Below are 70195 nucleotides of genomic sequence, written 5' to 3' on the forward strand. Positions count from 1 at the left end.
TCATGTTCAATGCTCTTATATTGTGTACTGAAATGACCATTGATATTGATGTGGGAATTTATAATGATAGAGTTAGGAAAATATGATATTACACACAACAAAATCTAAGTCAAATGTCCAAATTAACACAGCAATCATGTTGAGGGGCGGGTGTTGCGGCCACTCTTGAAACTTTTCTTTTCTTTTCTTTTCTATTATATATATATATGGGGTTTTGTTTAATTTTTTGTATGCTCATAATTTCATGGTGGATGGGATGGGACAAGAAAAGGAGAGTAAAGAAACCAAAACAAGAGAGCAAATAGGTATATGAATGATTTAACACTTTCGGCCTTTTGTGTTTCAGCACCACCATAATATTTTAGGATTGGATCGATGGGATAGAAATGGAACTAGATTTGACAGAATATAGAACTTTTTTTTTTTATATGACCTAACTTTTGATATTAGAACGGTGGAATGGAGTTGTTTGGCCCACGATCAATATTATGGCGGGCGAAACACGCCCCCTAATGGGGGTCCTGCTCTATGAATAATTTCATTGTAAAACTCTAGTAAGTAGAACGACTTCTTGTATTCAAAAAGACTTCTTGAGAGAGTTTGTAACTTCGTCAATAAGATTTATAATTACCGTCCGTATGCAAGATTGACCGAACTACGTAAAATTATTTACTCTTGTGTGATTGATTTTGATTTTCGATTTCTCTATTTTTCACATCAGTCATTTGTTCACCACACATAATGAACAAAAGACGCCCTTGACAATCCAAAATAAGAAAGAATATATAAGACTTTGTACAACTACTGTTTAACCACAAATGGAAAAAAATTAAGCCTTATAGTTCTCAATTTGCTTTCACTTTTTTTTGTGGGTTAACTATCGTCAAGGGGCTTGAAGCTGATAGCACATTAACCACATGGTTCTGAAAGTCACTCAATTGTAGTGGCGATAACTGTGCCTTGTTGACCATATTTTTGCAAACCCACAAAGCCTATATACAGAGGATGCTGGGTCACACCCAATTTCGTTGTCAAAAGCTTTAACTTTTCATCCCTAGACCCTAGTAGTAGAAGATCAGAAACCCCATCTTCCTCTCATTATTTTCCCAATAAGTTTCTTCTTCTCCCACACAAGAAAAAGACGTCATGATTGCCTCCTATGTAGGGGATTATGGGCAAGAATTTTCTCCAGAGCATAGTGTGGGGGAATTTTCCACAATCAATGATTTATATATGAGAGTCATCAATAATTCTACAAAATTCACAAGAGATGTTAGAGGTTTATTGGCTGGAGTGGTTCCGGCCAAGAAAGTTCCGACGATCAAGTCAGTCATATGTTTCATCTCAAATAAAAGTGTAGTATTTAGTGAATAGGCTTTTTTTTTTCTCTTCTTTACCTACATCGAATGTCTCTTTTTATAGTGGGGATGAATCTTATTGTCCAAGTAAGGATCTCAGGAACTGGCTGAGTTTAGAGAATTTTGTGCGTGTGTCAGAGTTACTTCCTTGGGTTTCATCTTTTCCGAGAAAAGTTCAATGCTCTGGATCTATTACCATAAATGGTGAGTGTCTCGAGAATATTATGAAGTGATTGAAGAGACGCAAGCTACAAGGAAAATTGAGCAAGTATACTTATGACGTCAGATTGCATCAAATATAGACAGATTCGAGGGTGGGTTAGGACTTAGAATAGAGGTGATTGAACGACTATATCCGAGGAAATGAGGGATTAATGTTGTTGATATGATGGTTAATATCGTCAACAATGGTTAGTCATTTGCTTACAGCTAGTTAATCTAGTACTGGGACGGCTTGAGATTGTATATCAACATTGGGGGAGATAACTAAAATTGGTATTAATTACGATAGAAGGTGTGATAAATTAATAGTAATTAGGTTATACATGTCATTAATTCATGATCAATGTTGACTAAGTTTAATTATTACACATAGCTAGGAAAGTTAGATACTCGTAGTCCCCTCTCTCTCTCTCTCTCGAAAAGAAGAAAAAATTAGCAAAACTTTGGGATAGGAGTAGGAGGCAACTCCTCCTCAACCCCCCCCCCCCCCCCCACCCCCCTTCTCCTTCCCCTTTCCTTTCTCTTTTTTCTCCCTGCCTCTATCTCTTCTTCTATGCTTCTCTCCCCTCTCCCCCCTCTTCTTTCCTCTTCTTTTCGTCCTATGGGTTAGATCTACCCTTTCTTCATTTTTCTTCACCCATATATGTTTTATTTTGTTATGTTTTTATGTTTGAATAAGGATTTTACAGGTTTTTCTTCTCCAGATTTCGATCTCCTCCATCTGTCGTGGATCTTCGATCATCGGCGTTTCTGGTGCTTCGGCGACATAAATTTGGATTTTTAGTGATGAGGTTTTCATAGTTGAAGAAGTTTGACCTCTCTTATAAATCCAAGTTGTAATCTGTGGTTTTTTTTTTGTTTAGTATTTGTTACCCGGTTTAGCCCGGTAGAGTCGACTCGTTGGATAGTGGTTCGACGGTGTGTGGTGTAATCTGGTGTCGCACAGCAATGTCTGACGATATATGGTTTAGCGTTTGTGTTTTATTACTTGTTCTTTTTTTAGTTCTTATGTTGTAGTCCACCTTTATGGTGGCCCCGAGTGCCTACGGGCCTCAGTTACTCAATTTATTGAGTAACCTAATACAATGAGGTCTATAACCTTCTTTTCAAAAAAAAAAGTTAGATACTCAAGATCACATTTTTCTAGTATAATTTTAAATATAGAGCATAAAATTCGAGCTAAAAATAACCCATTTCATACAAAATTTGCCAGAGTTGATTTCACTGTTTGCCCCACAATTTATGAAACTCGTTAGTACTTCGATGCAATTGCAAATTCAAAGAATTGAATACAGTCTCTCCAGTATACAGGAGCAGTAGGTTTTCTAAGCCGTCGTTATTGATTCTTAGCCACAGAAAACGAGCTCTTGTGTCAATGCGATACGGAATATTAGTCTTATGAAACTGGTCGTAAATGTCTTTGTTAATGTAGTTGCATTACAATGCAAGCAATTGCATACACCACAACAACAATAAAACAGTGTTACACTGAAGACAGAGGACATGAAGTAGGGTAAAAGAGCACTATTGATTAACATAACGTATCGATAGATACGATACGCAAAGGTAGTGGCATTTTCTTGTGTGTCGGAATTGTGGGTGGGAATCGTGGTTGTCAAAACATAACATTGTATGTACGTCTTGGTCCCTATTGGATCGAACTATATATGTTCAATTTGGTTATTGACCAAACGAGGACCGAAACGTTTTGAGTTTGTGTATAATTACTGACTTTTGCGCACAAATCAATTTGTGCACTATAAGTCTTGATCCCCATCAATTCCTCTGTTTCTCAACTGATAGAAAGATACCATTTTATTTTTTTTTTTGGGAAATGATAGAGATGATTCTCACGGACCTACAATAATTACTAGAAGATGCTACTGAGGTCCCCCTGTTCATGGTTCATGGTATAATTCACACATGCATGGTGCCCCATCTGTGTTTGATATCTATTAATCATGGAGGATTTGAGCTAGTCAATATTGCACTCTGTTTATCAAACATGTTTTCATGCAAACAGAACACTCTCTAGCTCAAATATCAAGGTCAAACAAGTGAATAATTATCATGTATAACTTCTTCAAATATAATTCAAAGTGTATATATATATGTATGTATATGTATATATAATGTGTGTGGTCTTCACATGGGGCTCTCAGCTCTGTTTAGTGTGAAAAGAGTAAGTGGTAGGGTCTACTTTTACTCTCTTGTCAGATGCAAGTTGAAGTTGGGTATGATCTTTGATATGATATGAATCGGTAGCAGCAATACATTTGCAATAGTAAAATATTGTATATAGATCCTACTCTCTGCCAAATAAACAACTTACAATTGAGCCATTAAACAAGCCTTTTCTCAGAGCAACCTAAGTTAGTTATATTTATGAGCTTTGGTTGTTAATTTCGGAAGTTTGAACCGAGTATTTTTTGGAATTTTTTTGTTCTCGTGAACTTTAGGCTTATTTTTGAGAAGGGGTTAGGAGCTTCATTTTCATTCGCATGGCTTTGACTCAGTATTACATGTCATCAATATAATGTGAGCTATTCTAATTGTTCGAGATTTATGCTCACTCAATGGAAGGACATGCTAGGTTGAGAGTTGTCTGTCTTGTCTCTTCCAATTAACTCCAAGATGTGTTGGTTGCATGATTCCGGTGGGAATGGAACCATATATTCCGTTCTTGGTGGTAATTCCGGTGTTTGGTTGCTAGCTTTCATGGGAATGGAATTACAAAGTTCCTTTGCACACAGGAACTTCACATTCCCAGCTCTCCCCTAGGAACTTCAAGTTTCGTTCTTGTCCAGAATCATATTAACAAATGAATTTATAAAATGACCCTTAGATAAGAGATCTTGATCGTTCATATGAATGAATCTTAGCCATTAATTTTCCTTTGTTGAATATATTTAAGTTTATGTTTTAACAGCTCTTGTATTTGTGGATTTTATATTTTGGCATTGATGCCTTTTAGTCTTGTATTTGTAGATTTTATATTATGACCTTGATGCCTTTTAATTATGTCAAATATATTTCAATTTATGTTATGCAAATTTGTCAAAATATTTCTTTTTGTTAAAGGAGTAATACAATCATTTGTCAATTATTCTCATTTCATTCCTCCATGAATTCCTACATACCAAACATTGAAACACAGAGTTTTTGTTACAATTCCTTGAGCAACCAAACGTAGGAATTGATTGAATTCTTATTCCCATTCATGTTCTCGTTCCTGTTCCCTTTTCTGTTTCATTCCCACCACTAACCAAACTAGGTGTTTAAGAAAGAAAAAAACGAAGGCAGGGTCAACGCTTTTAAATTACGTCATTGTCCACGTCATCTCCTCCTTCCTTCCCGGTTATAAGTAGTACTCACTCTACTCAAACGCTCTTCACCCAAAACATTATTCACTTCAAATCCCCTAAAACCCTCTTTAAACCCTTTTGATTAGACGCGCCATGTATGGTAACAATTTTCCACGCGCCGACCTTGTCGACTTAACGGCGCCGTCACAATATCCCTTGTCACAACCACTTCCCACTCCCTTACTCGTACCTGATTACTCCGAGTTCGACCCACTGAGTGAGCCAGGGTCTGGTGCTAGCTGCTACAACTCGCCGAGTTCGCTCGCTAGTTTCGGAACTCAGAGTCCGAGTTACATGCAGAGGAGTATCAGCAGCCATTCTCTCCAAAAGAATGGGTTTCGTTGTCATTTGGAATACCTGGAAACAGAGACCGGTCCAGTTAGGAGGGTTTTCAGTGCTGGTGATTTGGAGGTGAAATCACTTAAATGCCCACATAAACTGTTAATTTGGAGACAATTATGTTATTTTTTTACTAAATTATGAGAATGTATGTGGTTTATACAGCATGGTCGGAGGTCGGAGAGTCCACTGTCGAGCGAGAGTTATGAGATTATAGAATCAATGAGTAAGGCATGTCCTTACAGTCCGGAGGAGAAGAAGGAGAGGATTGAGCGGTATAAAACCAAGAGGACCCAGAGAAACTTCAACAAGAAAATTAAGGTGTAAATCCAATCGTACTTACGCTCTTAAATACTACTTTTAGCATGTATTAATAACTCTAATTACTTAGCACACTTAAGTAGAAGCGATTTCTCATGATTCTGGTACTATTAATTGGCTTAATTATATGTGGATGTTGTTTCAGCATCCAAGGGATTTTCCGCCCTGAAGTACCTCTATGGGATTTCCTACCTTTCCCTCATGATTTTATTTTAGGGAATTATATTGCCTCTCCCATTCAAACTCATAACCTTGTTAGTGTTAAATAATGACTCATATTAGAATAATTACTTAATACCTGAAAGCTCTAAAGAAAGGGTAAGTTGTGTGAAAGGTCCTCCGATATGGTACGATATTACTGATGTGAGTTGGTTATTTTTAGTATGTGGTATAAATATATTTTCGAGTATCTAGGTTTTTGGTATAAAAGGGTATAAACCCTAACCGTATGTATTATTGAAATTTCTATATTTGAAACAGTTGTAGGCTCTGTGGACGTAGACACCTTGTTGAATCACGTAAATCATGTTTTCTTCTTCTCATTTTTTTCTCTCTGTTTTCAATTGTTCTTTATATTTCTCTATTATCTTGTTGTTTGCGGGGGACATGTTTTACAACATTTAGTTTGGCAAAGTGGGTACTCAAATTATCATGTAAAAATAACATCCAACTTCCCAAATAGAACGAGTAGTTGCAATAAATCCTCATCAATTGGCTGGTGATGAGAAACCATGGAACCACAAGTAGAAGACAAGCAAAGAAGTGTCAAGTCCGAATGTCATTTAGTCAAGCATTAGTATATATTGTGACTTTTGTCAATGTTGTGTGATATGATGGGCATATATATATCCGTTTATAGCATTTGCTCTTCCCTTTTTTTTCAACAAAGGCGTGATTGGCAATACCAATACCTTATATCTCTACTTTATGTCAGTTTAGTAACTTTAGTGTTGTAATTGCATAATTAGCTTCTCATCTTCATCGTGGCTTTTGACTCATTATTAGTGAGTTACTGTGTCGGCGGCTCTTTGCATTAAATAATGTTTTTTCCCCTTTGAAATACAGTACGAATGCAGGAAGACATTGGCAGATAGCAGGCCGCGCATCAGGGGACGATTTGCAAGGAACGAAGAAATTGAAAAGAACCCACAACTTCTTCAATGGAGCCACAACAACAGTACTAGTACTGGAGAGGAAGAGGACGAGGATTATGATAATTGGGTCAATTTTCTTGATTCAAACTCGACCAACCCGTCAGATTACCCTATGTGAAAGAAAAAAAAAACATTAAATTAAATTGTTCAATTTGTTGTGTTTTAATAGTCATCATCATGTGTAATTCCGGTGTGTTTTATAATCTTATCATAGCTAGTGTGTGTTGTAAATATGGTTCGTTGATTGATTGATTTCTAAGCCTTGATCAAGATAGTCAACCTTTCGAACTATTTTACAGACCAGGTTGCTCTGTTTCTGGCTTTCTTACAATTCCTGATTCTTTATTATCCGATTGGGTCCGAACCCTGCTTGTCCATGCATGCTGCTTCCTTAGGAAACTATAAAATTAATTCCCATGTGATGTGAGGACTGGAGAAGAGAGCTACATTGTTAATTAATCATTAATGGGAATATAAATTGATTTTATGTGAGTGCTTGCACGAATGGGGAACAGAGCACTCCTTTTGAACGATAAAAATACAATAAATCAATGACTAACTAGTTAACTAATAGAGCCAGATCCAGCATTCAAATGGGGTTATTGGTAGTAAAAATGATCGACAGTATTCAGAGACAGAGATCAGATAGCAGTGTACTGTTGGAAGACATAGCACCAAGTGCACAGAGAGCATTAGCATTACAGAGGTTATTTCTGCTTAGGTTACAGTAATGAACTAATTAACTTCATCACGATTTAAATAATATAATTCTTTTAAAAAACTCTTTAAATAAGTCTTTAATTATTCTTTAAATAAAAATTCTTTATTTATTCGGTTTAAGCGAAATATATAGTACTCATTCACGTAATTTGTCACATAATTTTAAATAACATATATATTATCAACAGAAGTTGAACCAAACACTATCTAAGTATAAGAACACTCTTGGACCATAAAATTTGTCTTGATGGAAGAGGTATTCTTGTCACATATTTTATAGTTCCTTATCGACTTGAGAATGTTACAGAATCTCATAAGCTGTAACATCCAACCCTTCCGCATTAGTAACAATTTGTTCGTTTTGAGTCAACCCATTACTGGTCCACACGCTTTGTTTTCTAGCACCAACCCATATTAGTAGCTTACCCAGCACCACCAAATTTGACACTGTAGAAGGTTGTGGCCACGCCCACTCGAACTAAATGCTACAGACTCCCCCTTAAGGGCCCATGTCCTCGTACGACCCACACGCCCACAACACCCACCCATGCAGCTCACATGCCCACAGACACCCATATAACAAACTAACAATTTGTCTGCTTTGGGCCAACCCATATAGCTTTGTCTTCCCAAACCCAGTACCAACCCATACTATTTTGAGCTCAGAAAAAGTGCTTAGTACTAGTTAAGAAGTTTGGTCTTTTATATACCATAGTTCACATCTTCTCTTGAGACGGTATGGGACAAGAGACTTAGCCCCTTTGCCACTTACGTGGTATCTCGTCCAACACCATCAAACTTGACAAGTTGGACTACATAAATAATACATGCATAGAGGTCCTTGAAGAGACGAGTCAGGAACATCCAAAATGAGATTCATCATTCTATATGAAGGAAAGAATATTCAAGATTGTGTTTCGTAGAATAGGAAAGAATATTCAATCTAGGTATATCCAATGTTGATATTTGGGTCGCAATTACTCATTCGATTCCGCTGCAAACTAATTAAACAAACCCTAACTAATTAAGACTAAATACTAGTTCAAAATTATTTTTTTTTTTCTTTCAAATTCATATTCTCAAGCTCTAAATTGGCGCTTGGAAGATGAGTAGGAAGTTTCTTATCATCATTCTGTCTATCAAAGGCACTGCCCATGACTTTGTGGGACTCTTTGAAAGTGATTTCTTTTTCGCTAATCATTGCATAACTCATGCATGTTACTCGATCATTGCATGTTACCCAATCACAAAGCAAAATCTTTATATATAATGCATAAAACAGCAAGTAGAATCTGAATCTAAACATTTCTTTCTTTCCTTTTTTTTTTAAAATGATTTTAAGGGAAAACCCATAGAGGTGGGAAGGACGGCTCCCTTTGATTTCTTGTCGGTCGGCGGTGTGTTACCCACCAAATTATAAAAATAAAAATAAAAAAGAAGCCCTAGCTTATTTTATATTTTTAATGCTCAAATTGACTTCATTATGATTAATTTTCACTTTTACGTCTTTGGACATGTTCATCTCTCTAATTGTAAGCGCTTGTAAGTTGTAAGATAGATAGTAATATCAGCAAGTTGGCTGTGTACGTGTACTGTAATGATGGAGAAACCTAACACAAATATGTAGTTATAATAGCAACTTTGATTTCTTTTCTTTTTAAATGAATTCATGTATTAGAATCATTGAAATTCTCAGTCAAACACACCAATAATATTGTTCGTTTTTAGATTATCAGTTCACTTTGAATACATCAGACCCACGTGATTATGGTTCTTTGAGCCGTCTTGCTCAACAACACTCTAGCTCATAAAAGGCCTTGTTGATGTTTGAGGAGTCGGATTTTGCTTATTCTAATTGTAGTTACAGTACGTAATTATATCAAATCCCCTTGCAATATTTCTGAACCAAACGCCAAACTCTCAAGCTGTTAGTCCAGCCAAGATGCCAAGTTTCTTGTAGTTTTTTTTATGCCAATAATGCTGCTCCAAAAGACCTAAAAATGATTCCTTGTCGGGAAGTTTGTTTCTTTCGGTTTCATATTGTTGAAAGTGCCAAAAAGATTCATACTAAGATCAGATGATTATTTTTTTCTTATTATTATTATTAGAAAAAGAAGCAGCTAGCATGGTTGAGACGCTTTTTAGTTCTTTAACTTGAATTAACAATACTACGTACCCAAAACCACAAAGCAATTAATGTTGAGAGCCCGCATATATATATATATACACACTGAATAAATTCTTTAATATAATGAAAGAGTAGCCAGTTAGGAGTAGCGCCCAGACAAGATGGCATGACAGACAAATCTCCTAGCTATGCAACCCCTACTGGTTTGGAAAAGCCATTTTCAGTGATGATGGCGGTATATAGTTGAATAAGCAGATAAACAGCTGCTGCAACTTTTTGACCATTTTAATACAAATCCCACTTCCACATGAAAAAGAAAATGAAGTATAATATTCAGCAGCACATGAGCAGCAATAACATGCAAGAAAGCTAGTGTGTTTGGATGGAGGTATTTGAGGAAGGGAAATGGAGTTTTATTCCAATTCTCTTATTTGGATAGTTTATATGGGAAGATTTCATTAAATTTTTGTCAAAATATTTCCTCCCAAAATGGGATCATGTGGAAAGAATTGATGACTAATTAAGTTATTTATAAGTTAAAACCTATTTTACCATTCTATATAATACTTTAATATAAAAATGATGATAAATTAGTAAATTAGAGAATGGAATGGAATGTAGAATGTTTTTCCCTCTTTCATGTTTCGATAGATAAAATTTTTTTGAAGGAAATGATTTGTTATTTCTCTTGTTTGGATAGTCATCATAAAAGAAAAGAAAATTTATTTAATTTACTAATTTATCCTTATTTTTATGTTAAATACTATGTACAAGGATAAAATAGGTTTTTTACTTATAGATAGCTTAACTCTCCTTTCCCTTCCCTCCAAATGACTACATTTTGGGAGGAAGTATTTTGGTAAAAATTTGAAGAAATTTTCCCTCAATTCTCCTCAAATCCCTTTCTTTATTTTTTTTAAACTATCCAAATAAGAGAATTAGAAAGAAACTTCATTACTATAATCTTCCCTCCAAATCCTTCAATCCAAACACACTCTAAGAGTGACTACTGAAAAACTTAATAATATGCGATAGTTTATTAATAGTGTTTTCTCCAATATAGTGAAATATCAATATTAATGTAGGAAAGCTTTACTTACCAGAAGAAGCATGAGATGAATTAAGTACCGACTCTGAGAGTGTCAAGACTTAAAGTATCCCACATCGTTCTGACATAACTTAGTCGAGTGGTTTATAAGCAAAGCTCATATCCTCATATATTAATCTGACATTTTCTAAGCTCAAATACCGTTAAGTGAGGTGGTTCAAAAAAATAAAATCGTACGGGCATGTGGCCCAAGACGGACAACATAATTAGTGTATCTGGGTTGAAAATTTCAACAAAGAGCACCCCTCACTGTCTAATTAACTGAGAAACCATATGTTCATATCTTAAGCTTTTTCATGAAATAGAAACTAATAACTGTCGAATTATTTTTGATCTGATAATATAATGCACGATTGCCAATACGATCGTTGTTGTCGGTGTATTTTAAATAATAAAGAATGAATTATATTTGTTAATATAATTAAGTATATTATTCATGATATTTAAATCGTTAATTACAACCTCCCAAATTCAATGGAAAACTTAAAGTTCCACATAGAAAAAGTAAGAGAGTAAATGTCACTCAATAAGAAAGAACACAACATAAACTATTAGGATGAGCTGGATATGGATTCAACCTACGAGCGTAAGTGAATAAGAAAAGAGACTTCTCTCTAAAAAAAAGGCTATCTCTAATATTCTCTATGCGGAGATAGTAGGTATTTTTTGTGTAGCTTCGACTTAATCATCCGAGTACAAGTTAAAGTTAATTACACGATTGAGCCGGGTTGTTGTATCCTATAAATTAGAGCCAAGAGATTACTATTTGCTGGTATGTTTTGAATGCGAACTAATAAAATTGCGTTGAAGTCCCTAGATGCTAGTTGCTAAGTGTTGGTCAGTAGGGTCCATTACTTGACAGACTATAAGAAGTCGGCCCTTGTCAGTTAAATGTAGGGCTTTAGTCGGTCACTCTAAATGAATGTAACTTCTGTTGGTCAAAACTTGGCCCAACTCATTACTCGAAAGTCCAATCTGTAATAATTGGGCTAAGCCCAGGTCAAGTAGACTCACTGAGAAAAGTTTCAACATCCAGCTATTCTGCGATTCACAAAACGTCATGCAATCAAATTTGTGATTACTTGCTAACAAAGATGCCAACATGAACAACAATTCAAGATTCAGCACACATCACCCTCTATGTCTTTCTTGGTGAGCAAGGATATTTCACTCTACAAACAAACAAAAATGTTTCTTTTAAAAAATATATAAATAAAATAGGAAAAATTAGAGATAGAACCCACGATTAAAAGTTTTATTTCAATAAGTACACTCAAATAAGTTTTGTTACATAAAGTCCATAAAGATTAAAAGAATATTTTATAAAGGACAAAAAGTTATGAACATTTATTTTATTGACAAAAATACTCTCATATTCTCGATTGGATACCCAAATCGGATATTCCTCCTCTGGTGGTTATTCCAATTAGCCAATGAGTGGGGATGGTGCGCCTAAGTCTGGGTTACACTTCAGCAGTCGGATCGAGCAATTTACTTCAATGGTGACAGTGACTTCAAGGTTAAATTCTGGTGGAACCAGTAGCTGACTGTGATGAATGATAACTAGGGATTGATCATAGTGCTTCAGCGCTTCTCTTTGGTGGGTCGGCAACCTTTATTGGTGGTCGGACGGTAGTAATCCACCATGCCCATGAATTCAACTAATATGTTATCTGTTTTACAATACATGTTTGTTATTTATTATATGTTTCTAATATATATTACATGTTTCTTTCTTGCAGGTATATGATTTTTACAGTGGAGAATGAAAGTTAGGTTTGGTAGATGTGGGAAGTTAAGAACCCACAATAGGAAGACATGTAATGATGCCATCTTATTTTTTATAATATTTTTGTTGGATTTTATGATTGTATTCATGAACAAATAATTTTTCATTATGACAGATAATTCTTTTTAATAATTCTGGATTGTTGATGATATATGTTATTTGTAAATTTTTAGACAGTTGATTTGGTTTAATTGTGTTATGTGTTTGGGACATATTTTATTTGGAAATTTATGACATATGAGTAATGAGAAATTGAGAATCTTGATTCACACATGTCACACATGGTACCTGAACGGCTGAACAATCACTTTTTTTTATTTATAAAGAGGCATCAATATGTATAAGGCAGCTAATTAATCATAGTAATGATAGGAATCCCAACAATTGGTATTCCAACTAGTGGAGTTCTACGCACAGAATTTCATGTGCATCATGTGGTATATGTGTAGCTCACGAATTCATTTGGATTTTGTACGTTCAACTTAAGAGTTAAGATAATTGAGATACCAACTGTTGAGATATTTATCGTTTTCGAATCAATCCATATTTTTCATTCCGGACACTAATGTATGCCTTCTGGTTCTTTGATCTAGTTGACTGTTGACCACGATAATCATATCTAGAGGGTTCTAGTCACACGTTCATGGAACAAGCAATTCTATCATATATTTTTGATGTAATAGTATTGCAAGAAGATAATATTTCTTAGTGCCAAAGTAAATTTGAATGATTGTAGCCAGCTAGATATGTGTCTTCAAAAGCAGAAACATTCAATTTTTTTTAAAAAAAAACATGTATAGTTCTAGAAGGTCATCCATACCTTGTAATGGCTTGCCTGACGGCACATGAGTCATTTGTGAGTTTGTGACTAATCATCTGATATGAGATTCTATACTATTGTAAATCCAACATTTCCATACAACTAATTATATTATCCGTTTTAAGTTGTTCGATTTTCGTGAATACATTGAGTCCTCACTGATTTGTCCGGATCTCATGAATACATAGAGCTCTCACGGCTTTATTTCTTCCTGACTAGCAAGTGGGTCAAGACCCAACTCACTTAACTAGAGAAAAAAAACATAGTTGTTGATAAGGGGACTGTTCACACATCATTTAACGATGTGGGACTTATTACACGAACAATTGTCAAATTATATTTCTTCACACCTTTGTTCATGGAATTTTATATATAGTTCAAGAGTAATGTTAACACACAAATTTATGTGGCATGTGAATTTTTTTTTGAACTCTGATCATCATGGTGATACACACCATCCTGATCACTCCGACTAGTAGCTTGGATGTAGGCATGTGAAATAATTCGACCTAGTCTGGTGTAGTCTAGCGATAAGACCGGTTTTAGGGTTTATGTTTTTCTATTATTTTTTTCATCCCTCTTAATTGTACTCCATTTTTATGATGGCACGAGTGCCTATGGGCCTCAACTAACTAATTTTTTGAATAAATAAATACAATAAGGTATATTGACGTTTTAAAGAAAAATTCTTGTTGAATAGACACGTTGTAAATTAAAAAAAAAATTAAATGGGTAAAATAGAAAATCTATTAATTCAACAGGTATGGTCTTGATTTGAGGTGGGCCTCACAAGTCACACCTTTGTGTCCAGCAGTTCAGGGAGTTTACCGACTCACAATCCGGTTCTTGGGTTAGCACGAAGCTCGACCACCTATTGATTTAAATGCATTCGTGAAAAACTCCCTTTCACGAATTGATGATATATGGGCGGTGTCAATTCCACGTCAAAAAGTGCTCCCAGTCAAGTTTTGGGTCGGCAGAAAAAGGGTTTTTAGGGCATACTTAACCCCAGATAACAATTTTGCCCTTTTTTAGGTTTCACTATGCAGTATGAAAGGCTAGACTAATCTATATATAAACTAATAAAGAATGGAAAATGACTTTAATACGGTTTATCCCTCACAAGTCCTTTTTTATTTTTTATAATTATTTAAATCATTTAAATTTTATCTAATTCTTTTTTTGTCATTTTTTCAAAGAGGTTTAGATTTAATATGGTTTCTCTCTATGTTACATCACTCATCTCACCATGTCGTCTCTACTACATCTCTCTCTCATCTCACTACATCTCTCTCTCCTATTGCATCTCTCTTTCATCACGCCATGTTTCTCTCTCATGCTACATCTCTCTTATTACTATATCTTTCTAGCTCTCATCTCTTTTTCTGGAGGTCGTTTTGGTCCAAATATGGTTGGACATTGTATATCTCTATGAGGGAAGTCCAACGGTGGTCTTAAGGCAAACCGTCGTCGGAATTAGCCGGATCTGAAGTTTTTTCAAAACAGTAACATTAGGCAACCAATGTTATTGTTTTAAAACAGATATATTCGGTGGCCGTTTTAGACCTTATATGGTTGGACATTGTGTGCTTCAATGAGGAAAGTTCAACAGTGGTGGTGGTATGGCGAATCGCCATCAAAATCGGCCGAATCTGAATTTTTTTTCCAAACAATAGCATTGGCCGACCAATGTTACTGTTTTAAAATGGCCTATCCGGTGACCCTTTTTTGACTGTATCTAGATGGGTATTGTGCGTCTCAATGAGGGGAGTCCAATGATAGTTTTGGTGTAGTGAACTGTCGTCGAAATCTAACGGATCTGAGGCTTTTGTCTTGCAGTGGTCGCGGCTTTCCGATTATTTTCCGGCCAAATGGACGGTCATTTGTGGTGGTGAAATGTCGGAGTATGTTCGTGGTGATGTCAGCCTCAGTTTAGGTTCGATACCAATGGGCAACAGTAAGGAGAAGATAAGTGTAGTTGTTGTGAAAGAAAGAAGACAAGGGTAAGAAAGTAATTAGCATATTAATAGTACCTTAGAGACAGAGTTTTTTAAACTAAACTTAAGTGTCCAAAAGTTTTACAAATGATACCGGCTTGGAATTTTTTCTATAATAAAATTGTGGGCTTCACATGATTTTATATAAAATCTTGTGCGGCAATCTAAGGATTTGGTATAACTAGTAGAAAAAACATTAAGATACATAAAGATTGCTCCATTAATCTGTATGACTTATCTCCTCCATGGCCTCCACCATGAGCAAAAACAGGGATCTCAACTCTGAATATAATTTTAAAGAAGAATTTAAAGATCAAACAACAAGCTCTAAAGCCATTTTATTCAATATGACACTAACAATTACACATCACACAAAGGAAAAATTACAAAGCCAAAGACACCCCTGATATATAAACCAGGCCAAATAAAACCTCCTCCAATACAATCATTTCCTCTCTAAAACTTCGAGAAAATAGTAACATTGAAGGATTACAACTTGACATCAGAATACAAGTAAACGACACTGATTTGCACAGCAACCTTAGATGGGGGTTACAGCAGCCTTGCTAAAACCGGCTCCATGACCATGAGTCCTTCAAAAACCACCCACGTCATCCCCATCTTCAGTCCTGTAACAATAAATAGACCAAACAACACGCTGACCCTATATATATGTATGTATGTAAGTAAAACACAATGAAAAGCTGTGATTTGTATTAAACAACAAATCACCAGCTCTTGGTATCGGAGAGCAATTCAGAGAGAATTGAGGCATCTGATGACGTCTAGGAGATATCAGTATTCCCGTCAGAGCTATAGGCGCTCGGCGGCGGGGAAACAGAGGCGGAGCCTCCTCCCTTGCCAGTTTCTTCCTTGTTTTCTCTCGGTGCCACTCCTGCATCGGAGAAGACAGAGACCACCTTCTTGACCATGCTCTCAAAAATCTGAGCTTTGATCTTTCCTCTCTTTGGAGCAAATCTCGCGTTCCTTGAAGAATCGGTTGCCATCAATGGATAAAAATTGATCTGCAACTATAAACAGAGAGAATTAAACATAGTTAAAGCGTACTTGAATGTGAATAAATTGATCTCAGGTTTGTGAAGAAAGAAAATACAATAAAATCATAGCGAAAATATGAAAGATTGATACTTGTAGAATGTTAAATGAGACAATTGCAGTGATTCGAGTACCTAGAGAAACGGAGCAAGAAGGTTATTGAGGAAGGCAAAGCAAGCCAATTGTTAGTGTATATATATAGCCATATGGGAGAGTAGTGATTTGGTGCTCCCGGGTTATGTTTTCATACTGTCACCTGAGATGTGGAGGGTACACGTGTCCGTTTACGTGTTCACCTAAACAGCGGACGACAGACGTAAGAGGGGAGCCCACATTTTTCTCATAAGCCGCCACCCGTTTCGATGCTCCCTTTAAATCCTAGCCATCCGATTTTAGAGAAAGGGCCCACATTAATTCTTATTGCCGTTTGATTATCAGAAGAGTAGGGAGGGAGGGCATCTGGGCGGCACTCAAGTGGGATATAGGAGTTTCCTTGTTCCTTCCTCTTCAAGTTTCATGGTCATGCACGTCGCAATTTCCCTTTTAGAATAATAAGGGAACCAAAAGTGAATCTTCGTGACTGGCCATGGAGTCGAGCCGCACATTTTAGCATTGTCTTGTCATGACATATATATAATCTCGCAATCAATCGAGTTAACGGTCATGCAATAGAAGTCACTGTAATTTCTCTATAATTTTAATCACAAATATTCAATCTGTTTATGAACAAGGGGTTCAGAATTTTCTTTGAATTTGGTACACATATTGAATGCTTGTGTTGACTACTACAGTGACTTATATTACAATATCCGTCGTCCGAAATACAATCAGATTTATTAGCTATTTAATTTTCATAGTCAATGTTGCTTGAGGCTTTTACTGCTCTATTTACAGGCATGCAAACACATGTATGGTAGATAAGTAACAGTGTAGCGCCGTCGGAGATAACATACGCCCCTAAAATTGAGATAAGGCAATTAGTTAGGCAGTATGAAATGGTCAGCCAAACTCACCTTCCACAAAATTGCCTAAGAAAGCCATCGTGACCGGCTCCTTTGTCATTTTAGACTTCAAAAAGTCGCCTTCGAGAAACAACATGGACGCTCCAATACAAGGAAACCGTACAGATTTTAGGAAGTCAACGTAATTGTAGAGGAATAAAATCCACAGTAAGAAAGTCAACTGCACAGCCAGCAAGACATGAACAAATGTCAGAGCAAATAAAGTACAAGATCAAATTCACTAGTCCCATGATCAAAACTAGGGTTCACTCAGGCCGATCGACAAGGAGAGCCAACCGACCCAATCACCCAAAATCCCACTAACTACGGGATTGGATCCACAAATAGCGATAATGGGACGTAAAGATCCTTTAATTCAAGGGAGAAAAATGACTATAAAAGGAGAAAGATAATACAAGGTATGAGACTGAATTCTTGATTACCAAAATACCCACACTTAAGATTGAAGGATTCGAGGTTAATTTGAACATCAGAGTGTCCTCAGTTACCACTATAACTAGCGTACCTACTGATCTTTTTTTGCTGGAGGACTCAATTTTGGGAGAGAAGGCTTTTATACTCAACATTGGACTTAGAATCTGAGGGCCCAATCAACATTTAGGCCCAGAGTAAAAATTTTGTTCGACAATGATAATGAATCCGAGATCACGTAAAGATTTTGGATTATCTAGCTATACACGTTAAACTTGGAAATTCAACTTTCCAACCCTACTAATGATAAATAAGGCTAAATCATATTTTATGTTCTTGAAGTTACATGTTTTTTTTCGTTTTTATCCTTAAAGTTTAAAATTTACCCTAAATATCCTTAATTACAAAAACATATCGAAATCTATCCCGATTTCACTATTCCAACGAGAGAGCCGGAAATTATACATGTGATGATCGAAACTACACAGTCGCATTTCAACATAATTAAATAAATATAATCATTTCCACCTCACTTTTTTTTTCAGAAGCCCACTAATTAAGGACACTTCTCAATCTTATTCTTCTAGATGCAACTTCAAAATCAGCAAATTCCTCTTCTCCGACAGCCACATCGGAGCTTCGACTGGGTAAATAACTTGTACCCATTCAAGAACTAGGTAAAGAATTGTCTTCTCACTCCCACGATTTAACCAATAAAGAAAGAAGAGGAAAGAAATAAAAAGACAAATTTGGGTTTCCTCCATTTAATCCCTCTGAGAGAGTAGCATATGAAGGTACACCCTCCTCACAAACACTTGCTTGGTGGAGGGTTCCAGTGAGAGAGAGAGATGAACGAAGGTGTGTTCCAGTTAGAGAGAGACAAATTTGGGTTTCCTCCATTTATGGTTTTTTGATGAGTTGGCTTTGGAAATAGTGATGTGGATTTTATTTTTTTTTCAAATCGTGAATTACAATTATAAACCATGTTGTCATTCTGGTTGCCAGTTGGGCAAATTCCGGCCATAACTCGTCGGAAAAATGGAGACCGGATAGATTTGGATAGTTTTTTGAAACATTAAGGACAGAATAAACAAATTTTAAGCTTAAAGACAGAAACGAGAAAAAGTGCAACTTCAAAAACATAAAAATATGATTTAACCGATAAATAATTGAAAAAAAAATTCAGTACTCACTTCGCTCACAAATTATAACGATTTATACTATTATATATTAGGATTTTATGCAGAATTAAGGTGAGAAACTAAAATACGGATCACATTTTGAGGGTATGAATAAGTGAAATGATATGTGGAACTCACTAATTTGGATCCCATATATTACAAATCAATCATGAAAACATAATGTCACTCCCGTGCTAGTTTCATTAGTTATGTTAAAAATATTTTGAGTCAAAATAATGGAGCAGTGCTACAAACCCCTAATTTTTTACCCCCAATCTTATGTGATATTTGTGATAGTTACTGATTAAAAACATACATGTAGAACCAGCTTAACATCCAACAAAATGGGACCATAAATTTGAGATATCAAAAAATTTTCCATTAATATAATAGCAAATTGCAAAAAGCAGATAGTGTCACACGTCACAAAATCTATGGCCATTCCATTTCCATTGGCTTGTGACAGGGAGATGATATTGTAAAGAAATTAAGTGACACATGTCATCTGTATAATTATTGGGATAACCTAATTTTTTTAAGCAAGTGTTCAAAAAGAATCATTTTTAAATTCTGAAATATTCTTAAAATAATTGCCAATATGTACTTTAACAATACGAAATGACTTTTTATAGGATTGGTATTGCAACATGTTATGTCACGATAGGATAATGCTTGAGATTCTCCAAAAGACGCTCATTTAATGTGGATTGTTGGCATGGGTGGAGATAGAGGGGTAGAGTGGGGTCAAGTGACCCCACTCAATTTTTTTTAAAAAAAATTAATATATGTAATATTGTGTCATACTTGAATTGTTGATTTAGAAATATAGAATAATGTGAATTGTTAATGGGATTTAGATCAACCTAGAGAATAAAACAATGTGAATTGTTAGAGAAATAGAGAATAATGTGAATTGTTATCGTGAAACATTGTTTTTGGCAGCTTTGTAATATGGATAAATATTCAAAAGAAAAGCTCCACTGGTTCCAGTGGATGTAGATTAACCTAGTTTGAAGCAAAAACAAAAAGAAATTGATTTGGAAGATATTATTGCGGATCCTGGACTTCGAAAACCAATTAATGAGTACCTTGTCTGGTTAATATGTTATTTTGGTATGTAATTCCTTATCATTATAGAAAGTGTGATCCCGGTGACAATGCATCCCAACTCCGCCACTGAGTGTTGGATGTAAAGTGAGCCCTACATAGATGTTTTTAATCAATGACTATTTTAATTTCACATAGATTTGAGCACTTTTGAGGATTATATTTTGAAAGTCTTTAGCATTGTCCGTGAGGATAACATGAGCGCTCTTTGGGCAATCTTTCGTTTGGTGTTTTGACTGAGCTGGTTGGTCCAGCTGGAATCGGCAAAACTCAGGTAGAACAGTCCAACTGGGATCGAAGCCTAAGAGAGATGGGCCGTTACATTGTCTGCTCAACTCCAACCACTAGCGAACATTCAGAGATGGGCTGAAGATAGAGATATTTTAACTGGCCCATATATTTTTGCTCAGCTAATTGGGCCTTTCGAAATCCAAGCCCAAGGGTTGTCTACCAGCTTAGAGTTTTATATTCCTTGCATAAGGGGAAACGTCCTATAGTCGCGAACCACTCCCCAGTCCCCGCAACCCAACCAAACAGGACACACAATTAGGGTTTTTATAAGGCGGGAAAAAAGACGAACACAGGAGAGCAGAGCGGAGAATGAGAGGAAGAGAGACAACGAGAGAGAGAAACTTGCAGTAATGGCGAACAAGCTGATCAACGAGATGGGGCTGCCCAAGGCCCAAGCAGATGGAAAACATATTCGCCGCGGCCGGCGCGTAGCACCAGAACGGCCAAGGTAGTTTCTCTAGTCCATTCCTCTGTTCAATTCCAAACCTCACCTTTGCTACGTTTTGTCTTGATAATGAACTGTTTGGATCTTGATAATTTTCATTCTGAAAGTGCATGCTCGTTACACTCTATTGCCGAGCTGTGGTTTGTCGAACCGTGCATGCTCATAAAACGAGATAGTTTCGAATCCGTCATCAATATTTTCGAGTAATGAGCAGTGGTTTGATGTTATTTCTTCTTGGTATTTTGAAATTTCATCTTAATTCGTTAGTCCTTTTGATGGGAACAATTCTTTTATCTAGGCGTGAGTTTGATGTTTGCTTTATTTCTTTTTTCTAGGTTGCACCATCTTTGACTGAATTTGAGTTGGTGGAGTTATTAGATGTGAGGTTTGCATAAGTCACATCTACCATTCCGCACATCAGTGAGATTACCTATCCACCAGATCAAACTGTAACCCCAAGATCTTGCTTACTTTAATTTCTTTGAAAGCATTCCATGTTAGGACAATGATTCCCATTTGTCCAGTGCATATATGTTCCCAGAAGCTGATTTTTAGTTGTGTTATCGAGGCGCTATCAGCCTATCATTAATGGACGAACAAAATCAGGCCGTCTCCCCACTCATCTGAGAGGATTAGATGTGGCCTTCTGTGGAGGAGTTCCGTTAGGTGTTTTGACTGTGCTGGTTGGTCCAGCTGGGGTCGGCAAAATACAGGTGTAAGCTAACTGCTATGTTATTCATATGGAGAATCTATGATTACTTTCAATTTAGGGTTGGTTAAGGAAATTTATCTTGCTCATGGACATACACTCTAAATGATTATTCACATCGTCATTAGTTATTTGTAGCTGTACTGAAGACAAGTTTTTTTAGCATTAGGATCAGTAGTGTTTCGGTCACTTTTATTTGTGTGAACTTATTCTTACTAATGATTGAATGCTTCGTTGATTATGTTTAAGAGTTCAATTCCATTTGACATCACAATGGGGAACTCTAATAACAACAACATCAAAATCTGCCTATGTAAGATGAACGTGGGTAAAAATGTGGGGTTTCGATGTTTGATATATTTATTTTTAAATATTGGTGCATGGAGATGCAGTTGATTCATCTTGCTATCCTACTTCATTTGGTCCTTCCAATTTTCAGATGTTTTAAGCATAGATTCTGTACTATTTTCGCAAATCTACTCAATATTCCTAAATCTTAAATTTCATCCATTTGCCTCATAAATTAGGATACCATTACTCTTTTTTTTTATAGGACATGTTGGTACAAGCTGATTGCTTACATCACACCACTCTATGTTTGGGTTTTGTTCGATACTTGTTGTTACAGAAGTACTTTTGTAGATAAAATTTGGAAAATAAAAGGTAATGCATCCGGGAAAACCTTAGGGAACAATAAAATATATCTTAAGAACCTATGTAAAGAAGCCTTTACAATTATATGCTTTCTTGAGAGGCTGGCATTACTTTTAGTCAAGGTGGAGATGAGGTATCACACTCACGCCAGTGAATATACTGAGAAGGTAAACACATTTGGTACATTTTTCAATTGTTGTTAAGACGAGAGAATGCTGGAAAACTACATGTCAAACTGCATAGAACGATCTTATGGCTGTCGGCATACTAAACATCTGGGTTCTAGCTAGAGTGTGCTCTTTTGCACTCTAATATACCCTTAATCTTTGTCATAACTGTCTGTTTAGTCAGAAAAACGTTTGAGTTGTTCTAAATGCATTTGAATTTCATGTTGCAGCTTTCTCCTTCAGGTCAGAGGTATATTAAGGTGACAAAATGTCCAATATCTCCACCTCTGGATTTTCCTTTCAACATAACTTCCTCTGGGATTTCATTGCCGAGTGACAAGGGTACACAACTCACTGGACAAGAGATATACACGATTAGTGGTCAAGGATTGCTATTGGTACTTCTTTGTTTGGTGAATATGCAAAACCAATACTTCGTAGGCATTCAAGGCACTAGTGGCATAGATCTCACAGCCTCATATGAATTACTTTTATTATTTTGCTATGAGCTTATCTACCTGCGAGTTTGGTTGACATTAGATTTTTGGGTATGGAGTTTGAACTCTTACGTCTCTATCATTTCAATGAAATGGTTCCAAGACATAATGACATTTTAAAGCTGCACAGGGAGAGTTTGCAGTAGTCGATCATGATTGAGGGTGCAGTCCTCAAAATGAAGGCATGTTACTTCACGTTGGTACCTCAGTTGAACTGTCTTACTTTATCTTTTTTACTGTTTGAGAAAGCACAATTTGCAATTGGGTATTCATTAGTCATCACTAAATTATATTTTATTTATATGTTTCTTGTTCAGCAGTGTAATGGGAACAGTCCCATGGTCCACATTCTTTCCATATCCAAATCATGTATATATCTATCAGAGATTGGCATCAAACAAGCAAAACATACTTGAGCACATTAAATGACGAATGATACAATGATATTGCTAAACCATACACTGGTCATGATTCTATGAGACTCCTTGACCTGAAGCTTTTCTGAAACCCTAAACAGGACATTGTCCTTTAGGGTACACAATATGTATGACTGTGTTCTAAATGTAATTATTGGAGACAGTTAAACTGCATAGGGCCCAGCAGTTTGAATTGGAATTTTTTGTACAATGTTAGCAGGAAGATTTTATTTGTCTTTTTAGTTGGGCTGATGGCAGCAAGGGACACAAGGATATGCTTCATTTTCTTAAGAGGATAGAAAAGGTATACAGGCGGTGCAAGAAGTAAACAGAAAAGTAAATGCAGTGGTAGGTTGCAAGTCATTTTTGGATAGTGAAGTTTAGAATGAAATTTCTTCTATATTAACTTGTTCGTTTACGATGAAATCAAATTAAACAATCCATTTTTTGTTGTATAGAAGACAACCAAATCATGGCAATTTTGCTGAAAGTAGAGGTTAGCGCACCTTTATAATTAGAGATGACATTATGTCGAGCAAGAAATGGCCCCTGGGAATAAGTAAAATAAAATGTTAGGATCAGAGAATGATTATCTCAAAGATTAAAACTTAATTAGATACTAACATTTGTTAAATAAATGCAGAATGGAAGTATCATTAAGCTAACTTCATATTTTCCAGGTGTTGAAATTGGTATTTTGTTTGCTGAAAAGCCTGAAATATATGTTGCTTTTGCTCTCTTTAGTTTGTCAATTTTTTTTTTTTTTTGCATTAAACTAAATTAATATATGTGATGTTTTCTGAGCAAACAATTGTGTGTGCATCATGCATGCATATGCTTGCGTGTATTGTTACAAAATCTATAAATCTGTATTGGAGCGGCTTTCTTAGTACATTTTAAAAAGCCTTTTAAGTGGGCAGGGGACAGTTCGTGATGATTAATACAAAACTTCTAGCTGAGATTTGGACAAGGGGTATGAGGTGATGCTATGCTGATAGCATTAGCCTCCTAGATTTGAAGTTGAGAGAGCCATGATTTGACTTGGGCATTATAGATGAATTATGATCAATGTGATTCACATTTCGACATGAGGGCCAGGCCAACTTTGTTAAAGCATAATTATCACCAACTTCAAATCTAGAAGGCTAATGCCACAAGTTATTGGCATGATTTACGAGATTAGATCTGATTGTCTATCATATCAAGGGCTTAGACTGCTTTGGATATTTGGATATTTCTTACCCTGCTCTTATTTTTACATGGTAGTATGAATTGGATCTCCAACAAGAATACCTTAATATGTACTCCATCATGGTTCAAGGCAACTTGTTCTAGTTTAATATCTGTAGCAATCAAGTAAAGAAAGCTTTTAGCAATTGTTAACATAAAGAACTGTGATTTATGTTGCTTGTTCTGTAGCCAGAGAAGACATAAAGTACTCCACAACCTTGTATTGATTTGTTGAAAAAAATAGGAAGTATCGGGCGAAGAAGCCAAGGATTGCACTTGTTTTTGAGGTTCTTTCCTTTCTCGTCTTTTGCATATAATATGATTTCTTTTGGCAAATTGGGTAACTTTGTATCATTCACTGTCTCGTGTACGTTTCATGTAGAATTTATTTTATATGCATAGCTGTTTGTATGTGTTGTTTGAAGTGCGAAACATCCAACAGATCACTATCCTGACTTTAGTATATTTAAACAATGCGAAAAAGTTTCTCAAAACATGTCTCTATCTTTGAACCTGCTTATATTTTAGCTACAAATACATTAAAAATCTTTTAATGTAGATTGGTTCTGAATCAACGGGAAATCAAGACCAATGCGTCGGCAGGCTTATTTTATTTATTATTTTATGTTTGCATCTTAATCTCCTCGAAGTTTTATTCTTTCCTATGAATCATGAATAGCCAGCTGTGCTTGAATATAATTAGTGGCATGAATCCGGTGGCCACTAATATAATTCTTTGTATGTGACTGGTTAATTATAATGCTTTTTCAGTGAAACTTTGTTCTGATAGCAAGTGTATATTAGAATTTTATTAAAGTTGACATGATTGCTTGTTACCTAGCCAAAATTAATGTTATTTGAGATTTAATTTATGTTTTCTAGGCTCTAATGGACTTTGATCTTATTGGCAGGGGCAAAGGAAATGCTACTGTTGTTGGCCATTACCTTCAATAATGTCTTTCACAGGTGGGTGAATTTCTTTAATCAAAGGTCGTCGTCCTTCCTTGAAACTCTTTCATCTTTTTGCTTCTGTTCAGTGACCTTTCTTCCGTGGTTAGGGGCAACCTTTTGTTCTTTTAATCAGCAGTTACAGACAACTAGGTAATGGATTCTCTTACCCACTTATGCTTTTGATGTTAGTGTTTCGTGTAATAAAAGAAAAATTGGTTTAATTTACTAATTTATCTTTATTTTTATGTTAAAGTATTATGTAAAAGGATAAATAACTGAATTAGTCATCCATTCTCTCCAAATGATCTCATTTGATAAGGAAGTATTTTTGTAAAAATTTAATAAAATCTTCCCTTAATTTTGTAGGAGAATAAATTATCCAAACAAGGGAAATGGAAGTGGAAGGAAGTAAACTCTATTTCCATTTAATAAAATCTTCCCTTAGTTGGTATTTAATTTGTTGGATTCATACAAAAGCTCCATTTAGTTTCTATTTTTGAATTAATATATGTATATATATATTCTATTTTAGGGGGTAAAAACAAAATGATAGACAAATGAATGGTGTCAGATTTTCAAATGTGGACAGTGGATATCCTTTTTTTTCCTCTTATTATTATGAGAAAGGGTTGGAAGATTTGATTTAATAAATAAATAACTATACGGTTGGCGTCTCTCTCTCTATTATTGATGCTTTGATAGTTGATAATGACTGCATTCTCAACTCTTCTATAAGTGGCAATGCAGAAACAGTGTTGAGGGGCCAATGGCAATGAGAGGAAACAACATAAGGGCCCAATGACTTGTAGGTAATTACAAGCTAGTCTCATCCTTTCGATTTCGAAGCATAATTTTTGTCATTTTTATACTAGCAGCAATTGCAGGTCGAAGAAAGAGATAACTTTATTAAATGTTACTTAGAAGGGCAAGGCAATATAAAAAAAAATTGATTGTTTGACTAAAGGACGACATTAATTTATATAGAAAAAGGTTTACATGAATGGACATGAAATCGTCCACGTCTCCCTCGGTTTCAACCTCGTACACTCTTGCCGACAAGATTCGACTAGAAAAGGAGTAGCCCCCGATTGTAATTTACTTTTTCTACCAAACATATTTAATTGTAAATTACTACCTTGGTTCCACCTTCACCTAGTGTTGGGGGGGCCTGAGGGGCCATTCAGAAAGCAATCATGCAAAATGTGGCTAAAATGCTTATAATCATTGTGGTAGGTGAATCCATATAAGGTTATTGTACCAAAACAAGATGATAAATATTCTTAACTGTTCAATTGAACGAACACGATTCAAATGAATTCGTGAGAATCATATGTCATATATTATGTACATAAAATCTTGTGCATATAATTGAGTAATTAAGATAATTGGGATATCAATTGAGATAATTGGGATATCAGTTGTTGAAAAATCTTATTATTACAGCTATCAAAAATAATGAGGTCAGAGAGTTTTATTTTTAAAAAGAGAAAGTATATGGAGACAATGGTCATGTAGTTGTTTTCAAAACTTTTATCTCTGTCATGTAAAATAGTAAAAAATGGAAGTGCTAATAAAAAATAGGGCTCTATTACTAGTTAGTGGAGGTCGTAAATACATGAGCAAGTACTCTTGTTTGATAAATAGAAGAGGTTTTTTTTATAATAGTATTTGTGACGGGATGTAATTTAAATGGTTTTTGTTATTTATACTTTATTATTTCTTAGCCTGTTAGGTGTAATTTTTACTTTTCGTACAATGAATTGTTGGGGCTTCATCTCTTTTTTAAAACAAAGTCGACGCGTGAAAGATTTTGTGATATGCGTTGATGCACAAGAAAACCAAAAAACCAAAAAAGTTTCCTTAAATATTTGTATAAGATAACATTATTGAGCATTCCTCCACCAACGAGAGTTCTTGGTTGTTAATTGATTGAATTAAACATATGTGTGTTGAAGGTTCGATTTTAATTGTAAATATAATTCTCTTGTGGTTTTTTGTAGAAAAAAGAAAGAGTAGTCACTTTTCTTTTATTTTCTTTATATTTATGATCGCAATTTCACGATTACACCAATAATGTTGACTAACCTAATCGTTGGATCGAGTCGACTACACCATCAATGTTGACCTTTAGGACTGGAGTGGGTTGGGCAGTGCCCCTTCAAGCCTTGAAAAAAGTAGACAGACGTGGCGGAATAGGAATGGTGGGAGGAGGATAACATTTAGTCGATCGGCTACAGCCAGTCAAATAGTGGCAATCATAGAAGTGGGGTTGGTGGAAGTTACCACAAATGGAAACTAATATAAATCGAAAGATTTTAAGGTAGGAGGATTACCATAAGAGGAAGGTTGCGTGACTAGGAAAAGCATTATTCCTCTCTCCACTATATTTTCACAGCCACGTATAGATCCTCCTTTGGGTTTTCTTTTGGTGGTCATGTGTTCAATACCCCAATCCCAACTTGCTTATAAAAAAAAGTAAAGAAAAATGCTATGCGATCGAGTATTCTTAGGGCATTAGATAAATCACATAAATATATTTTACTCTTATTATAAGATAACATTAGTGAAACATAACACAATTTTAGATGAACATTTTGAAACATTTAATATTGGATAACAAAATGAAATTTGAACGTCTTTCGATGACCTAAAATTATGGGCCTGTTTGGGCAACAATTTTAACTAGCATTTATACTACTTTGGTTGTTTGCCAAACAACAATTTGTAGTCACATAATCCGAGAGTTTTTTCTTGAGCATTTTATACTACTTTGTAAATGTTACTCCTAACAAACATTTGTGTAGTATTTGATTTTCATTCTCTTTTTTTGTCCTCATTAATGGCCGTTATTCCAATTTTACCCATCATATTAAGGAATAGTTTTATTAAAATATTTTTCATTTAATAAATAAATTAATTAATTGTTATTAAAAATTTAATTAATTTATTTATTTAAAATTTATTAGTATCTTTAATTTATGTCAAATATACTCTTATTTGACCTAAGTTACGAACTCGACTCTCACCTCTAATTACCGTCTTGCTCGTACGGAACAAATAAATTAAATTGGTACAGTTACCGTCTTGCTCGTCCTTCTCATTTAATAAATAAATAAATTAATTAAATTGATAATTGATTAATTACATTATTTAATTATTTGTTTGTTTGGATACAGCATATACAATTAAAATGTATAATACCTCTGCACGTAATTTATCACAATATGCTACACTGCACAAATGTTAACAGTAAAAGTTCAACAAAACACCTACCTAGCATTCAAGCAGCATATCTGTTACTAAAATTGTTCAACATTTCTGCTATCTCCATTTCTGTTAGCATATCTGTTACTTTACAAATACTCTACCAAACTAGCCCTATATTAATCCGAAGACCAAAACGATGTGATTGGACATTAGGATAAGAAAGCATTTATGTGTCATTTTTCTTAGTTAAATCATAATGATTTGATGTGTTTGGAATATCGGTAGGCGGCTGAATAGGGGAAAGCAATAATGGCAGCTAAGCTGAACTAAAAGCCAACTAACTTGATTAAACATTGGTGACCAACTTTTCTTTTATATTTTAGTCAGATTTCATTTGATGACAGGTATTAAAATGTTGTCAATCCATTCCTCATAGATTTTATAAAATAAATAAAATAAATCCTTTCTAGTCAAGGTTTCCGACTCGAAAGATTTTGCAAAGTTCATCAAAAATGGTAAGGGTGTGTTTGGTTTGGTTTGGTTATCTTCTGTGCGTCTTTTGTTTTTTGGAATAACACGTTTGATTGCCGTTCTAGAGAATATGAAAAATAGGAAATCATTTGAGAACATAAAACGACAAAAAGACATTTTCTGGAAATAGATGGTTCTCGTGTTTGCCGAGTTAGCAAAATACACTACATTTGTCATTAACTTTTTTTAATTTATGATTCTGTATGGTGTTGGGTGTGGGTAAATTCATATAATTGTGTTTGTACCGAAAATAACCCTCACGCGTCAATTGACATGTGACAGTACGAGGTTCATATTTTGCAAAGAGTATCCAATCTCCTGGTGACATGTGACACGGACATCATCATAAACACTATAAAAGAAGAAGAATAAAGTTTAGGCGTCAACCATAAACCCAACGTCTTCAAATCCGTACTACTTACTTAGACAATGACTCCAGTCACTTATATTTTCAATTAGCATGGCTCATACTAATTAGTTCTAGATGTGTCATTTTCTTTTTCAAAAAGCATATGCGGCTATGTCTTTAATTTAGCTTGTAAAACACGTTTTGTTACATCTTAGGAGTTAGAATGTATCCATTCTCAATGAAATTCATGATGCATTTCAAGAATGTGTTGTTTTTCATTTCCCCCTACTAAAAGTCTTTTCATTCCGGTGATAGTTTTTTGTCTCTTACTTTTTTTTTTTTCAGATTGACACTACACGAATTTTAAATCATTTTACCCGGAAGCCAAACCCTTTAGCCAACGGCTTTGTATTCTCTAACTACACACAATCCGTTTGATGAAGAGTTCAGACTTGGTGCAAACCCCTATCAAATCCTTTGGATTGACAACAAGTCTTGACACACTTGTATTTTCATCATCTACAATCTCAATACTCTTGATTCCCAGTGTTGGAATTGTGACATCACATGTTCAGTGCAGAAGACGACATAACAAATCGGCAACTTCTTTCTAATTTACGATTATATCTAAAACTGCATAAAAACATATCTCAATAATGTTTTAATTCCAATTTGGAATTGTTGTTGCTTCCGCTAGCAATTACAATTCCCTTGGTTACTCTCACAACAATGAGCTTGTTTGGGAATGCTGTGAGGTGTTGTGAGGTGTGGTGTGGTGTTGTGAGTTATAAAACTGTGGTGTTGTGAGATGAATTGCAACGCAAAAAGCTGTTTGGGGCATCACTTTTAAAACTGTGGTGCGGTGCGGTACGGTGCTGTGAGGTGCGTTTGGCGTATCTAAATTACGGTTATATTAGATGACTAATAATCTGGTGACCATCTGCATAAAACGTGGTCGCAAAAAATTAGCAATTTATTTCATAAAATAATTGTAAAATATGGTTGGCATCATCGTCAAAGCTTTTCGGCTAAACGAATATTTTTGGGATCGGTTAGAAGAATATATGAGAACAATGTTTATATGTGATAGAAATAAATTTGTTTATAGGATGTGCATTATTTATTGAAAAATAGACAAAAAAAAAAAAGAATCAAAAAGTGGTACAAGCACTATATTCTTTTATGCTACAAATGGAATACTTGCATTGACTGGTTGAAAAATAAAAAAAGGAAAAAGAAAAGTATGGGTATAAATGGTCGGATACGGCCGATCTTCTGATTTTTTGATATAATTTTAACCGATCAATTCGTTAATTATCTGTGATTTTTCTAGATATTTTGATCCGTTCTAAGTAAATTTTTCTTTTTTTGAAAATCACCATTTTTTTAACATTCCTAAAAAAATTACTTAAACTTGAAAGTTTTTCTTTTCAATATTATTATTATTATTATTCTAAAATTTCAAAATAAAGATTTTGTTGAGTACCGGACAGCTAAAGACGTTTACGATGGAGGTGCAGTATGATTAACCCCCAGCCGTCCGATCTAAGGACCAAATCATTTAATAGTCAATTTAAGATGGACCCACCAAATTAGACCAAAAGATTTGTTTCCATGTAAGCCCACCATTGATTTTATTATCTATGGTTAACATTTGAGAGACAATATGTTCCTCTACAAAAATAGATGTCATAATCAAATGTGAGCATATCTTAGTTTATCTCATATTATTATTATTATTATTAGCCACTACTTCCCTTCCGTTCGGCTACATTAGATTCTTAACAATCACAATTACTCCTCTTAATTGACAACATTTTCCATTGATATTCATGAAGGTCTTTTTGTCATTTATGCAAAAAAAAAAAAATGCACATATATAGTATAACTCACAGAAATTCTCCTATGTGAATTAAAAGTGTGAACTTGAAATCTAATGATTGTAGTAATGTAAAACAAAAGTGAGGGTTACACATTTACTGTGAGACGTACCACATCTATGGTTAAAAAGTAAGTTCACATAGGAGAATTTCTAGTAGAATTCATTTACAAATATTTTTTAAGAAGCTAAAATATACCTAACATGTTCATATATATAGATGATTTATTTATCTCCATGTGGGTGTATGGTACTGGAATATCCAAAGCATTTGTTCGGATTATAACTAAAAAAAATAAATTTTGTAAATTTTGGGCGCTTAATTATACAGGAAGATGACTTCAACAGTAGAAATTTTACTGTTTTAATAACATACATTCAGTCTGTTTATCAAATTTAAAAAATTATTTGAACCCCAACAGTAATTTCTATTGCATGACCCTTAACCTGGCCTAAGGCCCTGACCCTTAATTACACATCCCCATTAAAGAAAAGTCTTGTACTCTTGTTAGGGCAACTCCAACAAAAGATGCATGTGAGTATGTAAAATCCTAACCGTTAATATGCATTCTCATTTTTTAGTTTTTATCATTCCAACAGGGTTCTCATCACAATATGTAAGTTTGCATTTTCTCAAATGAGTTCCCAAATATACAAACCCAAAGAGGAGAGAGAGTGAGTATGCATATTTTTTAGAGAGTAAAAGTGAGTTAGTTAATTTGGGAATCATTGTTGGAGTGCAGAGTTTTTCAAAGTTTGTAAATGAGTATGTAAACCATTTTGAAGTATGCATAGTACACATTTGGAAACTAATTTTACATATCATTGTTGGAGATGCCCTTAGGATTTTGAGTAATCAAAATAAATAAATAAATATATATATATATATATATATATATATACACACACACACAGAGAGTAAAAAAGAGGAAAAAATATCTTGACAATATCAAGAAATCCGGGAAACGGCAGTAGCCTTAAGTCTGATGAGAGAGAAAAATGTCTATATACTCGTTCCCGTACCCTCTTCAAAATGGAGTATGAAGTGAAATGTTCATTCACACATTTTCTCTACCAGTCAATCACATCCTGTTGATTCAGGTAATGCCACTCATTGCTCACTCTCTATAACTTCGGCTTCTTCCTTCTTACTCTCCGCTCACCGGTGATTTCCTCCTCTGTTCCTTGATCTTGAGCGAAGCAACAGAGCTTGAACAGCGAACTACTCAGCTCGGCATCTCTCCTGAAATTCTTCATATTCGCGTCCTCTGAATTGTGTCATATACTTGAACTTACGTACTTCTTTGGTTTCGATTACTACTTCGTGGAAATTAAATTCGTGAATCGCTGATTTCAAGGATCTCTGCCGTCTGATTTAGTGATTTCGCTCCCAAAATACTCGGACAATTGATGCTTAATGATAAATAGAAGATTAATAGTGAATAGTTTGAGAAATTGAAGATGGGATACGCGATGTTCGATCTTAACCTGAATGTGGAGTCAACTGAGTCGACTCAGAACGAGGACTCGGTTGTGTTTCTCGATAAGTATCCTGAAGGTTCGGGGACCTCCAACTCTTCGGTCGTCAATGCAGAGGCGTCAAGCAACGAAGACTCCTGCTCTACGCACGCCGCCGGCGACTTGTGCACCATCAGCTTCGACATCTTGAAAATCGGAGCCGGAAGCGACGAAGCCGTGACGAAGGAGTTTTTTCCTGTGAGTAAGGGAGTTCGCGGAGGTTTTTTGAGTACTGAGATGCAAGGACAGTACTCGTCGAGCTTTTCTAAGAGGAATTGGATCGAGCTTACCTTTGAGAGGGATAGGGAAGGCGAGGTACCGGTGGTTCAGCAAGCATCACAGCCGCCGAAGAAGAGCAGGAGGGGGCCTAAGTCACGGAGCTCGGAATATAGAGGCGTCACGTTCTACAGGAGGACCGGGAGATGGGAATCGCATATCTGGTATTATTTCGGTGTTCCTCTTGTGTTCCCCTGATTGCGTTCTTCACGAAATCTCGAATGAATTTGGATGTTGTTTGTTTTAATTTTACTTGCTTAATTGAAATCTAAATCGTCATTGGATCTCAATTGAACTTTCTTTATATTGCCTTGTATAACTTAATGGTTTTATTATTTGATGGAATGGCGTTTGTGCTTGGTTATATTACCGCAAATGATATTTGGGCTGATTCATTTTTGTTTTTCTCCTTTCTGATCAGGGATTGCGGGAAACAAGTGTATTTGGGTATGGAATGATGTTAATTTGATTGAATTTAGAAATACACTAAAAAGGAAATGCTTCGTATACTTTTTTTTTCATCTTCAGCATATTTCTAGCTAGCTAACATTGATGCTGGATTTGTTTAGGAGGATTTGACACTGCTCACGCTGCCGCAAGGTAAATGTTCATGGTATCATAATATGCAGACAGTCTTACCGTCTGACATCGCTAAATTTTTCTAAAATTAATTAACCTATACTCAGAGCCTATGATCGAGCTGCTATCAAGTTCAGAGGTGTTGATGCTGACATCAATTTCACTCTCACAGATTACGACGAGGATCTGAAACAGGTTGGATATTGCAAAAGATGCTCTTAAAGCTTAAGTGATTGATTATGTTTCATGTAATGATTGGAATTAGGTTGTCTAAATTTGATTAATGAGCAGATGAAAAATCTGAGCAAGCAAGAGTTTGTGCATACACTTCGACGCCAGAATACTGGATTTTTAAGAGGGAGCTCAAAATATCGAGTTTCAAACCCGCACAAGTGTGGCCAATGGGAAGCCGGGATGGGCCAGTTCCTTGGCAGAAAGTGAGGACCATTTTTTTCTCAAATGCGAATTACGTATTGCTTTAGAATAATATTTGTGTAAATTCTTGTGAAATTATCATTGCAGTGTTCCATGTAGTGGGATCCCAATAATATTAAACACAAATTTGTATAGGCTTCCCAAAGGATCAAGTCTCAGACTCTGGTTCACAATAGTTAGAAAATTAACTATCAGTTGGTGTGAACTGAGAATTAGTTTCAAATTGATTCTCGAATAGGACGTTCTTTTGGTTTATGTCATTACATGGGGAAAAGGCAATTCTAAGGTGCCTGTTTCAAAAGAAAAAATGATTGGGGATGGTATTTTCATCATGGAGATTACAATGCTTGCGTGCATGTATGTACATATCTTGGTCTCTTCAACAGCGAGGTAGAAGCCTCAAGGTCCTAATGATCATGAATTACACTCTACCTGATACCGAATTTATTTCTGGATTTTAACTTCAATAGGGTAGCATCCAACATGTGTCTTCCTTTTGATTTTCTGGAAATCAGGGCTTATGAGAACGCAGCCATCAAATTTAATGGAAGGGAGGTAGTTACCAACTTTGAGCCCAGTACATATGAAGGGGAGATGACATCTGAGGCCATTAATGGAGGTATTACCTTATTCTGCTTGCAACTAATACAATCATTTTGTACTATGCCAATTGTCTTAGCCTTTCAGAATTTTGTCTTCATCAATTTTGGTGATTTTTTGTTGCAGCCACTGACCACCATCTTGATCTAAATTTGGGAATATCCCCCCCTATGGACTGTGGACCCAAGGAGGAGGGGCATCTCCGGTTCCTTTCTGGCCCTTATGGCATACATGGTGGAACTAGTTCATGGGTAACATATGCCAGCTTTTCAATTTGGATGCAGCTTCTTTCTTTTTAATCTCCGACTGCTGATGGTTTGTGTTCCTTCTAATAATTTTTTGCAGATGGGAAAACCAGCGACTGCCACTGCTGGCGATCCACCTATTAAAGGGGTTGCAAGGACATTATATCACCCCATGCTCCGTAATGGTGTCTATCCTAGCTTATTCCCCAACGAGGTATACTCTCTTCCCATGCTAAAAATTTTAATTGGATTGATTGCCCTTCCTAATTGAACATATATATTTATATGTGCAATTGTGAATGGGCCTGAAAAGATAAATAGGTTGAACTGCCTCATGCATTCCATGTTTTGACTGATTTTTTATGGTTGAGAAAGAGTGTGGACATACGAATTGTGGCTTAGAAATATTCAGATGATACTGCCTCTGCTCTTTTAGATTCTTTGGTTCTCTCTAGATGTTGATGAAGTAAATCGTTTGTGCAAAAGATGTAATGCCAATATACATAGAAAGAGAACAGTGGCCCATATCTGCCTTTTTCGTAGAACTGAATGCCCATATAAGGTGAGATGATTGGGTTCCACCATGAAGCTGATTAACTTTCAGGCACTATTTTTGTATGTCTATGATAATATACCACTGTTCTTTGATGGTTACCATTAATGTGGTTGAATATCTATTCCAATATACAAGATATTATGATTTGTTTCTACCCTGAAACTGCATAATGTTTTTGTACCGGCTACTTAATCAGGGAATGATCTGGTTTCTTTTTAGTCATACAATGAACTGCTGCGGTTTTCATTGTTGCTTTATCGTCAAAACTATCTTCTGAATTAAAAAGTATCAATATGTATCTTATGATGTGTCTGATTCCCTGATTAAACATCACTATTTACTGTTCACAACTGAAGTTCCAACTTATTTGGCAGGAAAGAGCAACAGAGAAAGAACTCGAATCAAATTCACAAGGACATCTCAATTGGGCATGGCAAATGCCTGGTCAAGCCGGTGCTAACCCAATGCCATTGTTCTCTACTGCAGCATCATCAGGATTCTCATTCGCGGCTACCCCTCCCTCTGCTGCCATTCTCCTTTAAAGCCTTCAAATCTAACCGCAAATAATCCCTGTTACACCACACCGACTTCTGCTGCCATGAACACCTCAATTACATTCTACCAGATCAAGCCACCACATTGGCCATCCTAGTCTCTTTCCCCCATACTGGAGCAGAGTTGGGCAACAGCAGTTCCCTTAAAAATTCAATTGTCCGATTTAAATGTTGATTTGATACACACAAAGATTTGATATCTTACTGCTACTGACATTGATTGTCTGAATACAACCAAATGTCACCAGCTCTTGCAAGTATTTTGTCTAAGCAAATTGTAAAGCTACATTGTCTTTGTTGATGAATGATTTGTGTTTTTCTGGGAAACAAGGGATATTCCTTCATGGAGTATTCATTCTCCACCTTTATCATGTAATTGAATTCAATTGAAGTCATGGTTAAGCATTAGAGACGGTGAACCATAAATGAATCAGGGGTGTCCATCGGGCCGGGTTCCGGGTTATCGGTCCGGGTTGGACCCGACCCGATGATTTTTGACAGATAAATGACCCGCCCGATAACCCTGTTAAGAAGTAACCGGGTTATCGGGTTACCGGGTTACCGGTCCGGGTTTCGGGTGACCCGGTAACCCTAAACAGGCCCTAAGCCCACCTGAAGCCCTGAATACCTGTTTCAAAATTCTTGAATACAGAATTACATATTGATAAATTGATTCACAATTTAACAAAAAACCTTAAAAAGAGGTTAAAAAAATGGCATCAAATGAAACATAACAATATAACAAAAACATACAGTCTTCCAAAACCTGTAAACATAATTCATGGCACTAAGTCCATATAACATACACTCTCTTGAAATGATCCCAAGCTTCTGATCTCTCTTTTCTTTTCTTAGGTTTAGCGACTGAAGATGTGACAGTATCAGGCTGTGTTGAAGCCCCAATTTCCTCTTCAGTTTGAGTAGGTGTAGGAGCTGGAGGTACTGGTGGTGGAGGTGGACCCATAAGTGTAGGTACTTGATGTAATATTTCTCGCAAGTGCACAAGAGTCTACGAATAGTACAATGTATGCAAGTACGAGGTCGATCCCACGGAGACTAGTTAATCTAATTTATGTACCTAACGTGATGAATGATTGAGATTTGGGGAAAAAGGAAGAATGATTGATGTAATAAAATAAAATAAAAACAAAGAAATAAAATTCAGATTTTGTGATACCAATATGAGAAGAACACTAGGGCAATGATTTCACCTAATAATCCTATCACAAGCATTCAATTAACAAACACACAATTATGGTTCCGATTCAAGGGTTGATTCTTTCTTAAATATGTTGGTTCGTTCGTTCGCGGTGCCAACAAATATTATTAACAATGGATTAATCCTGTTCGGTTCGCAATTTTTAACCCAAGGCTAACAACTCATTACGATCTAAAGAACTATAACAACCAATCAATCCCCTAAACCTTGTTCATGGCAGTCGACAATTGATTTCCTTAATTTCAGTTCCACTAAAACACGTGAATTCGGTTCGTTCCTTAGTCCTAGCTAGATGAATCTAATTGAGCATTCAATTGGTGATCAAGCAATCAAACAAACAATAGACTATAAGCATGGTAATTAAAAACATGAATCCTTGAACCAAAATTATGCATCCATTAAATTGAAATACTTGCAATATTCATACTAGGCTACATCAAGCCCTAGCAAAGAAGTTTAGTTACAACTCATCTTCAAAGTATCAAAAAGAAATCTAAGAAGAGAAATCATGGAAAAGAAATCTAAGAAGAGAAATCATGGAAAAGAGTTGAAGAAAATCCCCTTGATTTGTTGGAGTTGTTGTTGGGTAGGAAACCTTCAGATCCTTGAATCCCTCTGAAAGCTTGGTGAGAAGGAGCTTTGTAGCCTCAAAACCCAGGAAAAGAGTTCAGAGTTTCCTCAACTCGGCCGCCCTCTTTTATATCCTTAAAAGTCCCAGAAAAACCTAATTTTGGTGCATTTCGGAAAGCTGCTACGTCAACCTCCGCTCGAGCGGTGATGGCTGCTCGAGCGGTCAAAGATGTAGCTTCTGTGGCAGCAGCTACCTTCAGCTCCGCTCGATCTCTGTGGGGCGCTTGAGCGGAATACTAGGCCGCTTGAGCGGTCATTTGTGCTCGAGCGGCCATTAGTGCTCCAGTGGTCCTATATATGATTCCAATTGCAATTTACTCCTCTCTTTGATCCGTATCTTTGCTCCAACTCCTCCTACCATAAAAATACAAGGAACATGAATAATATCAATCTAATTCCATAAAGAATTACCGAGAACATAATGCACTTAAGCACAAAAATGTGGTAAAATATATGTACATCAGTACTGTTGGTGGTAGAGGAGGATTTCTCCTTTTAGTTCTTGTCATCTGCATTATTAAGATTCATAGTAGGCAGTAAACCAATAATGCACAGTTTGCAATATAAGTTTATAATGCAGTATGCATAGTAGGCAACATTAGGGTGGACAAAATCTCTTGCACACAATGTGACATTGATATGAACAACATTAGGGTGGATTGAAATGGACTTAGATGGGATAACATTAGGGTGGATTAAAGTAATCTTGTGTTGTTTTTTTAGAGAAACCACCTGGTATTATTCATTGAAGAATTCATAACTTTCAGCCATATAAACAGAGTTATTATACAGTCAGGGACATCATTCTCAATGATCAATAAAGTATTTGATATCCTCCCTAAAGAAGCAAGAAGATTAAAAGAACAATCCATCAACATTCCTAACCTTCTTGTTTCATCAAAGATCAGTCCACAGGGAGCTAGTAGACACAACCGAAAAAGAAAGAAAAAAAGAAATGAAAGATGATCCATACACATGTTTATTTATTCACTTGAAATGAATAAAGCAAATCAATAAAGTAATAAAGCAAAGTAATTTCGCAACACAAAGCAATAAAGCAAATCAATAAAGCAATAAAGCAAAATAATTTCGCAACACAAAGTAATAAAGCAAATCATGGAATCAATATTAGAAAATTAACAATTCAATTAAGAATAAGGGAAATCATCATACCAGAGTTGGCAAATCAGCCGTCTGCTATGCGATAGGTCAAAATCCAATCCCTCCCCAGCGAAATCGAGATGCCCAGTGCTCACAATTGATGTTCTCCGATCTGGTTCCAGGCGCTGGCATAATTGTAATAGAGAGCGAGTTTGACAGAGACCAAGTGATGAAGATAATAACTGAGTAAGGGAGAGTCAGTCCCAAAAGTGTGAGAAAACCTAAAAATACCTTAAGACCCAGGGATTCTTCTCTTGAAATCAGGATAATAGATGACAATGACATCGAAACTCCATCATTAGAAGCAACAAAGTATCAGAGAATGCAATGGATGCGGTGGCCGGTGAGTGTGCTTGTAGTCGTAGAGGTGGTGGTTGATGGATATTGGAGTGGAGAGACGATGAGGCGGAAGAGCTTAAGCTACTTTTGATATGGGTCAGGCTTCTCACTTCTGTTAATGACTTAATGATATTATATTAATTTATTAAGTATTAAGACTTCATTAGTAATTTTTTTATATATATTATGTAATAATTAACTAAATAAGTTATCGGGTTATCGGGTCACCCGATAACCCGATAACACATAATTATCAGACCCGGGACCCGACCTTGTTAACTGATCCCGGCCCGATAAAAATCACATCGGCCAATCCGATAAGAACCGGGTCGGGCCGGGTCTCTGGGTTGTTCCGGGTCTACACACCCGATGGACACCCCTAACATGAATCTTGAATTGCATAATTGTGGCATCATAAGAGGCCTAGAAATAGTTTTTATCTAATCCAGAGTTCATTGGCCATGCTTGCAATATGGGCCTTCAAGTGCAGATTCAGTTTCTCATAATTTATAAATTTAAGCCCGTGTCAACTATTTGTACTAAGATTGGGCTATCAAGTATTAAAAGGCCCATCTTGCTTGAACATAAAAGAGTGGCAATAAAGTTGGCACTTAGGATTGGTTTGGATTGATATTTTAGACTTTAGAGAATTAAGTGAGGAAGATTAACGAAAAAAGAATAATTTTATCTTGTTTGGATTGTAAGAGACAGAGTTAAGTTGAGTGAAAGAGAGGGAAGTTCCTCCTCACTTAACTCTCGACTCTACATTTTGTAATCCTTCAAGTATGTGAGTTTATGAAGTGGGAGAATAATTTGTTCAAAGATAGTCCTCTCGCATGATGTCCTCCTCACTTAACTCTCTCTCCATTGACTCTATTTTACTATTCATTTTTCAATCCAAACAAAACCCTAAGGAGACAAAAAAGGGGAGGATGGCAAAGGGGTTAGAGAGTTGGATATTGAGATCTCAAAACACACCCACCACAGCAATGATGGAGCTTGAATGTTTATCAGAGAATCATCACAATCCCTTAAAAGAATAGCCACCCTTCATCTCAACCACCCTTGTTCTTTTTCTTTTTCACCTTTTTAAAGAACCTTTGCATTACATGGGCAGAGTTTCAAACGAAAACGAGCAAGGAAATTAACTCACGAAAAAGAAGAAGAAAAAAACATATTGACTAACCAGAATTTGAGTCAAGAGTCTGGGTCCACTCTCTCGTGGGAAGAAAATACAAGGGGCGGTGCTCTGTCACGTACAGAAATCGGGGGGGGGGGGGGGGGGCAGAAATTTGAGACTTGGAAAACTGCTGATCACAGCGGAAAAGGTCATTTGATGGATGCAGCAGCACAAGACTCCTTCAATGACTAATCTTTGTCAAAGATATGCTGGTAGCATATCTGATGACGTTGATGGTGTTTTGGATCAATTTATGTTAATAGCATATATACCGTAACAAATTATGTGTAGGAGTATTATATATTTTTATGATAACATATGCAAATAAATAATACATAATATAGAAAATAAAGATAAATAATTAAATAGCTATAAATATTTAAAATTAACAGTTTGATATATTCTAAACATATACATTACAAAATAAAGATAAATATTTAAAATATTATCCAAATACTTCTGAAAAAAAAATGCAAATAATATGCATTTTACTCTCATATCCTATCTATCTAGAAAATATAAATAAAAAGTGTATAATCATATTAGGGAGAAAGTCTTATAATTTTGTACCAATAAGAGATGATTCGATTGGTTATCGATTGAATCAGACATGTGTGTGTTTAAAATCTGATTCCAATGAAAAACATGTTTTTCAACGATATTCCTTTTAAAAAAATCTTGTAATTTTGTTCAAGTCTTTCACAGTCAGTCCCACACCGATCATATCAATTTCGATGCGCAATGAGTCCGCCAGATGGCAGTCTTTCACAGGTTAGAAGTCTCAAAAAAAAAATGATAATAAAATGGCGTCAAGTGGTCACGGTTGGGGCACCAATGGAGAGCTACACTGCTGAGTGTGATTTTATCGGTATTCAAAATGGAATCTTCTCCCGCTAGACGCGTTCACACTCGTTGGATAGAGAAATTTGGCATAATGTAGAAAATTACTTCTTCTAATAATTGCCGAATTGACGAATATAGCCTCATAGAGGCCTCCAATTCTCTGCAACCATACCCAGTTTTACCAAATAATACTTGCTTTTATTTTTTTCCTATATAAAATCATAAAAATTCTTTTATATATAGTAAAAACTAAGAAATCATCATAATTACCAAACTTTTCTTCAAAATTACCAGTTCAAAAAAAAAAACAAGATTCATTTGATTTGTGTCTGTATCAGGGAAATGATATCACACTCCAACCCAAGCCACTAGTTAGAGTAATAAGGATGGTGTGTATCATCTTGGTTATTAGGGTTCGATTCTCCTATCTTCTGTTTAAAAAAAAAAAGAGAAATGATATTCAATACACATCGAATAAATGACATAAAGATGTTTCAAAGTATGAAAAAGTTCTATTAAAATATATAATTTAAATTTAAAAATTAGGTGAGACATGTTGTGAATTCTTAGTCATTATTTTTGGAGCACTTGTTAATTTTTTGTATAAAAATAAGAAAGGTAAATTACAACTAAGAGGCTCGTGAGGACAAAGTTTCTATAAAGTTAAATAATAAATTGCTACTTTTATTTCATTTAACAAGAAGAGTGAGTCATGATAATTATTTTTTTGATTATAGGAGCACAATTTCCTTTTATTTTCTTATTCTAATGGCATATTTACAGGTTCACAAGGTTAACAATAAGGTCAACCGTAGGTAACAACAAATACTTTTGCATCTCTCATCAGGATCTAAGAGCATCCACATCAGATTATCTAAACATGAATCTGTCTGTAAAATAGGGAAAGATTATAGAGATTTTGTCAAAATAGAGCTCTGCATCAGATTACCTAGAGGTTCCCTATTTTACAGAATATGAACAGTAGTTCCCTACATCTAGAGAACCACTATTCACTTCCCTAAACATAAAATAACATTTTTTACTACTTTACTTTCTCCTCTCTCCTCTCTCCTCATTTTTTCCCTCCTCTCTCTCTTCACTCCTCTCTTTCTCACTCCTCTCTCTCTCCTCACTCTTTCTCTCTCCTCACTTTTTCTCTCTCTCCTCACTCCTTTCTTTCCCTCTCTTCTTTCTCTCTCATCTATTTCTCTCTCCTCTCCTCACATTTTGACTCCTTTCTCTCTCTTCTTTCTCCCTCCTCACTTTCTCTCTCTCTCTCTTCTTTCTCTCTCCTCTTTCTCTCTCTTCTTTCTCACTCCTCACTCTCTCCTCTCTCTCTCCTCACTCCTTTCTTTCTCTCTCTTCTTTCTCTCTCATCACTCATCTCTTTCTCTCTCCTCTCCTCACTTTTTCACTCCTTTCTCTCTCCTCTATCTCTCCTCACTTTTTCTCTCTCTTCTTTCTCTCTCCTCAATTTTTTTCTCTAATTTTTAATAACATTAATTTATTATTTTAATTAATATATTGTTTTAAATGTAATTAATCTATTATTTTAAATAGAAGTAATTTATATGAATAGAATAAATAAAGGAAAGAGAAATAAATATTATTTTAATGCAATAGAGAATATGATAGGTAATCTGATGCAGTGTTGATTGGATAGGGAATCTGTAAAATAGGGGAAAGTGGCATTTTATCTGTATTTTAGGGAATCTGTTAAGAGAAACTGATGCAGATGCTCTAAAGGCTATGTTCGTCATTTTAAAAATTAATAAATATGAAAAGGCCACCTAATTTATATTTATTACTTTCCATTTGTCATCTCTCTCTCATTCGGAAAGTGGAACGCCTACCGACCCTCCACGTCACGTTCTTCAAACCAATCCCAGCAGTGAGATCGTCAAAACAATAACAGCCACAGATCGCTTAGATCATACGGTGGAAAACAAAATACTAGAACCTTCCCTTCCACCAAACCCCTATATCAACCCCCTCAAATTGAGCTAGTGCTCTGCTCGTGTCAACCTTGCGCTAGGGCTTTGCCTTCATTTCAGCTCAAGAGGTTCGTGTTGACCACACGTTCTCAGATCTCTTATGTTTTACTGATCATTTCTGATTCGATCGGCGATCACATTTTCGCTTTCAAAGCTTTTAGATCTGATTCATAGTCGTTGTTTAAAGCCGGCGAACTTTTTGTTTAGAAATGATTTATTTAACATCTTGTTTGATTTGATGTGTGAGTTTGTTGACGATACTTTCTTGATGGTAATAGAATCTGCAAAAATGGTGAAGAATTACCCAGTTGTGAGCGAGGACTACAAGAAGGCCGTTGATAAAGCCAAGAGGAAACTCAGGGGTTTGATCGCTGAAAAGAACTGTGCTCCTCTCATGCTCCGTATTGCGTAAGTTCGATTTACTCTGTCTAAGTTGTGTAGATATGCTTCTCTTGTATGTATGTATGTTTATTAGATCGCTGATGGAGTGTTGTTTGGTTTCACAGATGGCACTCTGCTGGTACCTTTGATGTGAGTACTAAGACCGGTGGTCCTTTCGGTACCATGAAGCACCCCGCTGAGTTGGCCCATGGGGCTAACAATGGTCTGGATATTGCTGTCAGGCTACTCGAGCCCATCAAGGAGCAGTTCCCCGGCATCTCATACGCTGATTTCTATCAGGTATGTTTTCTTGTGTATATTGATTTGAATTTCGTTCACTGTTTTGGCCTTTTTTAGATCTGATTTTCGTTTTGATGTATCTGATGATGAAATGTAGTTGGCTGGTGTCGTCGCTGTTGAGATAACTGGTGGGCCTGATGTTCCCTTCCACCCTGGCAGGCAGGTTAGTGTTGAAAGTTCTATATCCCTAGTCCCTACTCCATCCAATGATCTTATTTTATTGCGCATTCCCGTGGTTTCTGCTACCTGTAGATTTGAAAATTTCCCTGTTCTGTTGCTGTATCTGTTTTGTATGTTCTGGAGCAGGATTTTCCTCATTTTACTGTGTAGAAGTGTTGTAAATATTCATCTGGAATTGAATTTGTACTGGCTGGCTAGATCTGGAATTACATTTTAGTTGTAAATTTAGCAAGTTACTTGTGGTAGACCTTTTTTTTTGGGGTAAATATTATGTTGATAGTGTTGTTCATGGTACATAAAATATTCAGTTAGCGCCGCTCCGGTATAAGGGGCGAGGTACTGTAATGTAGCTGAAGAATCCGCCGTTTCAGCTACCACAATAGTATATTCCATTGCTCCTCTTTTCTGTGAAGTAGTCACCACCTGAGCCACAGAGGATGCTTTTTGTCCAATAGCTACATAAACACATATTACATTTTCCCCTTGTTGATTGAGAATCTTATCTGTGGGTACCACTGTTATTATATTTCTATGATGAATTGTGTTGTTCTGTCATCAGATGCTCTATGGAGTAGCCTAGTTTATATCTTTCAATTCTCTTACAGTATGGTAGTAGTTGAATATGAGTAGATGACGTGGTCCCTTTGTAACATTACTATGTTATTGTTTCCTTAAAACTCTAGGGTAAATGATTGACAATTTTTTAACACTGATGACAATGGTGGCAATTTTCTTGTACCTCTTTTTTTTTTGGGTGATACCATCTATTCTGTGTTTATCTATCTAGTACCGGTTCTTGCAAAACTACCCTTCATGAGGACATTTTTTGGTATAATGATATATAGCTTTGGTAATTGATGCTGACAAAAATCCTGTGTTGTAGGACAAGCCTGAGCCACCTCCAGAAGGCCGTCTTCCTGATGCTACCAAGGGTTAGTTTATTTGTCGAGGCCTACGATTACTCAACAAAGAGCAATGAAATTTGCTGTTTATAGATTTCTTAGATCACTGATGTGCTCCTCAACATTCCACAAATCTTTGCAGGTTCTGACCATCTTAGGGATGTCTTTGTTAAACAAATGGGTCTGAGTGACAAGGACATCGTTGCTCTGTCGGGTGGCCACACCCTGGTTAGTGTTTATGTTTTTGGTTATCCATGTTCCTTGGTGATGGATTGGTGCTTGTGGTGTTGTAAGTGTTAGAGATGTTAGTCCTTCAACCTCTTACAATGAAGCTTGAGTATTGCTTGAAATTGAATTTTGCAGGGAAGGTGCCACAAGGAGCGTTCTGGGTTTGAGGGTGCATGGACTACCAACCCACTCATCTTTGACAACACTTACTTTAAGTAAGTTTACCCTGGAGACTGCTATATCATATATGCTTATGTTACATTTATTATTTCGAGATATTGATATATGCTTATGCACCCCACTCGTTGCAGGGAACTCTTGAGTGGAGAGAAGGAAGGACTCCTGCAATTGCCGACTGACAAGGCTCTTCTGTCTGACCCTGCTTTCCGTCCTCTTGTTGACAAATATGCCGCGGTCAGTAGTAATGAATTCAATTATCTTCAAGTTTGCTTTGTTAAAGTTATGTGTTCAGAAAATATGCTGATTATGGCTGCCTTTTTTATTTATCTAGGATGAAGATGCCTTCTTTGCTGACTATGCAGAGGCTCATTTGAAGCTCTCTGAGCTTGGGTACGTTGTGCTCCATTTTTTTTTATTATTTCCTAAATTCAATTTGATAGTAATTCCTACCCAGATGGACCTGGTATTGATTGCACTGTCTTTTGGCTTTTGTTTTGTGTTTTTTTTTCCCCAGATTTGCTGAGGCTTAGGCATCTGCACATAGAATATCCAATGGTGCTCATGACTTGTCTGTTCTTTCTTGTTTCTCGGTTTCCAAGAAGATGGTTTTTAGGTAGTTGTTGGATGTTGTTGAAAGTTGGGCGAGCATCTTTTGTTTGGAAGTAGATTGATTGGCAAATGCTATGGTACTTCATATTCTTAGATTTAAATAAGCCAAAGGGTTGATCAGCTAAATATGCAATTCTACTTCGTTTTTTTATATTAGTACATTTTTATATGTTCCATATTTGCATTGAATCACAAAATCCCTTGTAGCCATTGAATGCATGTGGAACCCTGCTTAAACCTGGCATGTTGATATCTGAACTAAAATCAAATTGAACTCTACTAATGAAATTATTGAGGCTGGTTCACTCTCCATGTTGGGTATTCCTACTGTTATGTTGGAATTCGCCTGCATGAAAGTTGAATTGTTCAGTTCTTTACACGCCTTTGCCGGGGCAAGCTATAAATTGCAACGTAATTTGTATGCTCAAGACTTGACAGAAGGCATGCACTTCTTGAGTGTAATTTTTGACATTTGCAGTGACTGCCGACTTGGGCAGCTGGCTGATCATATTGTGGGAAACTACCCTTCTATTACTGGATGGGCCATCTCCAGTTCAAGCCCATCGTCTAGTAAAACTCCAAGAGAATTAAATTAAGGCTCCCCGACGAGGCAAGTCTAGGACACATCTTTCCTGGAAGTATATTGAAAGTTAAAACTTGGTAAGTGGTAATCATCGCTCCAGTCCAAGCCCATCATTTAGTAAAAGTTTACCCTCTCCAGTTCATGCCCATAGTCTAGTAAAACTCCCAAGAGAATTAAATTAAGGCTCACTGACGAGGCAAGTCTCGGACACATCTTCCTGGAAGTATATTGAAAGTTAAAACTTGGTAACCATCGAGAGGTGACTTAGTTGGGGGTATTTCAAAAAGCAAAAACTGAAAGTTAGAAACTTGGTCGGGAAGTTTACACCTTAAATCAGCACAAGGAAAAAAAAAATTATTCACAACTCACAGGCAGGACTTGGAAGTCAAAAGTAGAAAAATTTGTTAAGAAATTACTCTCATGAACAAGGTCAGGTTTTGATACGTATGAGTCAAGGTCAAGTTTGTGACACTTTTGAATTGACCTTGTCTCGCTATGTTTCGTGAATTATAAATAAAAAAAAAAAAAACAATTTGTGCAACTTCTGTGTAGAGTATAGCCTGGGGACTCTCGATCAAGATAGATAAATGGAAGGAAACTACACAAGTCCACAACCAGACGCGGACCAGGAAAATACACATTTTCCACGGGAAAATCTTATCTATTGTTGCCGGTTGAAACTACAATTTGTGGAGATTTGACTTTTCTAATACATGGATAAACCATCTTAAATAAAATTATCATTATTATCAAGTAAATAACATTCGAGGGGAAAATTGAAATAAAATTGAGAATACCAAAATATTACTCTAATAAGACACTGATATGTGCCATTACCAAGGGATAATATTGAGGAGCACCTCGGTCTAACCAGGTGTCGTCTCGATAGATTCATCATCGGTTACTGTGAAGACTATTCTGTATAGATCGGTAAACTATCACATAACTATCGGCAAATCCCTCCCACGATTACGAAATATAAATGACGATCTCTATCCAGATAAAACTCATACTTTTTCACTTTTTTAAACTGTTGACAAAGAAAGAGCCCTCAATATCGAACAATCTCCTTAGCCTTCTTTGAAATTGAACTAATTTGAGTATCGGAGTGCTCACCAAAATACACCTCGAGGACTTCGTAGTTCACGTTTATTACTTGTGCAGATAAGAACAACTACTCAATAGTTTCAGATGTGATCAATTGAGGTTACAGCAGAACCCAACAACAGCTTACCAAGTAATCAATCAGCCATTCTCATTTTGCACGTCATGAAATAGTTAAAAAACAATCACGACTTTGACAAATTCATTCATAAATCTTTGGGGATTATAGACTAGAATGCGATAGCACAATATGTTGACACGCTGACTCATGCTTTTCACATAATTTAGCCAACGATGAGGATTGACGACTAATTCCAATAACAGATGTACCATTACCATAAGCATTCAATATAATTGACTACCAACATCACCATCCTTTCCTTTCTTACTCGTTAAAATTAGTGATATTTGAGATCCTTGAGAGCTCTTTTCAGCTATTAAAAATCTTATATGCATTCTATAGATGCCTGTTTGTCACGGCGGTTCCTAAAGCGGGACCACTTTGCCGAACCGCTGTGCCAAACAGCATGAATTTGAAACGGTCCTGCTTTGCCAAACCGTTGTGCCAAACAACATGAATTTGAAACGGTCATGCTTTGCCAAACCGCTGTTGTTTGATTTGAGGGCCGCCCTAATACCGCTCTCAAATCACAATCACAAGCGCCATTTTGGAGCTTGTGAGGGTGGTTACCACTCTCATTTTATTTTTTTTATGCGGACCCCACATATTTTATAGTCAAACTTTTCCTTTCTAAATAAAAAAATGATGGGACCCACTTGAATAATAAATATTACTAATAAACCCCAACTAAGATATATTTAGACTTAATAAATTAGATTTATAATTATAAATATATATTAATAATTATAATAATATATATTTTTAATTTGACATTTTCTTTCATTTATATATGCAGTATATATTATATTACAAATTTATTTAAATATTAAACTAAAGTAATTATTATTTTTACTTCATAAAGTATATTTATAAATTAATCATCATTATTTATTTATTAAATTTATAATTATTTTTTTTTGAAATAAAAAAAATTAAAATGAAAAAATATAAACAAAATATATTTACCCAACCTAACCGCTAACAACAGTTAACAACTCTACCAAACACCTCACAGCTTATTTCACAGCTTTAAGCTCAGTTTTTTTTTCCACACCTTAACCGCTAGTGTTGAAAATCAATACAACCGCTCTACCAAACGAAGCAGTAGCGTCTACCCATCAGAGTGAGAATCCCGGGTGTCGAAGGTCTGTTGTAATTTTCCCGTTATAGTCCTTTGGAGAGTAAAAAGAATTTTTATTTAGTTTTTAAAAATTATAAATGTGTAGTGTTTTGTTTAACGAATCCAATAATTTATTATTTGTTCGAAAAAAAATCAAATTTATTGCGATTGAAACACGAAATGTTTTTTTTTTAATTTTTTTATATCCGACGATATGGAATTGTTATGTATTTTTTATATTGAATTTGATTTTTGTTTAGAATATAAAATATGTGATTAGATTCATTAAGTACTATATATTTATAATGCCGCAGGACATGCTGTAATAATACCCCCTCTTGCCCAACTATTATAGTCAATCATTCCATGTCACGAGATTTAAATAATAGGTTCGTTTGGTAAATAATTTTGACACTAGCATATCTGTTAGCATATATTGTGATAGTATAAATGGTGATAGAATATATGGTATCTGAAATGTAGATAATGTTTGGTTTCATTTTTGTTGGTAGCATAAAGCTGTAGAAAATGTGGTGTCAAATTACTTATAGGGTATTATGCATTTAAGTTGTAACATATGTAAGTAAATATTGAAATAAATAACAAAGAATTTAAAAAATAAAGATAAATAATTTAAAATTATAATTAAAAGAATTATTTAAATAATCATTAAATAATTAAATTATTATCTAATAATTTTATAGTAAATAATTAAATTCATTGTAAATAATTTAATAATGAATAATTAAAAGAGAGATGTGAAGAGAGAAGGAGAGGAAAAAGAAGGGGTAATTTAGATAGTTCAATAAATAGTGGAGGGTAGTTTAGGGAAGAAAACTCATATCGTCTCAAAATGATCCTTTAAGAAATTGTCTCAAATTGTCTCAAAATACGACCTTTATTGTATTTGAAATTGTGGGTCTAAAATGATTGTTTGGCAAAACAATAACATATAAGCTACTAAGTACTACTAGAAATTGCTTGCCAAACATACCCAATATCAAAGATGAAAGACGATGGCAGTTGACAAAGCTTATCAAATGTAGACCGTCGATTCGAGGCGGCTTAATCTGAACCCTCCAATAACCTTTCTGCGTCAACGCGTCCCGCATTACCGGTCCTGGCGCGTTTTCGCTTATCGTTCCTCCCATCCTCCACTGAGTCACTAACGAGTCGTGAAAATACAAATCACAACAACTCAGTTGGCTTGTTTATAAAAACTTTTAACCTCACACTCCTCAACTGCACAAGTTATCACGTAAGCTCACACGAACTCTGTATACATATACTACACAGAGAGAGAGAGAGGGAGAGGGACGGAGTTTCTGTAGGTTGGAGTAGAAATGGCGGGCGTGGGTCACGGTAACTCCGGCGGGCAATTGCCTGATTTCTCGGCTGTTCCGGCTCACGGAGGTCAGTTCATGCAGTACAACATATTTGGAAATCTATTTGAGGTCACGGCCAAGTATGGGCCTCCGATCATGCCAATAGGTCGCGGCGCATACGGTATCGTCTGGTATGTATAGGTTTACATATGTAATTTCTGAAGTGCGTATTATGTGTAGATGAAAGTGATTGCGAATCGGTGGTGGTTTTGTTTGTAGAAATTGATGTTTGTTTGGATTTTTGAAGCTCGTTGATGAACACGGAGACGCAGGAGATGGTAGCGATTAAGAGGATAGTGAACGCTTTCGATAATCACATGGATGCTAAGCGCACGCTTCGCGAGATTAAGCTGCTTCTACATTTTGATCACGAAAATGTGAGTGTTAGGTTAACTATTCGTTGTTGGTTACGGACGGAACCTTTAATCTGTGCAATTTTGGACTCCAAATGATTTATATAACCTTTCAGTTGTCTTTACTTTCACTATTACAAAACGTGATCATCATCTAATTTTGGAAAGTTGAAAGTGTCGCTTCGTGACAAAGGTTGATTATGCTATTTCCTCATTTAGGATCCAATAGGCTACGTAGCTGATTTCTGTTTTGTAATCGTAGTTTTCCTGTGGACGGACAAGTTTGGTAAAGAAATCTGTGACTCTTCGTCTGATTTTCAAAACATGGTTTCAAAATACAGAATCGGATACTTTGTAGGGCAAGGTTATGGCTACATATATTCCTGCGCAGAGTCTAAGGCCATGGAGAGAGCCTTGTCCACTGTGTTTGAGGTTTTATTATTTTGTTTGTCTCCCTCTTGCCTGCTACCTTTTATCAGTTGACTTCCATAGTTGACTTGGATTGTCGTGATAGAAACTCTAATTTCTCGGGAAGGAGCAGAGAATTACCTTTGTTGAAACAAATTCTGCATTTGATAACTCATACAAACATCAGATGCATGATCAATTGATCATGCAAGTTCTAGATTCTGTTTTTTTTTTAATTGTTTTTAAATGTGGGACTGTTATGTAAAACAGGTTTTAGCTATACGAGATGTGATTCCTCCACCTTTGCGGAGAGAATTCACTGATGTCTACATTGTCATGGAACTCATGGATACTGATCTGCACCAAATAATCCAATCCAATCAGGGTTTATCAGAGGAACATTGTCAGGTATTGTAGTTTTCTTTGAAGTTTTTATTCCACTCAGCATTGAACAGTCGAATATATGACATTGATTGTAATCTTATCTATCTTGTTCAGTACTTCCTGTATCAGCTTCTTCGAGGACTGAAGTACATACATTCAGCAAATGTTATTCATAGAGATTTAAAACCCAGCAATCTTTTGCTGAATGCAAATTGTGATTTGAAGATTGGCGATTTTGGCCTAGCTCGGCATACTTCTGAGAATGATTTCATGACTGAATATGTTGTCACAAGATGGTATAGAGCACCTGAGCTGTTGCTCAACTCTTCAGAGTATACTACTGCAATAGATGTGTGGTCTGCAGGTTGCATCTTTATGGAACTTATGAACAGAAAGCCTTTGTTTCCAGGGAAAGATCATATGCACCAGATGCGCTTACTGACAGAGGTAAGATACTAAGCAAATTAAAGTGGAGTTCAGGCCTTACTTTGAACTTAAAGCGGACTATATATGCGAAATATTAACAGAAAAGATGGATCGTATACAAGTGTCTTCAGCCCTTTTATTTAATGTTTAAGGCAGTATAATTTTTATATATTGTAGTAGAATTTTAGAGCTGTGATAGACAACACTATTCCACTTGTTTATTATTTGACAGAACTGTATTAACATCCATGCCAATTATTTTTGTATAGTTTTTCACATTCCTCAATCTGATGTAGCAGAAGTTTCTTACTCAGTGTTTTATGTTTTTAGCTTCTTGGCACACCAACCGAATCTGACCTTGAATTTGTTCGGAATGAGGAAGCAAGAAACTACATTCGTCGCTTCAATCCACATCCTCGACAGCCCTTAGCCACAGTTTTCCAACATGTTAATCCGGTGGCTATTGACCTGGTCGATAGAATGTTGACATTCGATCCTACTAAAAGGATTACTGGTAAGCTAAATATGCTATACCAGTTATTGCACTATGAAATTGAAAGTTGTCACCGCATCATGGTTCATTTATATGCTTTACAAATTAATTTAAGCTTGAGTATCTGTCTCGGTATGATTTACCTGATGGTTAGGTGAAACAAACTTCATTTGTGCTGTGTTTGGTACTTGTTAGCTGACTCAGAAATAAAAACTAAATTTTCTTGTAGCTGCACAGGGAGCCTGCATATATACAATAGTTTAGATGCTAAGAATTCCGAGTTTTTTCTTTTTTCTTTTGTCCTTTAGCACTTTCCTGTTAGGTTCGTCCAGATTAGACACAAGTATAGCTAATGATACATGTAAATATTACTATTTGTTTTACAAAAAATATATAGCCACTTACTCTGCCCAACTACGTGAATTTCCCTATGTGATGCTTACCCGAGTGCTTAAACAGAGAACTGATTATTGTCACTAAGGATCAGAGAACATTTGAATATGTTTTTTTCCTGCATCACATTTTCTCAAGTTTTGTTGGAGCTGATTTACCATGACATGCCTCGAAATGAAAGTCGTGTGAAATATTGATTCCCTAATTACAATTTCCTATCCTTCCTGAGTTCTAAAAGTAAAGCATCTGTTGGCAGTTGAAGAAGCACTAGCTCATCCTTATCTTGCAAGATTACATGATGTAGAAGATGAACCTGTCTGCCTTGAGCCATTCTCCTTTGATTTCGAGAACCAAAACTTGGGAGAAGAGCAGATGAAGGACATGATATACAAGGAGGCATTGAGACTAAATCCAGAATATGCGTAATACAAGTACAATTTTCATGCTTTGGTATACTCGTTATTATTTTAGTAGTCTCTATCAATCATAAGTATTGTTTGATTAAAAAGATTCAGAATCATGGAAAATTGGGAGTAGGGTAATTTCGCTTGTTAGTTCTCTTGAAATGTTTGTTAATTTCAAATTTCTTCTCGATGTAATAATATATACATATATATATTTTTTATAGTGAATCTAACAGTTGCATTACAATATTCCTAGAGGTCTTGGTTAATGGCTATAATTATATAACATGACCGCAATTGTTCTCAGACTCTCTGCTTGAACATGGCCAGTAGTGGGTGCCTACTTCGGTTATGGTGGATAGACCTTAGTCATGTATAGTCTGCAATTGATGTGACTGGATACCAATTCAGTTTTTTAATGAAAACAAATTACAAACTGAGCTGCTAAGACAACCATGAAGTTTAGCTTTCGCCTTGAGGTTTCATAAATGGTGTATCCTTTACAAAAATGGACTTTGTGTTAGATAATCAGAATCATTACATGGAGAGCCAAATCCGCAGTGTGGGAGTAAAAATATTTATCCTAGTTTATCGTCCAAAAAGACTTAACTCAAAGGAAGCACTATTCAGTATAATGGTTCCCTAACTCCTATTGCCAACTAGTGTACTGAACATCCCATTTCTGCATCCCGAACCGCCAGGTAGCAGTATATCGATAACAATACTGTGGCTATAAGGATATCCTTCTCCATGCTGACAATCTGAGAAAGAATCTGACAATAAACCAACATTTCCAAGTTCTATCCGTACATGTATTGTTACTGTGGAGGAGTTTTTACTCCTAGCAAAAACCTTGTTTCCATCAATAACCATCTTGGTAGCTTGAATGGCTGCTGATAATTCTCCCACCTCTGTATATTCTCTTCCAAAAACCGAAAGCAAAAAGGATGGAAAAATGGACTAATCCTCATCCTCAGTGATCAAGGCAAAGGAGAAAGGCTTGAACTTGTAGCCATCTGCCTGATAGAACTTACCTTGAAACTCTACCCAATGAAGACGCAGGGCATGGAGAAAAGCACTGAGACTCTCCATCATGAGGAGAATGAAGGCAGTTGCAAAGGTAAAAACACCCAACCCCACTAATCGGATGACAATATTGTCATACCTGTAATCAAAATAGTTTACAGCATCACGATAACTGCAAGAATACACAGCAATGCGAACAAATATACTAGAAATGCATATGTGCAGAGTGCAACAATTGGTCCTGACCGTTGATGTCTTAAATTTTGACTCTTTTTTTTCCCTTGAGATGATGTGGAGCAGGGCCATGTAATTCTAACAATTTGTTGCCTAACCAAACAAGAAGGATCGATTCTATGCATTATAAAATTGCCACTCTCTTAAACTCCATGGTTGACCTTAAGCAATACCTTTCAGCTTTCTGAATAGTTATTCTGAGGTGGTGGTGATGCACCAGCACATAATAGCATAAGGAGACTATAACTTGCAGAAACGAGAACATCGCTATTTCAAAGTACCTAAAAACTTGTAAGAGGAAGAGAGGACAGGCAGACAGGAATGACCAATAGTAGAGCCACAGACGCTAAACTATAGATTGCATGAACACGAAATCTCTCTTCAGAGGTTTCAATACATATCAGGCAAGTCTTTAAGCACTGAAAGAGAAGATAAGGGAAGAATACCCAAAAAATGTGCAGAAGAACAGCATGTTATATACTTAGAAGTCACTTACCCCCACGCAAGCAGGAGGACTTTCTCGTAGAATACAGTCGATAATTCTGAGTGTGCCAAGCTGTGAAAGTAATAACAAGATATCAACAAATCAATTATTACAGCAAGGAACTTGATAACCTAAGAGAACATGGCTATACCTTAAAGCCCAAAGTCGAAGGTAAGATGCAGTATTTGAAACAGCACCTAGAACAAACTCTATTGAGTGTATCATTTGGTGAACAAAAACCTCACTAAAATTGAACTCCTCGTGATGCTGCCTTGCAGAATCAGGTTCCACATCAAGATCCATCTCAGAAGTGCCAAGCATTCCATAAGTGCGACCTTGAAATCTCTAGAAAATATCATCAATAACAGAACCATTTAACTCCAAGCATTACATGTAAACTCCACATTTCATATTTATTGAACAAAAAATGAGTGCACCACGGAAGATTCTTGATTATGAGTTAAACTGATGTTCCAAAACAGGAAAAATGGGTCCAAACACCATGCGACAGCTCATACCAAGTATCATTTCATTGAATACTCGAAGAAAGTTTCAGATATGCAAAAAAAAAATAAAAATCCGGCCAAGTCATCTCTGCTGAGATAACAAAGGAACAAGTAGTCTGACAACATGGAAATTTATAATGGCATGAGCAATCTATATAATACTTGTATGCTAAGAGAAACAACAATGCCTCATTGATGAGGAATTGCATGACACATAAGCTACACAAAGTAATAGTCAAAAATCATGGTACCTCCAAATGAAGCTTCTTCAAGATAAAAGGTTTAGGGAAAAGCATCCATGGAACTGCAACTAAAGCCAAAAGCAACAATAGGATCTGCAAAGTTGGGTATCAATAGACCATAATGAAGATGCTGAGCAATATAATATACTCTATTCAATTAGCAATGACAGATAAAAGTGTCGATGCCAGGATACCATACCTGAAGTGGTCTCTGGCCCCAAAACAATTCATTCTCACCAAGATCATCAGTGGGACTTAAGAACATGTAGATCATAATATGATAAAGGTCCGCCTGAGAACCAGTACACCACTTAATGACAATGAGAAGTGATAGATACCCAAAGAGGCTGTTAAGAAATATCATCTGTGGCACAAACTGATACCTGACAACAAGACATGAAAAAAAGTTCTTTATTCACCAAAAGACCTAACAGAGGGCCCCCTGTTGGGTTGGTGCAGGAATGAAGGGAGGAACGAGAAAAAAAAGGGGAAAAGGGGGTGTAGACGATTGGAAGTGTATAAAAGAGGAAAACTGCACAGACGCACCGTATATCAAGTGAGCTGCCAAAGAATCGTGCATTGAAGTAACTTAATATGATTCCTAGATTCATATGGGTCACGCCCAACAAAATAGACATCTTCATTTTGAGAGAGTTCAGAAAAGGCAGCTCTGAACGACTTCCACGCCAACTGGGATCCACACCAAAAGGGTATGGATCTCTGTATTTGACTAAGCCAGCCGACTTAGCATCACTGATCAGGATGGAGAAAACAGGTTTCAAATATTACACAGATAAGTAACCAAATCTTTCAAGATAAAGAAAACTTCCAAACATATTATAACTGGATAGTGGAAGAAACTAAAAGCTTTTACTAAGTTTAAATGAGGAAAATGCTAAATCATCATACAACGTACACCTAAAAAGAGTGAATTCCCATGATCACAGCTAAGGAATTAATAAATCAACATTCAGCATCACAATACAAAAGCTAAAACAAAGTTTGATGGAGGACAAGAAAAGTGTACAGACAAAACCTAAAACCAACAGCTCTACTCAGTACAGAATCAGATTACCTTCAAATCCCTCTACCAAGTACAAAACCATTAAATGCAAACAATAATAGAATATTATGGTTTGTAAAAGGGGTTCATCAGCCACAATAGAAATATACAATATAAAGTCTCTAAACAGCCTAGAGGTTATAAATATCTTAGAGCTATCAAAATAAGCAATGTTACTGGATCAAGCTAATAAAATCAATGGCTGACGAACTTCACAGTTAATGAAAATAAAAAGGTTCATTTTAGCTTCAGCGGTCATGAAGTCTAAAACCCAAGATCAATAAGTAAAATAATCATGTGACAGGTAAAAAGACAAAAAATATTCCTTGCTGACTGTGTCTGAGACCTATCGCCATCATTATCATATGAGATCTAGCAAAAAATAAATAATACATACCTGCACGAAGCGTCACGGCATTTGTAAGCAGATCCACCGAATATATGGAAAGGCACAGAAAAGAACTCATTGTAAATCAGCCCACAATAAATTGAAAAAAATGCCATCAAAAGAATAATATAACGCCCGCCAAACAGCATCTCCATAAAGCTCCCAAGTTTCTGACCAGAATGAAAAATAATTATATAAATAAAAATCTCCAAAAGTATATAGGCCACTCTCCAGCATTCCTCTGGTTGAACATCAGGGTCATGAAAATTGCTGTTTTAAAGAAATAACTGTAGTGTGTCGGAAAGAGCAGACACAAATGAGGGCAGAGCCCCTACCGTGGTTATGACTGGTTAAAGGGTTACACAAAAAATTCAGCTATGTTCCTCGTCTGTCATAATCTAGATTTTCCTATTAAAATATTTTGATTAAAAAGACAGGTTAATTATAGTAATCTGAAAAAAAGTATTCATTTTTTTATTTGTAAACAACAAACAAAAAATTGAAATGGGAGCACAAACAATGTGATGGAGATGGGATAATTCTTAATACAAAATGCAAACTAAATATGTTATTCAATTATTTATTCATTAGCGTGATTTTCAAACTGCTCTCAATAGAAGAACATCCAGCCTTTGCCAAGTCAAAGTGCTTCTTCTAATAGGACAGTTCCCCCATAAGCTACACTAAAGAGATTGAAAGCAACCATACCTGAGTTCTAAGCTTACTTTCACGAGCTATAAGGATCAATGCTCCTAACAACAAGCATATTCCATGACCCCAATCGCCAAACATCACCGCAAAAAGAAATGGAAATGTAATAACAGTGTAGACTGCTGGGTTTGCTTCTTGGTACCTAGCAACACTGTCAAAAATATCATTGAATCAGAATGCTGAAAAGTTCTATCAGTCGAGAACAATGTTACAGAGCAATCAACTACATAGATGTTCCTGAAAATCAATGCATTTACTTGATTAATCAAACAATAGATGGCACCAACAAGCAATCCAACTCTGACATATGGGTTAAGTCTCAATAAGAACCATATATGTTCTGCATGGTTTTCAACATAATTCCCATAAGTTAAACACTTATGACATGAATATTTACACAACTTCCTGGCTTTTTAGAAAAATTAAATTAAAATGCAAGAAAATACTCTTTATCTTTCATCCTGCCATGAGTCCATGACTTCTAATGTTGCCCATTATAAGCTCAACATGGGACTAGTTACTACCAAAATCAACCACAAAGATATAGTTTTCGCTCCATAAAACCGGTAAAATTATGACAGAATACATTTCTTATACGGTAGCCATGATTATTACTATTTACAAGAAAGAACAAAGCAAACAATTTGTTCCGTCCGTGATTGCAGAGCACACTCACCCATATGCATCAACAATTTCCTGATAAGCATTTGTGAAGCAGTTCGTTCTGAAAAAGGTAGGAGGAGATTCAATGGCATCCATCTCATGAAATATTACGCCAACCTGTGAATTGCTGTCAAATGTAGCACGCCGCAGTGCCTCTTGAATCTGATTAAACATAAAGGTTTCCCTTTAACAAAAAATTCAAGGTTGCAGATATCTCCAACTGAGAATGATAATATCACAATAAACAAACTGAGAAGCATAAACACATGTGAACAAGAATGCAATAATCGCAAGCCTCTTTTTGAACATCAGGTGGTGAGGTATGATAATTACCTGGGCTTTTGCAAAAATGGGGCACCAGCCCTCCCCAACAAGACATTTTTTTGTAACATCAAAGTTCAGCGTATTTAATGTATCATAAATGGCTTTTTCCTTTCTTACCTGGGGAAGAAAAGTCATCAGGGCATATCAAATGCTAGATATACTAAAAGTCACCCATATGCACAGGGCAGAAAAATACAGCGACTATTACTAACCAGGTTCATCCATTTTGGTAGATGGACTCCAATGGAAGAAAGGGCATTATTTCTATGGCGAATCCCAGCATCCAATGTAGCTTCCAAATCAGAAAGGCGTGACAAAACCTGCAATAAGGAACTTGAACTTTCAACCAAAAAATGGAGAATTTGTGGAAATTATAATCTATAACTGCACAATGAAGAAATTTTAGCACATATTTGCAGCAGAGCTATAATAATCGAATTAAACCACTTCCAAAAATCCGGAACTGCATATAAGAGATGAAAATTCACAATTTTAGCTTGTCTGTCCCAAAAATCAAATGTGTAATTGTATATCAATCAGACCTTTTAATAAGCATGCCCCTTGTGTATGATTGCTTAAAATTAGTCTTCAAAGTATGAAATGTAAAATAGTTAACCTCTGTCCAGCATACTTACTTCTCTAGTTATTTGCCTCTGCTTCGTTACATCTTCGGGAACAGGATAGCAGTTTGCTCCAAATGCCTCACAAATTTTCAAAATCTTTGTTCTTGCCTGCTCTCCAGAGAAAAAAACCACAAAGACTATTTTTTCAACCTGCAAAGGCAAAGTAAATACAAGTAATTAATAAACAAATAGACATATAACCTTTTTTCTAAATGCAATGAGATAAACTGGGCAAGCAAGCACAGATACAGCAAAGGAAACACAATCAGAAGAAGTGGTAAAAGTAAAACATTAAACATATTCCAGTGATAAACATAATCCACAAAAAAATTATAAAGAGCAAAGCCACCAAAAAATTATAAAGAGCAAAGTAGTGATAAGGAAGAACCATTTCAGTTGAAACGGGATCCATGATCTCTTCATCAGCAGGTGACTGATTGAAAAGCATATTGCCCCTGGTAGCACGAAATAACATCCTCTCAAACCGGAGAACTTTTGAATTACATATAATCCCACTGATGAATCTCAAACCAGATTGGTTTGATGGTCCGGGCCTCATTTCCTATATTATCCATTACCAATGATGAGTGAAACAGCACTAAAACAATCTGTGAAAGGGAGCGTTCCCAATGACGTGTTGAACAATTACCTGTTCCAGTAATGATGCCATTTCAATAAAACCATTACTTGAGTACACATTCTCATCCAATTCTGTTTCGTCTGCAACCATGTGATTGTTACTTGATACAAGAAAGGCACTTGCCTGCAATAGGTGTCAGAAAGGATATGAATGATGAGTTGAAAGGAAATATAAATCAAGAATTCAAGCAAAGGTAATTAATTTAAAATTCCGGGAAAAAAAAACACGAAGTTTAGGAAGAAATGACGTTGTCAAAGTAAGAATGATGTCATGTAAACACTCAATAAAATTAACTCCTACACTGTCGAGTTTTTGTTTTCATTTTCATACTGTCCCCAGGATCAGAAGTTTAAGGCAAATAATTCTACCTTTTGCAAGACCATCTTGAACTCTAATAGCTCATTGTACGTTTGTCTGAGTTTCTCGCTATTTGAGTTCATCTCGATGAGCTCATGTTCATGTTCAGCAAGTCGTATCTGAAAATGGGATAACACAATAGATAATTAGACTCCAAAACAATAATGAATGAATGAATGAGTCATCTAATTGGACAGTTCCTCTATGTTCGAGTTTTTCCTGACCCTGGAGAAAAGGAACCAAGGCCAAGAAAAATCGAATGTCAGTAGAACAAGAGTGAAGTTATATGAAGGGACCTCTAATTCCTCCAACTCAAAGTCTGGCTCCAAAACAGGGCGTATAGGAGATAGTACCCCAGCTTTATTAATTTGATCCTTTAAAAACCGTAGCTTTCTTGACATTTCTCCACATCGTTTTACCTGTGAAAGCCCCCAAATATTAAAATAGCTAAAGTAAATAATTATCAGCAATTACAAGTAACACTATTTTCAGCAATGATATTGACCATCAGAGAAAATAGAAAATTTCAAGAGAAAAAGATCAATAAGCTCAGATGTATAAGTAGACCACTTTGGCTAACAAGTAATGGAGTCCAAAAAGTTCAGCTCAAAAAAATAAAGTCCAAAATGTTCGTTTGGCTTAGTCACATATAGAGGGGGAAAAAGTAGCCAGAGAAACAAACCATATAAGACAACTTCTTTCCAAGTCACATGATCATTTTTAATTTTTAAGAAACATTTGGAAAGGAAGCTCATAGAGGAGCTTCATTTGTCATGTTTTTATTAGCATCATGCAGAAACATAGAAACTGACCAACGTAAGAGAGCATTCACAAGGAAGGCCAATCCATACTGAAAATAATAATCATCTTAAGGTTTCCAAAAGCTCCATATGCAACACAATGAGCATTTCATACATACAAAATCCCGAACAATACATCCAAGAGTAAGAAAGATGTTACTGTCATACTTATAATCAGATGCGATGAGTAGATACTAGATACCTGATTAACAAATGTTCGCTGGAAAGGGCTTTTATCATCGTTTAACTGATAAATGGAAAAGAAAAGAAAAGAAGGAAGATATTAGTGAGCCAGAATACTACTGAGAAGTATAGGGTAAAAGGACAACTAGCATGCTCAGCAACTTTGGAAGTCAAAGAGAAATGAAAGTTCAAGTTCAATGGACACCCACAGTCTTGCTATGGGAAACTATACCACAAGGCATAAGAATATTACCAATAAATCCCCAGATGAACCCCTCCCCATCCCCACCCAGAAAAAAAAACAGCTTTATCATGTGGAATGTTACAAGGTCAAGATTCCCAACCAAGTGAATGGAAATGCAAGACATGAGAAGGTGATTCATTCACTGTGTTGAAAGCAAATCAGCAGACCACTATTCTGTTCAGTGCAACTTGTGGCACCCAGGGGCAAAGCCTCACTTGCTTGGGTCCCTCAAAATAATTTAATTAAACCTATTTATATATATAGTAAATTACAGAAAGACCCCCTCAATTTTCAATATAGACCCCCTATCAAATGGTTGAAACAAGAAGACATGTGACAATTATTAATTATCCTATTTTATAAACTTTTGATTTTTAATATTATTTTTCGTACTTTCGAAGGTATAATTAGTAGATAATCCAAAAAAAATTCCAAGGGCGCTGCCCCCGGACCCCCGCTTCACTTTACCAACCATGACATAAAATCGTCATGTGTCTGTCCTTGGCAATCCCCTCGTATTATTCCCTGGCTTCGCCCCTGGTGGCAACTAACAGCCTGATAGCCTCCAAACAGTACATGGTTTATCCCTTTCTGGTAGGAACCCAATACATATTCTTGCCTAAATAAGATCATTATTATTTTGGACAACAGAATTCAAAGAGTTCAATCCCATAAATTCATTATGATTCTCCAAATTTCAATCATTCTAACCAGATCCATCAAATATAAAGAACCCAAAACCCAAAACCAAAAAAGAAACCAGTAACACAATCAAATTTTATACAACCAGCTATGTCTAGATGTTTCAAGTTCTCTAAAAAGTCTTAACCGCATAGAAACTAAAGTGAGGTAGTGAGGTGCCAGTCAATTGCAATAAATTGACAAAAGAGATAGCAATATTCTAAATTGAAAGACTAACACTCAACTGATAAACGTATAACTCCAAACAGTGATTGGCATGCAAATCCCCCTCTAATTTTTCAATATTGTCACATCAACCAAAAATAACGAACCGATCCCAAAGCCATTGCAATACAATGAAACAAATATGGATCTGAGTTGCCACACTTACATCACGGAATTGGAGGAGTCCGAGTTCGCCGAGGTAGGATATGGCCCGGTGAGCGGACTCGACTGGCATGATGAGCTGGACAAACGTCATCTTCTCGGACCTCATCAGATCCATCGGCGGCAGGTTCTCGACAAACCGCTCCATTTTGTTGAGAACCAAACAGAAAACGGAATCTAACTCTATCGTATCTCTGGATCTTGGTGTCCCTCAGATCTGAAAGTGTATGCTAGTGAGCGCGTGTTTTTACGCTGGTGGTATTATTTCAGTTTTCTCATCGCAACTGCCATGGCTGTCATTAGACTCGGTAATTTGGCTTCCGCCTTTGGTTGGCAGGGAATGAAAGAAATGTCAATCGAGAAAAGCGAACTAATTCAATAACAATAACGTTTGTGATTTGTGAATTAAATACGGTCAAATTCAACGGGTTTGCGACTTTGCGTAACATCGCTGATTGGGCCCCCATTGCGGTGTTGGGCCTCAAAACCCCACTGCTGCTGAGTCTATGACATTACTTACTGTCTATTAGCAAAAACCGACTTGAATATTAAAAAATTTGCTCCTTCAGAGTTTTTTAATTAGGGCGTATAATATGCAAAGAATGACAACATGGTGCATAGAGATTTATTAAACAAACCTATATATGAAGGTGGGTTAGTATGTCGTTGGGCAACCGATGGAGGACTTGGTTTGTGCCTCTGATTAAGGTGATCGTCATGTGCATGATCGGGCTTCGTGAATAGGATAAGCCAAAAGCTTTAAAGCTCATTTGGTGAGGCGGTCCCGTTGCGTAACCGTCAGCTTTGTGGCACCGCTCTACCAAACTACCATCAAAAATCAGTGTTACCGTGGGTTGACTGTAAATTGACAAATAAAAAGCTCCAAATCTATTGTTGGACCGCTCAATTTTTTTTTTTGTTTTTTTTTGTTTTATAAAAAAAATTAATAATACACCTCATAGTTTTTTTCACAACTTTTAAACTAACTTGAAAATCAATATAACCGACGGAATCGCATCCATCTACCAACGAAACCTATAGAACCTTATCCATCGGCTTAATATATATAGTCAAGTGAACTGGGCCTACAATTTGAATGCACCGTAGCCAACGGCTTCCAAAGTCCAAACAAACACGGAGTAATAAGGTCCAAAATCCAATTGCCGAAATATAAGGCCTGGGCCTTGGATTTGGATCTGTAAAATCCAAAGAAGCCCGTACATGAATAATTATGCAACCGACAGAGGATAATTGATTCTTTCTTTGGAATCGGAATCGGAATTGGAATCGGAATCCTGATTCATCGACAATTTCCTGCCATCTGATTTTGTCCGTTAACAAAAATTCTCTACATCATTAGTGGAGATAGTTTAGATTTGGGCCTTATGATCTGTGGTTTGTGGCTGTTGATATTTAGTGCCTTGATATGAATTGCCATGACATGATCTTATGGAAGTTGAGAAAATCCAGCATTTTCTTATGGAATGAAGACATGATCTTATCCAGAGGTGGTTGTCGTTATCAGTTCCGGATTTAGGTGCAACTAGGTGAATACCCGCGCTACGAGTGACATGGATCTATATACATTAAAATTTTAAGATTTAATGTGTTCTAGATTTAATAATTTTTGTTGGAAATTCTGTAATTTTATGTCAATCCTAAGCCCATACAAAGATAGCAGGGATTTTTCATTCCATTAATCAGAATGTAAATATTTGATGGTGGAAGAAGGACAGATAGACAAAGTGTTTGAAGAATAATACTTTCTTACTGGATCTTCCGATTGTTACATTCTTTTATACAGCTATACAGCTCCTATAACTTCTCCTAATTATGGTTACAATAATTATGATTACAAATCACTCCTATAATATAGGACACTAAATAAGTAAAGCCAACACTCCCCCTCAAGTTGGTGAGTAGATATCATACATTCCCAACTTGGACAAGAATCCTTTAAACACACGACTTGATACAGCTTTCGTCAAAATATCAGCTAGCTGATTTTCTTTAATGAAGAACCGATCAATTTCAACATGTTTTGTTCTATCGTGCTGAACCGGGTTGTGTGCAATACTACGCGCAGCTTGATTATCACAAAACAACTTTATTGGCTGAAAATTTAAATAGCCCAAATCTCTCAACAAATATCGGATCCATAGTACTTCACATATCCCAAGCGCCATCGCTCGATACTCTGCTTCTGCGCTAGATCGAGCAACTACATATTGCTTCTTACTTCTCCATGTGACTAGATTCCCACCAACAAATGTGAAGTAGCCTGTCGTCGATCTACGATCATCTATTGATCCTGCCCAGTCTGCATCTGTATAGCCTTCAATTTTGTGATGAATATTTTTCCTAAATAGTATTCCTTTCCCAGGACTTCCTTTAAGATACCTCAATATTCTCATGATTGCATTCATATGTTGCTCTCCAGGATTATGCATGAATTGGCTTACAACTCCAAGAACATGTGCCAAATCTGGTTGCGTATGTGACAAGTACAACAATCGGCCGACTAAGCGCCGATATCTCCCTTTATCTGTGGGTACTTGGTTTGGTTCTATTCCAAGTTTTAGCCCCTCCTCTAATGGTGTATCAATCAGTTGGCAAGCTTCCATCCTTGTATCCTTCAATAAGTCAAGTATATATTTTCTTTGAGACAAGAAAATGCCAACCTTACTTCTGGATACTTCAATTCCCAAGAAATACTTAAGGAAACCAAAGTCTTTCATCTCAAATTTCGTAGACAAATATCGTTGAAGGGCCACCCTTTTAGATTCATCATTTCCTGTGATTATTATATCATCAACATACACTACAAGAACTGTCAATTTGCCTTCTTTCCTCTTGATGAACAAGGTGTGTTGTCTCATCGCCTGAGTAAGTATTCCAAACCATGCTCTAGGCGATTGTTTGAGACCATATAATGACTTTTGTAATCGACACACTTTGGTTCTTTCTGTATCTCGAACCTTATATCCTGGTGGAAGATCCATATAAACTTCTTCTTTCAATGTTCCATGCAAGAATGCGTTCTTTACATCCAATTGATGTAATGACCAACCAAGGTTTGCTGCTAGAGATAGTAACACACGAACAATATTTATCTTCGCCACTGGTGCAAATGTATCCGTATAATCGATGCCATATTTTTGTGTGTATCCCTTTGCCACCAACCTCGCTTTGTACCTATCAATCGAACCATTCGCCAAATATCTGATGGTAAAGACCCATTTGCATCCCACGGGTTTCTTCCCTGCTGGTAGGTCAACTATTCTCCAAGTATCATTGTTTTCAAAGAACGTAATTCTTCATCCATGGCTGCTTGCCACTTGGGATTAGCCATAGCTTCCTGCACACTATTAGGAATAGATGCACCGAATAATTGACATACAAATGACTTATTTGATTCCGACAATTGTTTAGTAGACACATGTTTACTTAAAGGGTATCGAACTTTGGATTTTAAAACAGGTTCATATTTAGGTTTAGGAATACCTCGATTAATTCGTGGTGGAAGATGCCTTAAAGATATTGATTCAGGAGTATCCAGAGCTGGAGTGGATTGGTTCGACACTATCATAGGTGGCACTAGACTGCTGGAGCTGTCATCATTATCACATGAGGAACCACTACACTCGGACTGCACCTGCTCAACCACATCAGTCACCACCTGCTCACTTATATTAGTCGGCACCTGCTCACACTCACCCACATCAATAGGCACTTGCTCAGTTATATCACCATCAATTTACGCATTTAAATCCTCGGATGATATATCATTCACGGGCGGTGGAATCATATTTGGCAGAGCTATATCAAGACTATGAATTTCTTGGCTGCTCTCCCCCTGAAATTCATTGGCCGAAAAATACATAGAGGATTCATTGAAATTAACATCCATTGTGGTGAACATATGGCGGGTCGGAGGATGGTAGCATCGATATCCCTTTTGGTGAGGACCATAACCAACAAACATACATCGTTGTGCACGAGGTTCCAGTTTGCTACGCTGGTGAGAATGGAGATGGACATATGCGACACAACCAAAAACTCGAGGAGGTAAATTTGTGGTGGGTGGGGCATCAATTAAGGTGGATAAGGTCTGATATGGGGTTTGAAAATTGACAATACGAGAAGGCACTCGGTTAATTAAATAGGTAGCAGATAAAAGAGCCTCACCCCAATAGGATACTGGTGCATTTGCCTCAAGGAGAGATGCCCGAACAACATTGAGCAAGTGATGATTCTTCCATTCGGCAACACCATTCTGCTGAGGTGTATACGGGCAGGTTGTCTAGTGACTAATTCCATGAGTCTCCAAGAAAGATTTTAGAGAAGAGTTCACATACTCACGGCCATTATCACTTCGAAGTACCTTGATATGAGCACCATACTGCACAACAATCATCTGATGGAATTTTTGGAAAACCGAGCACACCTCACTTTTCGTCTTTAGAAGAATGACCCAGGTCAGCCGAGTACAATCATCAATAAAAGTGACAAACCAGTGTGCTCCACCAAGAGTAGGAACTTTTGAGGGTCCCCAAACATCAGAATGAATTATCATAAAAGGCATAGAACTTTTATTCAAACTAGGTGAAAAAGAAACTTGATGGCTATGTGCCAGTTCACAAATTTCACGTTTAAAGGAAGAAACATCAACTATAGCAAACAATCGAGGAAATAATTTTTTTAAATAACCAAATGATGCTTGACCTAAACGTCGATGCCATAGCCAAATATCATCAACACATTTTGAGTTCTTCATCTGAGGCCCATTAAGCAGCATAGCCCGAGTGAGTTGACAAGAGCTTTTTAATGACAGGTCCAGATAGTAGAGCCTTCCTTGTCTAGTGCCAGAACCAATCGTCCTCCCAGTCTGAACATCCTGAAAGACACATGAATCCGGCCCAAAAATAACAAGACAAGACAATGCAACAGTTATTTGAGCAATTGAGAGAAGATTATAGTCAAGTGAAGGCACAACAAGGACGGTATCGAGATGAAAATTGTTAGGAAGAGCAATAGTACCTTCCCCAATAATTGAGCAATACCACCATCGGCAGTAGTGACATCTATTTGAGAGGATTTAGATATGGTTTTAAGCAGTTTGGAATCATTAGTCATATGGGTGGTAGCCCCAGAGTCAATTACCTAAGCACTATTCAAAATAGAATTACAGGTTGATAAAGCCTTACCCGCATGACTAGCATCTGCAATCAAGGCCGTGGCAGGTTCTGCTACAAGGTCCAGCGCCTCTTTCACTTCTTCGGCCATGTCCTTTGTTCCCGCAATGGCTGCACGTGGTTTGCCATGACGTGAATCTCTTGTTTTATCCCATCCGTCCGGATATCCAATTAGCTCATAACATTTTTGTTTGAAATGCCAAGGACGCCCACAATGGGCACACTTACTCCGTGGAGCCCGATCACTACCTTGATGATTTCCCTGAGGTTGGCGCCCTAACATCTGATTTCGAGCAATCATGGCTTCAACATGATCTGTTTCATTTTTCATAGCATTCTTTCGGTCAGATTCTCAACGAACATAAGCATAAGATACCTGGAGGCTAGGGAGAGGATCTTTCCGAAGAATCTCACCACGAACTTGCTCGAACTCATCATCGAGGCCACCAAGAAAAATATATACACGCTGCTGCTCTTGAAGCTCTTGATATATTTTGATGTCCTTTTCACAGGTTATAGCTATTTTGCCATGGTGGTCCAACTCTTGGAAAATTTCATACAATTCACCAAAGTACACAGATATTGATCGCCCATTCTGACGGAGATGGAATGCCTTCTGGTTAAGAGTGTAAATTTTAACTCCATTCTTTTCATCCACAAATGCAGTTTTCAATGTACGCCATATATCCGCTGCAGTCAGCAAACGGATGTGACGTTTCATCAACTCTAGTTTCATAGCAGAAAGCAACCAGCTTTTAACTCGCTGATCCTCAGAGAACCAGTCATCATACTTCAGATCATCTTCTGTGGGAGCCTTCAATGACCCACGTAGGTAACCTGTCTTCCTCCTACTAGCAATATGCATCTCAACAAGAGGTGCCCAAAGATCATAATTGTTCTCATCTAGCACTACTCCAATATTGAAGTTGGAGGTCTCGGACTTAACAACTATGGGAATTTGTCTTATCGGCCATCGTTTCTATCGGCTCCGATACCAAATCAGAATGTAAATATTTGATAGTGGAGGAAGGACAGATAGACAAAGTGTTTGAAGAAGAATACTTTCTTACTGAATCTTCCGATTGTTACATTCTTTTATACAGCAATACAGCTCCTATAATTTCTCCTAATTATGGTTACAACAATTATGATTACAAATCACTCCTAAAATATAGGACTCTAAATAAGTAAAGTCAACACCATTTATGTAGGACTAATATTTTGAAGGAAATAGTGTTTCATAAGGTTGAAATTCGTGTAAATCACATTTCGATGGTACACGAGCCGCCGATATGAATTTCGATAGAGAATCTGGCGTTCCCAATTATAATAAGTTAAGCACTTATAGATCATTACTAGAAGCAGAGGACCAAGACCACAGTTGCATTATATATTCCATGTCGTTGTACTTGGTACAACTAATAGTTGACATGAAATTTGTGTAAATCACATTTCGATGGTTCACGAGCTGCCGATATGAATTTCGATAAAGAATATGGCGTTCCCAACTACGATCATCAAGAGGTCATGATGATAGTGCGTCAATATCAAAATCAACAGCAAGAGCCCAGTTCCACTAAGCTTAATGACAATTTGGATTGCTGATGGCAAGAAATCAGATGGATGATACACCAAAGAAAAAAACAATGCACTACTGACTCACACTTGGTGTATCTTTTTGTGTTTTCTTTCAGATTAAAAGATTCAAAAACTCAGGGACAGTATGATAAGATACCAAATACTTACGAAAAATTACACGTTTTCTTCCAAAAATTGCAGGCTCTATCATATTCAAAATTCCCTTCTCGTGTGTGAATTAACCATAAATCGCTCAAAAAACCACCAAAATCAAATAACTAATGAAAGAAAATTCAGCAAAATTGACAACAATTTCTTCTAGATCGCTCACCCCAACAAACAGTACATGATAGAAAAAT

The 70195-nt window shown here is 36.3% G+C and overlaps 6 protein-coding genes and 2 long non-coding RNA genes across 15 annotated transcripts; 6 read left to right on the forward strand and 2 right to left on the reverse strand.

Annotated features, from left to right (window-relative positions):
- Positions 1-4992: 4992 nt before the first annotated feature.
- LOC119982709 (zinc finger protein CONSTANS-LIKE 3-like) lies at positions 4993-7029 on the forward strand. Its single transcript, XM_038826216.1, has 3 exons — positions 4993-5356; positions 5450-5605; positions 6671-7029. The coding sequence occupies exons 1-3, from the start codon at positions 5039-5041 to the stop codon at positions 6875-6877; spliced, it is 681 nt and encodes a 226-aa protein (XP_038682144.1). The 5' UTR covers positions 4993-5038; the 3' UTR covers positions 6878-7029.
- An 8597-nt stretch (positions 7030-15626) lies between these two features.
- On the reverse strand, positions 15627-16548 carry LOC119980383. Its single transcript, XR_005463860.1, has 2 exons — positions 16471-16548; positions 15627-16352 (listed from the first exon to the last, which is right to left on the reverse strand). It is a non-coding gene; the product is annotated as an uncharacterized LOC119980383 (long non-coding RNA).
- Positions 16549-20610: 4062 nt separating this feature from the next.
- On the forward strand, positions 20611-23220 carry LOC120009174. The gene is made up of 3 exons (XR_005470619.1): positions 20611-20837; positions 21170-21547; positions 22595-23220. It is a non-coding gene; the product is annotated as an uncharacterized LOC120009174 (long non-coding RNA).
- Positions 23221-24563: 1343 nt separating this feature from the next.
- LOC119981006 lies at positions 24564-30226 on the forward strand. 5 transcript variants are annotated; one of them, XM_038823951.1, is made up of 4 exons: positions 25098-25245; positions 25419-25608; positions 26206-26267; positions 29891-30226. In XM_038823951.1, exons 1-3 carry the CDS (start codon positions 25179-25181, stop codon positions 26258-26260), a joined length of 312 nt encoding a protein of 103 aa, XP_038679879.1. In that variant the 5' UTR covers positions 25098-25178; the 3' UTR covers positions 26261-26267; positions 29891-30226. The 5 variants fall into 5 exon arrangements, 3 of the variants coding, with proteins under 3 accessions (XP_038679879.1, XP_038679883.1, XP_038679870.1); XR_005463978.1 differs by lacking the exons at positions 25098-25245; positions 29891-30226 and adding an exon at positions 24564-24794 and having other exon boundaries at positions 26195-28203; XM_038823955.1 differs by lacking the exon at positions 29891-30226 and having other exon boundaries at positions 26195-28203.
- Positions 30227-32353: 2127 nt separating this feature from the next.
- On the forward strand, positions 32354-36597 carry LOC119979919 (ethylene-responsive transcription factor RAP2-7-like). Of its 3 annotated transcripts, XM_038822547.1 has the most exons (10): positions 32363-32525; positions 32626-33382; positions 33640-33665; positions 33788-33818; positions 33905-33992; positions 34089-34234; positions 34748-34851; positions 34959-35083; positions 35178-35291; positions 36008-36597. In XM_038822547.1, exons 2-10 carry the CDS (start codon positions 32886-32888, stop codon positions 36173-36175), a joined length of 1299 nt encoding a protein of 432 aa, XP_038678475.1. In that variant the 5' UTR covers positions 32363-32525; positions 32626-32885; the 3' UTR covers positions 36176-36597. The 3 variants fall into 3 exon arrangements, with proteins under 3 accessions (XP_038678480.1, XP_038678471.1, XP_038678475.1); XM_038822543.1 differs by having other exon boundaries at positions 32360-33382; XM_038822552.1 differs by lacking the exons at positions 34748-34851; positions 34959-35083; positions 35178-35291; positions 36008-36597 and having other exon boundaries at positions 32354-33382; positions 34089-34238.
- A 6864-nt stretch (positions 36598-43461) lies between these two features.
- Positions 43462-46507, forward strand: LOC119979903 (L-ascorbate peroxidase, cytosolic). Of its 2 annotated transcripts, none has more exons than XM_038822528.1 (10): positions 43462-43621; positions 43832-43961; positions 44060-44234; positions 44332-44397; positions 45298-45346; positions 45459-45544; positions 45680-45759; positions 45856-45958; positions 46056-46114; positions 46239-46507. In XM_038822528.1, exons 2-10 carry the CDS (start codon positions 43843-43845, stop codon positions 46252-46254), a joined length of 753 nt encoding a protein of 250 aa, XP_038678456.1. In that variant the 5' UTR covers positions 43462-43621; positions 43832-43842; the 3' UTR covers positions 46255-46507. The 2 variants fall into 2 exon arrangements, with proteins under 2 accessions (XP_038678456.1, XP_038678464.1); XM_038822536.1 differs by having other exon boundaries at positions 43494-43623; positions 43829-43961.
- A 3923-nt stretch (positions 46508-50430) lies between these two features.
- LOC120008327 (mitogen-activated protein kinase 3-like) lies at positions 50431-53756 on the forward strand. Its single transcript, XM_038858690.1, has 6 exons — positions 50431-50777; positions 50894-51023; positions 51678-51815; positions 51906-52238; positions 52548-52731; positions 53360-53756. Exons 1-6 carry the CDS (start codon positions 50605-50607, stop codon positions 53527-53529), a joined length of 1128 nt encoding a protein of 375 aa, XP_038714618.1. The 5' UTR covers positions 50431-50604; the 3' UTR covers positions 53530-53756.
- Positions 53757-53949: 193 nt separating this feature from the next.
- On the reverse strand, positions 53950-63437 carry LOC120008311 (V-type proton ATPase subunit a1). Its single transcript, XM_038858689.1, has 18 exons — positions 63068-63437; positions 61771-61815; positions 61065-61187; positions 60780-60887; positions 60421-60534; positions 60160-60333; positions 59784-59921; positions 59361-59468; positions 59158-59265; positions 58838-58986; positions 58159-58312; positions 57460-57620; positions 56546-56752; positions 56199-56382; positions 56009-56092; positions 55403-55596; positions 55264-55323; positions 53950-54672 (listed from the first exon to the last, which is right to left on the reverse strand). Exons 1-18 carry the CDS (start codon positions 63209-63211, stop codon positions 54468-54470), a joined length of 2460 nt encoding a protein of 819 aa, XP_038714617.1. The 5' UTR covers positions 63212-63437; the 3' UTR covers positions 53950-54467.
- Positions 63438-70195: the final 6758 nt, after the last annotated feature.

This window comes from Tripterygium wilfordii, chromosome 2 (assembly GCF_013401445.1).
Source record: "Tripterygium wilfordii isolate XIE 37 chromosome 2, ASM1340144v1, whole genome shotgun sequence".
NCBI lineage: Eukaryota > Viridiplantae > Streptophyta > Magnoliopsida > Celastrales > Celastraceae > Tripterygium > Tripterygium wilfordii.

Excerpts from the sequence above, each read along its gene's own strand:
- LOC119982709 (XM_038826216.1), top strand. The coding sequence starts at position 5,039 with ATGTATGGTAACAATTTTCCACGCGCCGACCTTGTCGACTTAACGGCG. Across the intron at positions 5,357-5,449 it reads TCAGTGCTGGTGATTTGGAG|CATGGTCGGAGGTCGGAGAG; the intron begins GTGAAATCACTT and ends TGGTTTATACAG. Across the intron at positions 5,606-6,670 it reads ACTTCAACAAGAAAATTAAG|TACGAATGCAGGAAGACATT; the intron begins GTGTAAATCCAA and ends TTTGAAATACAG.
- LOC119981006 (XM_038823951.1), top strand. The coding sequence starts at position 25,179 with ATGAATAGCCAGCTGTGCTTGAATATAATTAGTGGCATGAATCCGGTG. Across the intron at positions 25,246-25,418 it reads GGCCACTAATATAATTCTTT|GGGCAAAGGAAATGCTACTG; the intron begins GTATGTGACTGG and ends TCTTATTGGCAG. Across the intron at positions 25,609-26,205 it reads CAGCAGTTACAGACAACTAG|AAACAGTGTTGAGGGGCCAA; the intron begins GTAATGGATTCT and ends GTGGCAATGCAG.
- LOC119979919 (XM_038822543.1), top strand. The coding sequence starts at position 32,886 with ATGGGATACGCGATGTTCGATCTTAACCTGAATGTGGAGTCAACTGAG. Across the intron at positions 33,666-33,787 it reads CGGGAAACAAGTGTATTTGG|GAGGATTTGACACTGCTCAC; the intron begins GTATGGAATGAT and ends GGATTTGTTTAG. Across the intron at positions 33,993-34,088 it reads ACGACGAGGATCTGAAACAG|ATGAAAAATCTGAGCAAGCA; the intron begins GTTGGATATTGC and ends ATTAATGAGCAG.
- LOC119979903 (XM_038822528.1), top strand. The coding sequence starts at position 43,843 with ATGGTGAAGAATTACCCAGTTGTGAGCGAGGACTACAAGAAGGCCGTT. Across the intron at positions 44,398-45,297 it reads CCTTCCACCCTGGCAGGCAG|GACAAGCCTGAGCCACCTCC; the intron begins GTTAGTGTTGAA and ends CCTGTGTTGTAG. Across the intron at positions 45,959-46,055 it reads TTGTTGACAAATATGCCGCG|GATGAAGATGCCTTCTTTGC; the intron begins GTCAGTAGTAAT and ends TTATTTATCTAG.
- LOC120008327 (XM_038858690.1), top strand. The coding sequence starts at position 50,605 with ATGGCGGGCGTGGGTCACGGTAACTCCGGCGGGCAATTGCCTGATTTC. Across the intron at positions 50,778-50,893 it reads GGCGCATACGGTATCGTCTG|CTCGTTGATGAACACGGAGA; the intron begins GTATGTATAGGT and ends GGATTTTTGAAG. Across the intron at positions 51,816-51,905 it reads TATCAGAGGAACATTGTCAG|TACTTCCTGTATCAGCTTCT; the intron begins GTATTGTAGTTT and ends TATCTTGTTCAG.
- LOC120008311 (XM_038858689.1), bottom strand. The coding sequence starts at position 63,211 with ATGGAGCGGTTTGTCGAGAACCTGCCGCCGATGGATCTGATGAGGTCC. Across the intron at positions 61,188-61,770 it reads AGCGAACATTTGTTAATCAG|GTAAAACGATGTGGAGAAAT; the intron begins GTATCTAGTATC and ends GGGCTTTCACAG. Across the intron at positions 60,535-60,779 it reads TCAAGATGGTCTTGCAAAAG|GCAAGTGCCTTTCTTGTATC; the intron begins GTAGAATTATTT and ends CACCTATTGCAG.